The sequence below is a fragment of the Hemicordylus capensis genome, chromosome 1 (genome assembly GCF_027244095.1).
Source record: "Hemicordylus capensis ecotype Gifberg chromosome 1, rHemCap1.1.pri, whole genome shotgun sequence".
Lineage (NCBI taxonomy): Eukaryota > Metazoa > Chordata > Lepidosauria > Squamata > Cordylidae > Hemicordylus > Hemicordylus capensis.
In genome coordinates this window covers 451,288,282-451,359,887 of record NC_069657.1, presented here as the reverse complement: position 1 = coordinate 451,359,887, position 71,606 = coordinate 451,288,282, and the positions used below count along the sequence as shown (strand labels likewise).

The window sequence follows — 71,606 nt, the reverse complement described above, 5'->3', positions numbered from 1 at the left end:
CTATTGAAGTCAAAGGATCTCCATCCTAGTTTGTCACATGCAAAGGACCTGTTGTGTTTCATGGCCCTTCATTTCCACTGCTCAGTTATGTTTCTCTATGCCCATCCAAGTGAATAGGTATGTATATTTTAAAATATGTATTTTTAAAAAACAACACCACCCAAATACCCTGTCCTTCAGTTTAAAAAAAACAAAAACAAAAACAGCCTTACAAATTGGCTTAAAACTGGTGCTGTTGACCCCAAATTCCCCTCCCAGTTTTGCAGATGCTTTCACTGTTGATGAACATGGTCAAGCTATTTTCCTGGGGAGCCCTCAAATGTACCTTGAAAGCTTTGGAGGCATGGGGAGACAGAGGGGGGTTACCAATGCTGAAGTCTAGCTTGACAGTGTTCAGATGTGCTTTGTAAGCCAGTCTACTCTTTGTGGTCGCTGGTTCTTCCCATACTGAAACTGCCTAATTTCCCCCTGCTAACCTGGCAAAGAGGCACTTTTTAACGTGGTGATTCTCTTTATTTAGCAGGGGGAGAGTAACTGGCCCTATCCACCCCCAGCGTAGTACCTCCAGTGACTGTTGCTGGTGTCTGTCTTATGTTTCTTTTAGACTGTGAGCCCTTTGGGGACAGGGAGCCATCTTATTTATTTGTTATTTCAGGTGTTAACCACCCTGAGCCTTTTTTGGAAGGACAGTATAGAAATCAAATCAATCAATCAATCAATCAATCAATCAATCAATCAATCAATGTTTTAGGTTATCCTTGAACCACTTTGAACCCCCAACAGGACTTAAATATTGGCTGAATAATTTATATTCAGGGCTAGCACAACCTGCATCAATATCTCTATCTCTATCTCTATCTCTATATCTATATCTATATCTAAATATACATACTTTGTGAATGTGTGCGTGTGTGTGTAATTGAAAATGAAATATAGACAGTTAAAAGCAGCAGAGCCCAGGAGCAATATGTTCCCCAATGTTTCAATGCCAGAGTAAACAAAAAGATCTTCGTAGGGTGACGAAAAGACAAAAGGCTCAGAAACAGATGAGCCTGACTGAGGAGACTGACAGGGGATATTGCTTAAAAGATCCTCTCCCCAGTCATCATCAGCAGAGGTTTCCATAAGGTGATTTTAATGTTCAGGTAGGATCCTGTGAGAGAAGATGGTCATTTTGGGTATGTGGGTCCCAGTCATTACAGAATCATGCTATGCTGCTGAGAAAGACAGAGAAAGAGAGAGGAGATGTTTAAAACTGCAAACAGAACTCCATACAAATATTATCTGGATCCTGGAAGGAAGGAATCAATTTTTTAAAAAAGAACAGAATAAATTAATTGTTGCAATACATAAGAGAAATATAATGGGCAAAATGTTTTTCCGCTTCTACCATCTTCAGCTGCTCTGAGTTCTAGAAAAGGTACTGTGTGTGTGTGTGTGTGTGTAGATAGATAGATAGATAGATAGATTCTGAGAATAGCAGATGCAGCGTATATTTTTAAGAAATCTCAATCAGAAAACCGTGTTCACACAAACGCAGTGGAAAAATAGATACACATACTAAATAAACAGTGTAATCAATCCATATATTCATATATTACTGTCATCTAATAAGGGCTAGTAAGAGCCACCATGTTATTTACACATATCACGAAGTGACAAATAGTCATAGGATATCACACGGTGTAGTTACAGACATGAGGCAGAAGAAATACATAATGTGCACAAAGGAGGAGCCGAGCTCCTATGTGCACCCAGAGAGTATAGTTTGGCTACCTCTCAGAAACTCTCCTGCTTTGCAGCTGGTAATCATTTTCCCTTTCTGCCTCCTTCCCTCCCTTTACTCTGACTGCTCTTACAACCTAACAGCCCTGCTGGATGAAGCCCAAGGAAGCCCATCTAGTCCAGCATCCTGTTGCACACAGTGGCCCACCAGATGCCTCTGAGAAGCCCACAGGCAAGAGCTGAGAGCATGCCCTGCCATTGCACCCCTGAAACTGCATACTGCCCTTGAACTCTGAAGCCGAGGTAGCCTATCGCTTTCAGAACTAGTAAACCACTGAAAAAAATTGTCCTCCACGAATTTGCCTAAGCCCCTTTTAAAGCCATCCAAGAGATTGGCCAGGGATGTTGCTAGGTACTTAAAAGATCTGGGACCAAGGCCCACAGCCCCTTTTTGATCATTAAACTCAATCGCGCCCATCACCCCCGCCCCCCAGAACAATTATATATGCTTTAAAAAATATCTAATGTTATAATACGGCACCCCAAAGGTGGAAGAACTTCTCCCCTGCTGTGATAAGGAGGATGTACCTGACACAGCAGAGGGTGGATGCATGGACCAGGGAAGGAGAAGCTGGTTTGGTGCTGCACTGGCAGATTAAAAGCTGCAGCAGAGATCTTTGGGTTGCATCTCTGAAGCAAGAGTCAGCATTTTCAAAGAGCTTGGCTGACCGGAGGGTGGTCTGGAAGCAGCATTTAGCCTAGGGTGGGTTCTTTGCTGCCTGAGCCCGTCAGCAGAAGCAATCGGGAGTGAAGCAGGGGTTCTCCAACCTAGGTCCCCAGATGTTGTTGGACTACAACTCCAATCATCCCCTGCCACAATGGCCAAACACCAGATATGGATCAGGGGAATACTTGCTTCCAAGCACCATTCTATAAACAAGGATATCAACTTGGGTCCCCAGATGTTGCTGGATCACAGCTCCCATCATCCCTAGTCACAGTGGCTGTGGCTAGGGATGATGGGAGTTGTAGTCCAACAACATCAGGGGACCCAAGTTTAAGAAGCCCTAGAGTAAGTAGTTCTGAGATGCTGCCCCTTTAAGAACTCCCTCTCCATCCCCTGCCCACCTGGTCTCAGAGCACATTTGCACACATCTGGAACTCTGGTCTGCACTTGTGGCCAATGGCTACAGCGTTCATTTGATTCATTTGTAAGATTGGAGAGAGAGAGAGAGAGAGAGAGAGAGAGAGAGAGAGAGAGAGAGAGAGAGAGAACTTTCCCATCCACAAACTATCATTGTAGTCATATCCAATTTATGAAGAATGAATTGATTAAAACTAATTTGATTCATTGGGTAAGTTTTCTTTAGTTACGTGGCAGTCCTACTTGGGATCCACTGATCTAAACACAGAACAGAGAGTGTGGATAAAGAGAAATGTTTCTCCTTCTCACATAACACTAGAACCCGGGGCCATCCCATGAAGCTAATTGCCAAGAAATTTAGGACCGACAAAAGGAAGTACTTTTTCACACAATGCATACTTAACCTATGGAATTCTTGGCCACAAGATGTGGTGCAGTCACCAGCCTGGATGGCTTTAACAAGGGCTTAGATAAATTCATGGAGGAGAAGTCTATCAATGGCTACTAGCCTGGTGGCTATAGGCTACCTCCAACCTCAGAGGCAAGATGCCTCTGAACACCACAGCATGCCCTCACTTCTTGCCTGTGGGCTTCTCAGAGGCATCTGATGAGCCACTGTGGGAAACAGCCACAAATCAACTTATCTCATGCAGTGCTAATTGGGCAAAGGGGCACCTTGTTTTTAGCAGGGGGGAAGCAACTGTCTCTAACCAATTCGAGCACAACATCACTCCAGTGGCTTCTGGTGGTCTCTCCTCTTTCTTTTTAGATCATGAGCCCTTTGAGGACAGGAACCCATCTCTCTCCCTCTGCTTTAGATCTACAGTTCTTGGACTACAAACCCCATCAGCCCCAGCCACAATGACTAAGGGGGCAGTGGGAGCTGCAGTCCAACAACATTGCAGGGGGATGGCTCAGGAACTCTTGTGCTATGTGAACCACTTTGAGAACTGTTGTTTAAATAAGGCGATAAATAAACAGAAACCTAGGAACATGGGAAGTTGCTATATACTGAGTCAGACCATTGGTCCATCTCTCTCAGTATTGTCTTCACAGACTGGCAGTGGCTTCTCTAAGGTTGCAGGCAGGAATCTCTCTCAGCCCTATCTTGGAGATGCTGCCAGGGAGCGAACTTGGGACCTTCTGCTCTTCCCAGAGCGGCTCCCTGAGGGGAATCTCTTCCAGTTTTCACACATCAAGTCTCCCATTCATATGCAACCAGGGTGGACCCTGCTCAGCTAAGGGGACAAGTCATGCTTGCTTCCACAAAACCAGCTCGCCTTATTTATTTGATCAGTCAGTCAGTACAAATGTTGGCCAATGGTACACAGTCTTCTGCTGCCCTTATGCTCCACTGTGGGACTGTTGCGATGTCCGAAGGTAATATCAGGGCTGCTCAGAATTAGCAGCCATGCTAGCAATGCTTCTGCTGTTCTCCTCAGGGAAAGAGCAGAAGCACTGCTAGCACAACCACTGGGTCTGGGTAGCCCTGGTGTTGCCTGCAAACTCCACAGCAGCCCCAGGGTGGAGCATCAGGACATCAGAAGGCTGGGCATCATGTCAGCCACTATCAATAATACAGAGGAGGAGGAGGAGGAGTTGGGTGCACTCTTCATCTCAGTGGCATAGAGAGGTCAGAGAGGGCCCATGTCCAGTGCATGAACACGGGCTCCCCCCACTGTGGTGATGCATACCCCACCCCACCCCACCCTACCCCTGCAGTGGTGCCTTGCCTCCTGCCACTGCCTGCCGCCACTGCTTCGACCTCTTGCCACATGCCAGGCTTTCCGGGCAAGTGGTGGTTAGGTGGGACTCTCTTGATGGATATCTGAGTGATGTTCAGTAGGCCGGCAAGGTCTTCCGGGTCTCAATTGTGTAGCCATAGCAACAAGAAAAAAAAGACTCTCCCCCCCCCCCACGGGGCTGCTGAAACAACAACCGAGAATGCTTCCGGGAAACCCAGGAGTGGGTTTTTCCATGGACAATCTGTATGACAAATTCCTAGTCTGAGTGTGTGCTCAGAAGTGCCCTCTTCCTGAATGCTATGTGTTTGCCCCTGTTTTGCACCTGCCTCCAGTCAGTGGCTCGCAGTGCTCTAGAGAAAAACGGAGCAGACCTCTCAAGCCTCCACCCCACCCCACGGCAGCCCCATAGCCTGTATGTCCACCACATCCTCTTACAATGGAAACTCTGTCAGTAATGACAAAGTGGTCTCTGTGGTCTCTTGGATTAAAACAGTGAGCTGTGAGGAAATCTGACAACCCATGCTTTTAAAAGGAGAGACTCGTTTTGAAGGAGAGCTGGTCTTGTGGTAGCAACAAGCATGAATTGTTCCTTTTGCTAAGCAGGCTCCACCCCAGTTTGCATTTGAATGGGAGACTTTATGTGTGAGCACTGTAAGATATTCCCCTCAGGGATTGGGGCATCTCGGGGAAGAGTAGGAGGTTCCAAGTTCCCTCCCTGGCAGCGTCTCCAAGATAGGGCTGAAAGAGACTCCTGCCTGCAACCTTGGAGAAGCCGCTGCCAATCTGTGTAGACAATACTAAGCTAGATGGACCAATGGCCGGACTCAGTAGAAGGCAGCTTCCTCTGTTCCTAAGCTGCACAGGCTAAAGCTGATGGTTCAGCACCACCAGAAAGCTGCAAGTGCTTCAAATACCACCCACGAGATTGCAGAACAGGCTGCTCCTCAGCAACACGAAGTCCATTATTTCCAATGGACGCAGATCGCACAAATGCAAGTACAGGATGTGAGCCAGTAGAATAATCTAGCAAACTCAAAGAGGTCGAGCTGCTAAAATGATTTAGATCTGATGACGAAGCTGTTATGCTATTGTATAAGGCTGGGGGAGGTTTACAGCTGGTCTTCAGCTGGCAATCTTCCGCTGGAAAGCTTTCTTTCCGCGAAAGCAGGCCTTGTATCTGATGGGGGATGCTTATCAAATAGGAGGGTGTTTCATTTTATCTTATAGTCTTGCTTGATACTTCCTCCTTCATACACAAGTATACAACAGGGTCACGATGTATCTCTGAAGTGTGCTTCCTCACTTCCTATATTGTGGTACCGCAGTCCCTACACTGACAGCAGGGTGTCGTCAACATTTCCGATGCCTTGTGTTGGATTTAATTGCTGCAATTTATTGCTATAACATTGTATGTCCAGCGTAAAAAGGTTGCTGTATTTCCCAGTTTTCATTAGACTGCTCCCCCGGCTGGGCACCTTGCTATTTACGTTTTGAATGTGATTTGCCTGAACCAAAGCATTTTGCTGCTGTTGTGTGGGTAATCTGGAAAGTGCCCAGATGCCTCTGAGAAGCCTATGCCCTCTCTATTGCTGTTGCTTCCCTGCAACTGGTATTGAAAGGCATCATGCCTCTGAGGCTGGAGGTGGCTCAGAGCCACCAGACTAGTAGCCATTGATAGACCTGCCCTCCGTGAATTTGTCCAAGCCCCTTTTAAAGCCATCCAAGCTAGTAGCCATCATCACATCCCGGGGCAAAGAGCAAGAGGCATGGTCAACATCAAGTCAAGGAAAGAGTAAGGCAAGAAATGTAGCCATGAGCAAATTCACCAAGGGAAAGGAGGCAAGGGAAAGCTGTCAGTCACCGGCCCCCTATTCCTCTTCTCTCTTTCTTGCTCTCAGGGAGGAAGTGGTGTTAAATCCAATGGTGGCTTCAAAACATTTGGGTAAAAGCTGTGGGATTTCACACCACCTCCGAGTACCAGTTGCTGGGGAGTAACTGCAGGAGAGAGGGCATGCCCTCAGCTCCTGCCTGTAGCCTCCCAGCAGCATCTGGTGGGCCACTGTGTGAAACAGGATGCTGGACTGGATGGGCCTTCTTGGGCCTGATCCAGCAGGGCTCTTCTTATGCTCTTATGTTCTTCCCACATTCTGGAAAGGATACTGGGGAAGGTGAGGGCAGCAGACATTGCTACTTCCCTGCTGCAGTTAGCTGAGAAGTTCTATTAGGCTACTCTCTCGCTGCACAGGTGCATTCTTGCTCCGTCTGCCATTTTTAGTTCTTTCTATGGCTCCATCAATGTGGAGTATGGGGCTTCACAGCGCAGAAGAGGACAGGTCCCTACCCCGAGGAGGAGCTTACAGACTAAAATGCCAGAAAAGATTGACTGTGGAGGAAAGGAAGGAGATGAGGCAGGGATCAATGAGAAGAATCAACGTTTATTCCAGTTGCCCTCCCTTAGGCCTGGTCACAGTAGAGATGGGGAATCGGGGGTTGAGCTAGAGCCACAAGAAACACGCCTCGTGATTAATGAAATGAACTATGCTGAAAATAGTTAAATTAATAAACCAAAATCATTGACGTGTGTTTACAAAACTGTGTCCAGGTGTGTTTGTGCAGGGCTGAAGTCTCCACTAGGCCAACCTACGTGGTCACCTAGGTTACCAGTTCTTGGGAGGCATGGGGCAGGCACCGCTCCCCCGCCATGAATAGCCGCCCTCTGCATGGCAGCTGGGCAGTGGCATCTACGGTGGGGGCAGTGAGGAATGGGATCACACCTTTTAGACGGTGTAAGACCACCACTGTGGCTCTGTGTCACTATCAGGCTCCATGCGGCGTCTTTGCCAATTGCACACCCCATGTCCTCCGCTCACCTGACTGATGCACATGACCAGCTGCCAAATTGTACTTTGATCCCTCCCGCACATTCAGTTGCAATTATATTCTTTGAGGTCATTCACATCATCAAAAACTGTGTTCTATGTGGGTCTGGGAGCTGTGTGTGCTCCCAATTTTTGGTTGTGTGGAAGCAAGTTAGGAGGAAAACCTGGGTAGAAGTGATTGTGGGGAAGCAAGGTAGGAGGAAAAGCTGGACAGCAGTTCCTCCTACCTTGCTTCCCCACAATCACTTCTACCCAAGTTTTCTTCCTACCTTGCTTCCACACAATCAAACATTGAGGACGTTCCCACGATCAGTCGGAGCCGCCTGGGGAGGGTTAGCAGGGAGAGCAGGTTTAGCCCGCTCTCCCTGCACACAAGCAGGCAGTCTTCTCAGGGTGGCCGAAAGCAGCCGCCCACATGACTGCCAGCTCTGTCATGGAGCCCGCCTGTGAGAGCCCTGTGAGAGCATGCAGGGCATGCTGGAGAGACCCCCGAGCTGGGAGGCTGCTTTTAAGCCTCCTGGTCAGAGGTCTACTCATGAGTTGCCACAGAGTGGAGCCGCGTCACCCCAATACACGATTAAAAAAACTGGGTTTGCAGAGCGCTCGTTCCTCAAACCTGGTTTTAGGGCAGGGGTAGTTTAGCAGGTTACCCGCTAAAGAACCACCGGGCCCGCAGCCAAGCCCGGTGGTTCTCACGATGGGAGAAAATTGGGCTAGCCTTCTCTAGCCAAGCAGCGGCCCGTCTTCCGCCGCCACCACAGCAACCCCAGACCTTCCCTCTGCACCTGACGTATGATGCAGGGCGCGTTTAGCCACGCCCACTGCATCGTATGTCAGACACAGGGGGCATGGCTTCGATCCCACACAGGGCCATGTGACCCCGTTTGCGAGCAAAATCAGCCCGAGCGACATTCACGGTGTGGCTGGAGCGACTCCTTTTAAAGGCAGGGAGAGCTCCTCCTGGCTATGCTGCAAACACAGCACTGGACAATTTTTTTGTGTATGTGTGTGTGCTTCTCTGCCTTTAACAGAGGAGCTGTTATCCAGGAGCCAGCCTCTCCTTCATCACCACACCCCGTAATATCAGCACACGAGTGCTGCCAGCGAGCAGAAGAAGGAGAGCCAGACTCCAGGCAGCAGCCCCATTAACGTTCAGACACTCCAGGCATGGAGGCTGAGGCCAAGAGGAAGAATTCTGGGCTCCAGAGTGCTTAAGGGCTCAAGTCTGCCTTCAGAGAGTGGCAAGTCAATTTGTTCCCTGGGACCTTGATAGGGCCCTGCAGCTTTGCCTTGCCTTGCCTTGCCTTGCCTCCACCTGGTCCCCACCTGGCATCAGCCTCGCCACACGTCAACCTTGCCTCAGCTTTGTGGGCAGCTAGGAATGGACGTTAAAAAACAACCACCACCGATTCCATACCATATCTAGACTGTTTCATTTTAATATGCCACACAACGCAGGAATTCACAGCCCACCCCGGTAAAAGTCCTACTCCAAGAATAGTGCCTCTGGTACTTTTTCAGAAGTACTGCTAAAAGTCGCAGAAGCCCATTCCTCCTTTTCACGTGCTCAGTCTGTTCCTAAAGGAAAGTTCTTCTCTAGCTTCCAAATGTGCAGATCAGTCAGAACTGGAGTGTAAGCAAAAGCCACTCTCTGAGTCATGCCCAGGCCACTGTAAGAGCCATGATGTCGATTACCCAGTCAGAATGTGGATTGTCTTTGTTTCTGTGCAGGATGGGATTACGTGGCAGCAAAAAGCAGCATGGGCTGAGAGAGAAGCACAATTCTTTATACAGGCCAAAATCTCAACCGCTCCCAAGAAAGAAGCCTCCTCCACCTCCGCCATCAGTAAGTGTGTGTGTCTACAGAACTGAGCAGACCCTGTGCTAAAATAACCACAGTTCAGTGCCAAAGTAACTTCTGTACCCCCCCAAAAAACTGCTTCCTGCAATCTAAGCTGAGCTGGGGTTTCCCCCAAGGCAGGGATCCAGGAGGAACATGGGCCTCGGATACCTCCAAGGCAAAAAGAAAGAGGTCAGGACATTGGCTAGCTCCTAGCAGGAATCCACAAACGCTGGGTCTAGCAACTTAGGAAGGATGTTGCTCCAGCAGCAGCTGGGAGCTGACTGCTAGTTTGTATGGTTGCTGCCCAGGCAGAGTTAATTTGCCCCACCCCTTCCATAGGAAAGGTCCTGCTGCTTAAAGGGGTCTTGCCTTGTTTCCTAATTGCCGGCTTTGGCGGTGCTGGGGGACCTCTACTAGGCCTGACGGGTCCTCAGCGAATTCCTCCAAGTAGGAAGAGGCTGGCAAGGCTGTGTGGAGGTGTAAGCTCAGGTTCCCCTGCTTTTCTTGGTGTGGGGGATCCCAGATCTGCGGCCATGACAGCACGTGATTTGGAGAAAAGCAGCTGGCAGTCAGGATACCATCCAGTCTCCTTAAGGGATCCCCCTCTGCCCCCCCCAACACCCCTATTCTCCTCAGTTATGCACTACTGCTATTTTCTGTAACAGAGGTCCGCTGTTATACACCATAGTTACTCTTCTCCCATATGTGAGCCACTGCAGATGAGAGAACATCAGACCAAAGGCCCATCAGGTCCTGCTTCCCACACTGATCAACAACCTGGGCATGAAAGCAACCCTGCGACATGCACACATCATTTGCTGGTATTCAGTGAATAATGAATTCGGCCACAGCTTCCGTTGCTGTCCACCCCGGCATGGAAGGGGTTCAAGAGCCCGTTTCCCTCTGTCCTAACTCTCGTGGGGGTGGTCCAGTGGGCAGAGCCAATCTTGCTAATCCTTCGACCCTTCCGCAAAACGCCAGTGCTGCTGGCACGTAACACAGCAGCCGTGCTGAAGCTAAGCAGGTCCGGGTCTGGTTAGTGCTTGAATGGGAGACTCCCTGGGATTCCCATGAATGCAATTTTGAACTCTACCAAAGAAAAGCAGGATATTAATGTGAGAATGTAACAATAATATGGCCCCTCTGAAAAATGGGCGTCCTGGTGACCAGAGGTGTAGATTTGTAAATGGATGTTAATTAATTCTCAGGGTGCTGGACTATGTTGCTCCAAGTACAAAAATGGCACTGTGAAGGATGTGCCATTTATGTTATCTTATTATTTTATTCCCCCACCGCAATGATGTGATCTTAGATGCTTTTATTTATATCTTCCAAAGGGCAAGTCATGCTATGTAGCCGCTGCCCAACTTCCTGAGAACGGTAAGAAGAAACTCTGCTTTGGGGGAAATTATTGTTCCCTTTTACTTTCTTTGTGATTTTTCAAGACCTGTCAATGATTCTGGAGGCAGAAGGTCCAGTCCTACATGCTGCTGAAACAAACGTTTGCCTTAGCTCCATTTTTGTTGTTGTTGCAAATTAAATACATCTCAGAATTGCAATGGGACCTTCAAATTTTTCAGGGTCAGATTCGCATCACCTCAGATTCAGATGTTTAGCCAGGGTGACATCCTGGCTAATGAAGCACCGGTGTAAGAGGAGAAGCACCAGCACTTCTTAATATTACAACTAACTCAGTTCCATTGCTGGCTCAGTGGTGGGAAATTTTTGTGATGATTTCCCCTTCCCCAGGAAGTGCTCTATGCCACCCAAAAATATGTCCCATGGGGCCATGCAGTCCTCAGGGACATATTTTTGGATGACACCAAGAATTTCCTGGGGAAGGGGAGGTCACTAAAATTCTTTTCTGCACAGAATAGCACTGGTGTAGCATTCGCCTGGAATTTTCCAGAAGCACTGGCGCTATACCGATCATTCTCCCATTGCTCCCATGCTTCATTAGTCAGAGAGGTCATTCACACAATCAGAAACTGTGTTCTATCTGGGTTTGGGAGCTGTGTGTGCTCCCATGTTTTGGTTGTGTGGATGCAAGGTCGGAGGCAAACCTGGGTAGCAGTGATTGTGTGGCAGCACAGTAGAAGGAAAAGCTACCGAGCTCCTTCCTTGCTTTCCAACAATGACTTCTATCCAGATTTTCCTCCAAACTTGCTTTCACACAACCAAAAATTGGGAGCACACACAGCTCCCAAACCTGGGCAAAACACAGTTTTTGGTTGTGTGAATGGCCTCCAAATGTCAGTCACTGTATTTACTGAGTTAATTAGTTAGTTCTAGACTGCCTTTCAATGACAGTGTTCACAAAGTGCAAAAAATAAAGTTCTGTTTAAAACCATATCAAGAAAAGATTTAAAATTACAGGTTTTGATGTCACTTTAATCCTGGTTAGATATCCATTTAAATGCATTTATTATTTTAACTTAAATTATGTATACCAGACTTTTTGTATAACAAACAAACAAACAACAGCAAAGCAGCTTACAAAGCGGAAGTACCAAAAAACCCCAATACAATAAAAACAGTTAACGAAATTTTTTTTTAATGTTTCTGTTTTGATTTTGCAAAACCACCTTGTGGATATTTTTGTCAAAATGCAGTAAAGCCTTTTTATTAGAATGATGAAGGCGGGGCCAGAGCTCAGTGGAAGAGCATCTCTTATGCTTGCAGAAGGTCCCAGGTTCAATCCCTGAAAGACTCCTACCTGAAGTCTTGGAGAGCCTCTGCAGTCAGTGCAGATGATACAGCTAGATTGTCCAATAGGACAACTTTCAATGTAAATGCCTAGAGGAATAATAATGCCTTTATCTGCTTCTAAAAGGAGATCAGGGAAGAAAACAAATGCCTTTCTCAGAAAAGAGCATTCTGCAATTTGTGGGCCATCACAGGCAAAGCTCAACTCTTTGTAGACACCACACCGGTACTTCCCAAGAAGATAAAACCCGTAAGGACCACCTCCCAGATCCTGGTGCAAAACAGTGGTTCGGGGGTAGACATACACTTAGGGTAAGGGTGCCTTTGAACACATGCTTAGCCCAGGACTTTGTCTTCATTCCCAGAACTGAGCTCACAGTCCTCTCATGCAATAATCCATTCCTGGTTTTCTTCTACGCTTTCTTCATTTCAGCAGCCTAATTTTAAAGTGTTGGGGTAAAATGTTTGTTGCCTCTCTTATTCAATTATTGTAAGTCAGAGACCTTTACTGATCTACTGCAAATTCAAATCACCTAGCGATCTACCTTTTGCTCCCTCCTTTTCAGTAGCAGCATATCCTAGGGACACATAGGGACACCTCAATGGTGTAGTTTGTGATGATGTCATCCCCGCAGTTCAAGATGGCAGACATGTGAACATTTTAAGTGCGAGTGAGCTAACTTGTGAACTGCCTAACTGATTGGTACCAAATTTGGAACAGCTGTAGGGAGGGACACACAGGGACACCTCAACCGAATAGTTTGTGATCATGTCATCCACCCCATTTCAAGGTGGCGGATGTGTGAACATTTGAGGCACAATTGGGCTAATTTGTGAAGGTGGTAATTATAAATTAAGATTATAGTGAAAATAAAGTAGGCAGATAAGTTCTTAACATAACTTCTTGACTCTGTTCTTAAGAACTCATGTTTTTTTAAAAAAATAAAAAATAAAGAGGAACATGTTATAGCCAGGATAGCTTGATTACTTCAAAGGCTGGTGCACATCATGTGCTATTCCAGAGTGAAAGAAGACATACAGCAGGTCTAGAGCAGGCCACCACAGTGGGTCATGGGTGGGGGGGGAAGCATTGAAGCATTGATCCTTGCTGGGAGCAGAGGGGTGTCGAGGGTATGTGAATGTTCCTGTTCTTACTGGTGAATGTTGAAAAGGAGCCCCAAATTATTGGCCTGCAAACGTCACTCCTTCCCTTTCCTGGCAAGATTTCTCCAATAAATCCTGAAAGGAGAGGAGCTGAATTCTGGATTTGGTTCTCACAAAACCACGCATTGTTCCCTGGTGCTGTAAAAGGGGAAGCTTGCTCGTGGCTTTATTCGAAAAGGTCAGTCTGAATGAGATTTCAGCCGCTCTGTCTCACGGGCGTTTATATTTAGAAGATCACTCACCCACCGTGCATTCATGAGCCTTCAAGTGCACACACCATGGTAGCTCATTCCCCGTTTCATGGGGGTGTTCTGCTGCTGACATAGCTCATGCGGTCAGCCCTGCCTTGGCCCACCTGCGCCAGAAGGACAGAGAAGAGACGGTGGTGGTATATTATTATGCCATACGGAGGGAGGTGGCTGCTCAAATAAAAAGGGATCTTCTGGATGCAGAGAGCCAGAGCAGGAGAAAGCTAAGCACAGCATTTTTTTCCCCAGTGCACTTTGAGTATTTCACTCTCCACAGCAGAATATTGGGTTGCACACTCCCCTGAGTGGTGAGAAGTTCCAAGATCAGCACTAACCAGGTTTGTTTTCCTTTGGATGAGGAGGCAGTAGAGACATGTGGAGTCTGGGTAATATTTGCTTTAAGTAGAAGTAGGAAGTATGATAGCAAAACGCTCCTGTGAGGTAATAGGTTTGTTATCCCAAGATATGAGAGAGAGAGAGAGAGAGAGAGAGAGATTGAGAGAGAGAGAGAGATTCAGATTTTCAGGGGGCGGACCTTCTATGAGGTGAGGCAAGACAGTTGCCTCAATCAGCAGATTACTGGGGCACCAGCAAAGTTGCAAGATGCCCTTCTGACCCCTACTTTTAAGGGGGGAGGGTGTATACAAGAGGGGGGGATTTGACACCCCACCTCAGGAGCCCAGAGACCTTGAACCACCCCTGTATCACACACTGCACTCCAATGTGCCTTCAGCCAACTCACAGTGCTCTCTCTCTCTCTCTCTCTCTCTCTCTCTCTCTCTCTCTCTCACACACACACACACACACACACACTGCAAACTACTGTGCTCCCCCCTCTTGCACACACCTGCCTCCAGAGATGTTTGCAGGCAAAGTATATACATTCAAATATGGACATAAAAACAGCTCTGCTTGGCATTGACCTGGTCATGAATTCAGTGGAGCAACCCCTTGCCTACTCCTTCCCTTAGCTGGCGGAGAGATGCCATCTTCCCCAAGCTCACATGGATATCTCCTGCAAGATGCTCAAGGCACCTCCAGTGCAGAAACTGGAGCAGGGTTCCAAATAGGGAGTCTTCCTAGCCTTCTTTGGAGACGACAGCAGGCGCCTAACAATGATAGGGCAAGGGGAGACAGTTGTCTGGGGGCCCCACTGCCTGGAGGAGCACCCCAGGGGCACCTCATGTGACTCCCCATTGCCCCCTGCCCAGCCCCATAGCCTCTCAGCCACTTGCCCTCTTCGCCATCTCTCCTGCTTGTTCTGCTGGCCCGCAATCGAAGCAGCAGGCAAGCGGCAAAGAGCTCCTTTTCTCCCGCCTCTCAGCTGATCGGCGGGTGGGCGGGGCTTCCACGGAGGCCTCCGTGTAGGCCGCAGTGAAGCCTGAGCTCGAGTAGGGCCCAAGCAAGCCAGGAAGGAGGAGGCAGCCAGCGTGTTCTCTGCTGCAGAAGATCCCTTGCTGCCCTGCTTAACCCAGACCAGCATTTGCCAGGTAGAGTGTGAACTCCTTTTTGTGGTTACCTTTCCCGCCCCCCCCCCCCATATATAGGGATCTGCTTGCCATAGGGCTTGGATGGGGGGGGGGACCGAGAAGTCTCTGAATATTTATTTTGAAACAGCTTGGAAAATTTGCTGACTTAAAAAAAACTATCTAAAAAGTCCTATAAGTGGCTTGTTTCATGGCAGAAAATTGCAAAAACTTCTGGAACAGTATTTTATTAATTTTATTTATTCATTCATTCATTCATTTATAAATGCACTTATGTTCAAGTTGTTTTGCAACCCAGAAGGTCTGAGTGAGAACTGTGAAGCATGTGTGGTGCTTTTATTTTATTTTTCTTGTGTGTGAACTGCTCCCCAATAACTTGCAGGGACTTCAGGGTAAATCTGGCCAACATGTGAATGCAGCACCTCCATTCCAGAGGAGATGTGTCTTAAAAGGGCTTTAAAAGCCTCCTGTGAAAAACCTCCTGCAATCGAACTTGACTGAATTTGTTCAGAATTCTGAGAAAACAAACAGAGGCTCACCCTGCATGGTTGAAAGTCTCCTTTGCTAATCTGCAGCAAGGGGCCCATTTTAATCATTCATCTTTCTCGTGTGTTCTAGGCATTAAAAGTAATACAAATGTATAGTACTCAATGTATATCACTATATATTGTGACGTGTGTGTGTGTATTCAGTGAAATGTATTTGCAGGCAGCATACTTATTTTGGAATATCAGACTTAAATCCTTGGGGGCCTGGGGTGTGCGGAGGCCCTGGACTTTGAGGGGGGGGCCCATTTTAAAATCTTGTCTCTGGGCCCACTCCAAGCTTGTTACGCCCCTGGACGACAGAGATAGAATCTGAGACCTCTCGCAGGCAAAGAAATGCTCCGTCACTGAATTATGGACCGACCTTCTGGAAACAGGAGCTCTCCAAGGTCTCTGGCAGGGCTCTTTCCCAGCCCCGCCGGGAAATGCCAGGAGCAGGACTTGGAACTGTCTGCCTGCCAAGTACATGCTCTACCAGCTACAGCCAGATATAACCTTTTGCGAGAGAGTTGTGGGAAGGCATTGGCAACGCAAGTGGAAATATCAGGGCTTCCTGCACAGACCGCCACCATCCTCTTTGCAACCACACCGTAGCCCTCTACAAGTATTTTTATTTGTATATAAATGAAGGTGGGGAAAGGGATTCAGTATTGCACCCCTCCCAGCTCCATTGCGTCAGAGAATGGCTTGCACCTACGGAGCATGCTGGGAGCATGCTGGGGGCATGCCGATACACTCCTGTGTGAAGAGGACTCTTAGAGTGGAGGTTAGGGGCAAGGCCAGCACGAATATGAATACAAATATGACAAATATTTATGTACCGCTTTTAGGGGTGTGAGCACAAAACCGGTTTGCCCGGTTTGGTTCGAGTCAAGACTGGACTTGAACCAAATCAGGCATGTTCAGTTTTGTGCCCCACTGAACCGAGCCTGGGCTCGGCTCAAATTCGAGTCAGTTTGGGGGTTCTAAGGGAATTTTTTTTCTTATACTTACCGCCAGGTCCGGGTCGGCGGTGGCTGTGGCAGGGTCCCTGCCATCTCCCCTCCCCCTGCCGGCCTTCTCCCACTCTAAAAAGGGCCGGTTCAGCCCATTTTGGGGCCACATGACCCAGGCTACTCAGAGACCCATTGGGCATGCACGGCGGCCTCCAAAATGGACACCGCCACCAGAGGAAGGGCCAGAATGTCCTGAAAATGAACCAAACCAGCCCTTTTTTGAGTGGGAGAAGGCCAACGGGGGAAGGGGGAACCGGCTCGACCTCAAGTCAGTTCACCCATCCCTAACCGATTTTCAACAAAAGTTCCCAAAGCATAAGAACATAAGAACAGCCCTGCTGGATCAGTCCCAAGGCAGCCCATCTAGTCCAGCATCGTGTTTCACACAGTGGCCCACCAGATGCTGCTGGAAGCCACAGGCAGGAGTTGAGCACAAGCACTCTCTCCTGCTGTTGCTCCCCTGCAACTGGTACTCAGAGGCATCCTGCCTTTGAGGCTGGAAGTGGCCTATAGCCATCTGACTAGTAGCCGTTGATAGACCTCTCCTCCATGAAGTTATCCAAAGCCCTCTTGAAGCCATCCAGGTTGTTGGCTGTCACCGCATCTTGTGGCAGAGAATTCCACAAGTGGATGATACATTGTATGAAAAAGTACTTCCCTTTGTTGGTCCTAGTTTACATAGATATAAATAATAAATAAGATGGTTCCCTGTCCCCAAAGGGGACAATCTAAAAAAGAAATATGAGATAGATACTAGCAACAGCCTCTGGAAGGATGTTGTGCTGGGGATGGATAAGGCCGGTTGCTCTCCCCCTGCTCAATAAAGAGCATCACCACTAAAGTGATGCATCAGCACTAAGGTGCCTCTTGGCTCTGTTAGGAGGGATCACAATCCCTCATTCAGACAACCCTCTGCATCCTGATATGATCACCTGCACAGGATTTAAGACAGCAGATTGTGGGCCTGTCCACACACTAGCTTCCTAGGCTCACGGTTCAGCTTCTGCTAGTGGTAACTTGAAAGTGCCAGAATCAAGAACAGATGGAAAGGGAGTGGCGTGTTGCAAAGACTTGGAGGGACATTCCCCTGTGCAAACTCTGTTCCTCTGGATCCCCTTCCTTAATATATGAGCCTGCTGGAGTAGATGCAGGGTGTCGAGGGGGCAGTTGGCCCCCTATGGATTGAGCCAGTCCCAATTAATTCAATGGGGGTGTACTCCCAGGTTAGTGGGTATGGGTTGCAACCTTTGCCTCCACCCCTGTAAAGAGTCCTGTGGATGCCCCTAAGTGGTCAGTACCCTCTGCCGGGGAGGGGGTGGTGGACAAATGCTCATTCTGATTTTTGGCAAGTTCTACACCTCTAGAGAGAGGAAATAGGTGATAGTATTGCATGACTGTCAGCTTTCATTGTGTCATCTTGCTTTTATTATCCTGACCATCGGGTTTGCAATGGTGTTTGAAAAGCTTTGAAATGTTTTCGAAGCAAAACAGCTGCATAAAACGTTGTCGATGTTGTCAGAGGAATGGACGTGAAAATGGGCAGGAACGTCCTCCAAAGATTACTCCATAGAGAAAGTTCAACAATTTGTTCATTGTGCACCCTAATCTTGACCCTAACCCTTAACTTTGCCCTCTCCTTTGCAAACATGACTATAGTTTTACCTCCATCATTTGGGGGGTAGGGATAAAGAAAAGCTGTCAACACACAGAAAGTTGTCGGTGCAATGATGCTATCCCCTCTTTTCCATCTCTGGGGGCTTGGGTAGACATTGCCAACAAGCAGTGTTCTCATTTGCCCCCTGAGATGCTACTGATGGCCAGAATTTGTGGGTCTGAGCTCATGGACTACTTTCCCCTTTGGGCAGGGTTGCCAGCTGGCTATTCTTTATTGGGATTCTTGGCTTTCTGCTTCTGGGACAGCTGTTGATTCCTGCAGTGGGAAAGCTGCCAATCAATCCAGGCCCCCTCCCGCTCCTTGCTCCTCAGTTTGCTTAAGGAGCCCCCTTCCTGAAAGCGGATGCTCCCACTGCAGAACTGATATGATAGCATGGTGTAGTGGTTAGAGTGCTGGACTAGGACCGGGGAGACCCGAGTTCAAATCCCCATTCAGCCATGAGACTTGCTGGGTGACTCTGGGCCAGTCACTTCTCTCTCAGCCTAACCCACTTCACAGGGTTGTTGTGAAAGAGAAACTCAAGTATGTAGTACACCGCTCTGGGCTCCTTGGAGGAAGAGCGGGATATAAATGTAATAATAATGATGATGATGATGATGATCCAGCCCCAACCAATGCTTCTGATTTGTGCCACAGACAAGCACATTGTAATTGCGCAGTACGATTTTGCCGCCGCAAGCGACCGCGACCTGCCGATGACTGCAGGAGAAAAGCTTGAAGTCCTTTGCAGGTAAGCCATCTCGCTCAACTTTCGATTGCTCCAAGCACATTCAGGTGTGCCTAGAAAATGTAGCTCAAAATATGCAGCAGCTCCCATTACAGGGAAATGCAGTTGGGTTCCCAACAGTTGTCGGACTAGAACTCCCATCATCCCCTTTTGGAGGAGACAAGAGATGAAGTGGTTGAAACGACTATGATAAAATGGGCTCAAGATGTGGGTCATAATATAGAGATGGCTGCTTGGGGGAAATGATGGAAAACTGATTTAAAGTTTACTGCATGTTATACTTTAAAAGAAAATTATTATAAGATGATGTATAGGTGGTATCTGACACTGAAAAAAATTAGCATTAATGTATAAAAATGTTTCAAACAAATGCTGGAAATGTGGACGATGTGAAAGAACTTTTTTTCTTATGTGGTGGTCATGCGGGAATACAAAGGCTTTTGGGGGTATGATATACAATGAGTTGAAGAGAATTTTTTTAAATGACCTTTCTTAAGAGGCCAGAATGCTTCCTGCTGGGAGTAACTGAAAGAGAGTTCTCCAGAAGAAATTTAACATTTTTAATGTAGGATAGTATATGCGCAGAAATGGAAAGACACTAAAATGCCCTCAAAAGAAGACTGGTTGATAAAAAATTTGGAATATGCTGAGATGGCAAAGCTTACAGCACTTATAAGAGACAAAATTTTTGAATGTTTTAAAGAAGATTGGGAACCATTTTTGCTTTACTTAAAGAACTATTTTTCTAATATGGACTTTTCAGCAGGGTCTGAAATATAGTAATAACAGCAGGTTGGGTTGGGTAGAATCGAGTAGTAGTGTGGAGTATGTATGTTTTGAATTATTATGCCAATGGTTTATATGTATAGTTTTTGTGAACTGCACAGATAGGTAAGTGGGAAGTCAATATTTACTTATGTGTAGAATTAAATAAATGAATGTAATTTGAATGTAAAGCTATTGTAAAAGCCAATACAAATTTAAAATGCCAAAAAAAAAAAAAAAAGAACTCCCATCATCCCCAGCCACAGTGGCCAAAGGATGATGGGAGTTGTAGTTCAACAACACCTGGGGACCCAAGCTTGAGAACCCCTGCTGTATTGGAAGGCTTCTCTCTGTGCAGCTTTCTTGTCTTTTCAATGCTTTAAAATAGTTATTACTTTTGTTTCCTGCTTTTTGTCACTTCTTCTTTCAGGGTGTTGGTTTTATTTTTACCATATGCTCTGTTCACAGCGATGGGGACTGGTGGTTAGCAAAGTCACTCACCAGTGGGAAGAAAGGTTACATACCCAGAAATTTTGTGGTCCGTGCAAACAGCCTAGACGAAGAAAAGTAAGTTTGAGGGGTGTGCTTGGTGGACTATTTGTATTTCTGTCATGCAAGCACAGATTCTGTTCTCTAAAAAGGATAAAATGAAACCCAGCCTTCAGGTTTCATCAGGTTTTTGTAACAAAAAACGGGGGAAGATGTCTGGGACGTGGGACAAGGTGTGGGATCTCAGGTCCTTGTTCCACTCCCGTGGCTAATACATTGATTTAAAATATTTCTGTCCTGCCCCTTCAACACACTGCTGCGGGCAGCTAATAGTCAAAGAATAAAAACATAAAATCCAAAATAAAAGAGTAAAAGACAACAAAACATGACCAATCATCATAAAACACAATAAAGACAGACGTAGGTCATATAAGCTAAACAGCAATCGGGATGAAAACAAATTAACCGCAGAAAACCAATCACAGCCAGTTTTTAAAAGTTTCTTTTTAAAGGAGGGCTTTGACAGAAGTGGGGCTATAACTGGGCAGACGGGTTAGAACATAAGAACACTAGCTGACCGGGCGCATAGCATCTGCACCCCTAGTTCTCCCTGGCTACCCCGCCTTCAGCCCCTTCTCCCTAACTCTTCCCCCAGGTGTCTCTACCCACCGCCCACCCTCTCGCTTCTCTCCCCCCCTCTCCCCGCTTGTGGTTTCTGTCCGGCTTGCTGGCCCTGCTGCCGCTTCCTCACACTGGCAGCGCGCAGTGCCCACCACAGCTGCTCCCGCCGCCGTTCGCCCACCCGTCCGCCATTTCCCTGGGCAGCAGCTCAACAGTGAGTCTCATGGATCCTGCCGCGCGTGAGCTCCACCACCCAGCCAATCTGGTGCCTCGGCTTCCCAGCCAATCCGCTGGGTTGCCGGGACACATCCCCACAGAGGCACATCTAAGGGGATTAATAATATAGATAAGAACAGCCCTGCTGGATCAGGCCCAAGAAGACCCATCTAGTCCAGCATCCTGTTTCACACAGTGGCCCACCAGATGCCTCTGGGGAGCCCACAGGCAATAGGTGAGGGCATGCCCCCTCTCCTGCTGTTGCTCCCCTGCAACTGGTATTGAGAGGCATCATCCCTCTGAGGCTGGAGATGGCCCACAGCCACCAGACTAGTAGCCATGGATAGACCTGTCCACCATGAATCTATCTAAACCCCTTTTAAAGCCATCCAAGCTGGAGGCCATCGCCACATCCCATGGCAAGGAATTCCATAGATTATGCGCTGTGTGAAAAAGTACTTCTCCTTGTCGGTCCTAAATTTCCCAACCTTCAGTTTCATGGGGTTTCAAAGAACCCAAGCCCAGCCTCTGGGAACTGCTTGGTTCGCCCCTCCCCTAAGCTCCGGTCAGCCTCATTCTCAGCCGGCTTAGCAGTCAGATGGGTGTTTTCTTTATTCTCTCCCTCTCTGGGGGACAGAACAAAGAAAACACCCAGCTGAAAATGAAGCCGACAGAGAAATGAACTGTAGACTAGCCAAGCAAACCCATCTGGGTACTGGCCACACCCCCTGTGTGTGACATCACATGCAGGGGCGTGGCTGGTGTGTACTAGGGACCACCAGGGAGAGGGGAAAACATGACCCCTCTCCCCGCCACCTATGCACCTGGACTTTAAAATTACTTTCGAAACTACTACTACTACTACTACTACGAATATTTATATACCGCTCTTCAACCAAAGTTCTCAAAGCGATTTACACAGAAAAATAAATAATACGTAAATAAGATGGTCCCCTGTCCCCAAGGGCTCACAATCTAAAAAGAAACATAATAAGAGAAGGACACTGATGAAGCCTTTCTGGGAGCGCTATTAAATATACCTAAAATATACGTACTTACCTAATATGCATCTTTTAGGACCTATGTTTTGTTCCCCAAAGGGACCCCCAAAGTGGTCTACAGTAACAAAATCAAACTGTATCAAAAACCAATCACATAATTTGGCTCTTCAGCTAACCAGGAAGCACTTATTACGAGACGGGAGCCAAGAAGCAGATGCTGCCTTGAAGGCGAGAGTCACAGAGAAACCCACAAACGAAAGTGCTGCCAGGGCCAGGAAGAAGCCGCAGTATCGCTCTCCCAGTAGGCATCCGATAGGCTGGCACAGCTCTTGCACATTTTAAAAATGCATCGCAAAAATGGTGGGAGGGCATCATGAGATGCTTGGGGATGCCATGGTCTGATAGGGATGTGGTCTGGATCTCCATAAGAAGTGTGCATGCGAGTGATGAACCTAGGAAGCTGCCCTAGACTGAGTCAGACCCTTGGTCCCTCTACCTCAGTGTTGTCTACACAGACTGGCAGCGGCTTCTCCAAGGTTGCAGGCAGGAGTCTCTCTCAGCCCTATCCTGGAGATGCTGCCAGGGAGGGAACTTGGAACCTACTGTAGATGCTCTTCCCAGAGTGGCTTCATCCCCTGAGGGGAATATCTTGCAGTGCTCACACATCAAGTATCCCATTCATATGCAATCAGGGCAGACCCTGCTTAGCTGAGGGGACAAATCGTGTTTGCTCCCACAAGACCAGCTCTCCTCTCATGCCCATGCTGGATAATACCCTAGATAATAGCTAGGGTAAAAGCAACTATAGTTTTCAAAATGTTATTAAGGATGATCTCTGTTCAGGTTGGGATTCTTTAATACAGGGGCTTGCTTCAAATGTACCCATGCCTTAGTCACATCAAGGCTGGATTACTGCAATGCGCTCTACATTGGGTTTGCCCTTGAAGAATATTTGGAAAGTTCGTCAGTTCGTGCGTTATGCAGCTGCCAGGGTTCTCTCTGGAATGGCTCGTTAGGAGCACATTACACCGCTTCTGAAAGAACTACACGGGTTGCTAATTTGTTTCTGGATCCAATTCAATAGCAATAGCAATAGCACTTACATTTATATACCGCTCTATAGCTGGAAGCTCTCTAAGCGGTTTACAATGATTTAGCATATTGCCCCCAACATTCTGGGTACTCATTTTACTGACCTCGGAAGGATGGAAGGCTGAGTCAACCTTGAGCCCCTGGTCAGGATCGAACTTGTAACCTTCTGGTTACAGGGCGGCAGTTTTACCACTGCGCCACCAGGGGCTCATTCAAGATGCTGGTTATTGCCTTTAAAGCTCTTAGTAGTTTGGGCCCTGGACACCTGGAGGACCACCTGCTCCCAAGGGTTTCTGCCTGCCCAACAGGATCATCAGAGGGGCCTTTGCTCCATAGGCTGATGTTGGGAGAGGCTAGATTGCCGTGTACATGGGACAGGGCCTTCTCTGTTGTTGCCCCCAGGATCTGTAAAGCTCTCCCAGTGAATGTCTGCTTCTTGACATCTGTGGATGTTTTGAAAAAAACAGTTAAAGACCTTTTTATTTGTTCAGGCTTTTACCCCTTAGGGCAGGGTTTCTCAACGTTGGGTCCCCAGATGTTATTGGACTTCAACTCCCATAATCCCCAGCCCCAGTGGCCTTTGGTTGGGGATTATGGGAGTTGAAGTCCAATAACATCTGGGGACCCAACATTGAGAATCCCTGCCTTAGGGGCTGCCTGCCAGGTCTCTCAGCTCTCTTGCTTCTTTTATGGCTGTGTGTGTGTGTGTGTCTTATGGTTTTTACTATTTATCTGATTTAAAGGTTTTTAATGTAAACTTTATGGAATTCTATTGTATTTTAACTTTTGTAAACCACCTTGAGATGTGCTGGTCTCAATGAAAGGCACTATAAAAACTGAATAATCAATCAATGTATTGTGGAACGGTGGCTCCAATGGACCCATGCCCCTCCCCTGCTCTCCTGGCCAAATTCAGACGTCCAGGACAGCAGTCTCTCTGCAGTCAGCCAGACTGCAGAGAGATGGGGGAGCTGGCTGTGCAGGCTGCCTTTACTGAAAGGCAGCCTGAACAGCCAATCACAGCCAGAGGGAGGGAGGAGTTTCCTCCCGCCACTGTGGTTCCAGGGGCAACAGCCAGCAGTTCCAAATTTGGACATACCGTTGGCTTCCTGGAACCTCGGGTTGCGGCAATGAAGTTCACTACAACCCGAGGATTCAGATTGGAGTCTCGAATCTGAACCCTGTTTCATCGCCACGTGTAACCTGGGTTGCCCACATTTGGACGTAACGTCTGAGGAACCGCAGGCCCATTCAAGTGTGGTTCCACGTTACATGTGAAGGCGGCCAAGGTTTCCCAACCTTAGGTCCACAGATGTTTTGGGGCTACACTTCCCATCATCCTGGGCATTGTAGATGATAGGAGTTGTAGTCCAAGACTATCTGGGGATCCAAGGTGGGGAAAGGACATTGTAGAACAGGAAAAGGTGCAGAGGAGGGCAACCAAGATGATCAGGGGCCTAGAGCACCTTCCTTATGAGGCAAGGCTACAACACCTGGGGCTTTTTAGTTTAGAAAAAAGACGACTGCGGGGAGACATGATAGAGGTCTATAAAATCATGCATGGTATGGAGAAAGTGGATAGAGAGAAATTCTTCTCCCTCTCCCATAATACTAGAACCAAGGTCATCCCATGAAATTGATTGCCAGGAAATCTAGGACCAACAAACAGAAGTACTTTCTCACACAACGCATAATCCACTTGTGGAATTCTCTGCCACAAGCTGTGGTGACAGCCAACAACCTGTATGGCTTTAAGAGGGATTTGGATAACTTTATGGAGGAGAGGTCTATCAACGGCTACTAATTGGAGAGCTGTGGGCCACCTCCAGCCTCAAAGGCAGGATGCCTCTATGTTCTTAACCTTGCTTTAATACAATTTATTTCCTTCCTTCCTTCCTTCCTTCCTTCCTTCCTTCCTTCCTTCCTTCCGCAGATGGTTTTTTAAAGGCCTCAGCAGAAAAGAAACAGAACGCCTTTTAATGGCACCAGGCAATGGGTTGGGCTCATTCCTGATAAGAGAAAGTGAAACAAATCCAGGTAAGAAGCTGCACATGGTTCATTGGTCTTTCCATTTCCATAGAGGTTTGTGTCAGTGCTGTGATAAAAGATGGGACAAGTGATTTCCGTAATTCATAACCAGCTTCCTCATTAGATGAATCACTCAGGCAACTGAGAAGAAAACTTCTTCTTCCTCTTCATTTCAATTTCCTCCTTATTGGACCTGGTTAGCTGCATAGGAAAAGGAGATGTGGCATTACTTTCTTTGCATCAAGGCAGCTCTACAACGTCACATATTGCACCCTGTAAACAGCCAAACAGCGGTGGGCAGTGGGCAGATCTCAGCGGTTAAGATCCACAGAGCGTTTGTACTGAATTCTGAAAATACAAGCGGACCGTAAGACTAATGCTACCCTAGGGTGTGGCTCAAGCTCGCTTGTTCCGTGAAGATGGGCACTTGCATTCTAGTCTAGCATTGTGCTCGTGCAATAGGATGCCCTTGCACAACCTGTGGCACGCCTCCAGCTGTGTGAAACCTCTTCTTCAGTCCGTTATCCATTGCAAGGCATGATGCAACAGATGATGCAGAACTATCTGCTTTCCCTGTCGCCGGAGATCAGCGCTCGCACAAGCAGATGGGAAGCACAAGAGACTGCACAACCTTGCGCATCTGCTCAGCTACGCAACTGTCTTGTATGGGAGTATCTTGCTTTGTCGCAATAACCAGTCACGGCTTGTTCTAATGAGCCGAGGGGTCTACCAAAGGAGGCAGCTCAGGTGGCTCCTGTCTCTCTCTCTCGCCCCACCCGAGGGCCGCTCTCCCTGCACTGTGCAGCTCTACCTGATGAATGGCCAGCCTGCAGGCTGCGCAGGTTTCAGTCAGGGAAAGAGAGGGTCCACCCAAGCTGCCTCCTTTGGCACCCCCTGGATCATTACAACAAGCCGCTACTGGCAGTAGCATAGCGCTAATCAGGATGTCAGTCCTGGGATCAGAATTAAAGTCGATGTAGATATTCAGGATCACTTCTTTAGAAACATAGGGAGCTGCCATATACTGAGTCAGACCACTGGTCCCTCTAGTTCAGTGTTGTCTACACAGACTGGCAGCGGCTTCTCCAAGGTTGCAGGCAGGAATCTCTCTCAGCCCTATCTTGGGAAATGCCAGGGAGGGAACTTGGAGCCTAGATGCTCTTCCCAGAACGGCTCCATCCCCTGAGCGAAATAGCTTTCAGTGCTCACACATCAAGTCTCCCATTCATATGCAACCAGGGCAGACCCTGCTTAGCTAAGGGGACAAGTCATGCTTGCTACCACAAGACTAGTTCTCCTTTCTTTTTTTCAGGGTTGAACACTAGACTAAGACCCACACCCTTTTAATGTTTTTAATGTTTTTGCATTGCATGCTAACTTTGAAGGAAGTCGCAGGACGCCTTTTGGTGGACACTTCCCAGTGGGCAGCATTTCCCCCATAATGCGTCGGATATTGTGCCAGTCTGTGGTATTCTGGTGGGAAATGGCCGGCAGGGCCGAGGAGAGCTGGTCTTGTGGTAGCAAGCAGGAATTGTCCCCTTTAATAAGCAGGGGATGCCCTGGTTTGCATTTGAATGGGAGACATGTGTGAGCATTGGCAGATCTTCCCCTGAGGGCATGAGGCCACTCTGGGAAGAGCTTCTGCAGGCTTGCATGCAGAAGGTTCCAGGTTCCCTTCCTGGCAGCATCTCCAAGATAGGGCTGAGAGAGACTCACGCCTTTTAAAAAAAAAATGGTGTGTTTTTACAGATATTTTAATCTGATTTTATATGTTTTAACTGTTAAATTGTTGGTTTGTTTTATTCTTGGTTTGTTTTGTGCCCTACACCACCTGGAGACTTTGGTAGTGGGCGGTTTGCAGATTTATTAAATAAATAATAAATGAACCTTGGAGAAGCCGCTGCCAAGTCTGTGTAGACAATACTGGGCTTGAGGGAGCAAGTGTCTGACTCAGTATATGCCAGCTTCCTATGTTCATGTGTTCCTATAGGGACCACATGATTTCATGGCTTCTGGACACCCCACCCCACCCCCAAATGGCACATAAAACACAATGTCCAGGCCTGTGGGGGAGGAACAGCAGCCCCCAGGGGCCATTCACCGGAGAAGTCCTGACACCCCTTTTAAACCGCCCTCATAGTTTGCATCCCTGCCAGGGGCATAACTCTAATAGGGCAAGGGGAGACAGTTGTCTTGGGGCCCACTGCCTTGTGGGGGGGGGCCACCCAGAGGCAAGTCACATGACTGACTCCCCCAGCCGCGCACCCGCCCAGGGTTCCTTCAGTTGTATTCATCCTCCGAAACGGATGTGAGTGTTAAGAGATGGAGCTACCAGAACAGCAGGTCTTTCTCCAGTACCATTAAATGACTTGCATCGTCCACAATTGACAATAATTTAGGATGATGTTCTATTGTGGCACATAGGGGGGGAGAGAGAGAGAGAGAGAATTTTACTCTGCTTTTTGAGGCTATTCAGCCTCATTTAAGGTTTCTTTACTTCATGAGCTGAGCTTCAGTGCGGTGGGGCCCATTTTAAAATCTTGTCTCTGGGCCCACTCCAACCTTGCTACGCCCCTGACCCCTGCTGTGCTTCTGTTAAAGGTACATGTTAAGAACGCATTCCAGTATCAACAAGTAATCATTTCCCTTTCTGCTCCTTTTCCCCAGATGCCTTTTCGCTTTCCATTCGAGACATTTCATCTCAGGGGGACGTGGTCAAACATTACAAGATCCGCAGCATGGACCACGGGGGCTTCTACATCTGTCCTAGGACGATCTTCCCTTCGCTGCAGCAACTTGTCCAGCATTATTCCAGTAAGTGACCTTAGAACAGCTCGGGTTCTGCAGGGCTTTTGGAGGCTCAAGAACTCAGACTGCGAGGGAGAAACCAAGCGCTTTGCAACACAGCTCAGCTCAGATTTTGCCAACTTCTCCAGGACTGAGATTGCTAGATTAAAGGCAAGCAACACAGCTTGTGGTCGGGTTTCGGCTGAGAAACGGCAGTTGTGAGAGAAGCAAAGCACTTGGCCATGCCTCTCAGTTTAGCAACTTTTCATCATGCTTGAAATCAGGATCTAAGGTGTGTTGTTCACTATCAGCTACACCCCCATAGAAGCTCTCAGTTCAAGTGTTTTGTTTCTGAGGCATACACTAGGACAAAACTGGCACATTTCCTGCACCTCTGCGGCTCTGTGGTAATGATATGTTTCCACACAACATATAATTAACTTTTGGAATTCTCTGCCACAAGATGTGGTGACAGCCAACAGTCTGGATGGTTTTAAGCAGGGTTTAGATAAATTTATGGAGGACAGGTCTATCAATGCCTACTAGTCTGAGGGCTATAGGCTACCTCCAGCCTTGGGGGAAAGATGCCTCTAAATACCAGTTGCAGGGGAGTAAGCATGAGAGAGGGCATGCCCTCACCACTTGCCTGTGGGCCTCCTTGAGACATCTGGTGGGCCACTGTGTGAAGCTGGGCTAGATGGGCCTTGGGCCTGATCCAGCAGGGCTGTTCTTATGTTCTTAAGGTAGGATCTCTAGACTGAGAAAGTTTGTGGGGAGGGGTCTTTGAGGATATTGGCAAGGAAATGTTCTCACAAGCAGGGAGTAGGGGATGCAGGACCCTTCTCTTCTTCACTGGAACTCTGCATAAAGAGTTACCTCCATGGCTACGTCTGGAGATAGTCCATGGAGTGAATGCTGGGAATTCTCTCTGGTAAGAGATACCCTTCTATTACAGCAGAGTGTACAGAGGGAAAACACAGTGGAGTATGCCTAGGTATGCGTGTATGCTGCGAGTAAAAGAAACTTGGAACCAGTTCATAGTTTCAAATCAATGTAAGGAGGCTTTATTGGAGAACTCCATTCTAGATAGGAAAATAGAGAGATAGGATCTCTCATCTATCTATCTAGCTGGATGCAGAGGGATGGTTTCTGCATCTCTGCACACATGGTGCAGGGAGAGAGAAGCGTGTGTGTTGCAAGGGAGAAGAAAGGGAAGAGGAAAAGAGCAGGCAGGAAGGAAGTCCCTGAGAGTAGCAATCTACATATCAAAGGGATAGTATCAGAGCAGTAGAGAAGGGATGACAAATGTCTTGACCCCTCTAGCCCTCTGACTCACTAATCTGTCCCCCTCTGTCATTGAGACATGAGACAGCTCAGAGTCCTTCACTTCCAACAAAGAGATTCCCCATTCTTTGTTGGAGGGTAGAAGTTTCGTTCACCCCAATTATAGCACAGCAAGTATGTGTGAGCCCATTAAAGAGTATATTGAGACAGACGTTTAAGATTCCAAAGCTTTATTGGGGAAGTCACACACTTGGATAGGAAAGCCTGTGTCCCTGAGCTTCCTGCCTTCGTAGTGCAGAGCAGAGAGGGAGAGAAAGAAGCCGCAGGGCTAGTGGAGAATGCAGCGGAGCAGGGAGCAAGGAGGAGGGAGTGAGGAACACCCTGAGAGAATCAGTCTACAAATCAGAGAAAGCCAGAGCAGACGGAGTGACTAGAAGTGTGAGCACGGTAAGATATGCCCCTCAGGGGATGGAGCCTCCCTGGGAAGAGCATTTAGGTTCCAAGTTCCTTCCTTGGCAACTCCCCCCTACGGGGCTGAGAGATACTCCTGCCTGTAACCCTAGAGAAGCCGCTGCCAGTCTGTGAAGACAATACTGAGCTAGATGGACCAAGTATATGGCAGCTCCCTGTGTTCCTATGTTCCTACAGCAAGAGGGGGAATAAGGAGGAAGACTCTTCCTCATAGTCTCTACTGGGATAGTGGTAGGAGAGCTGTTCTTGTGATAGCAAGCATGAATTGTCCCCTTTGCTAAGCAGGGTCTGCCCTGATTGATTGATTGATTGATTGAATATACTGCCCTTCCAAAACTGGCTCGGAGTGGTTTACATCAAAATAAAAACAATTAAAATCAATTAACAATTAAAATCAAAACTAAATCAAGTAAACAATTAAAACCATTTAAACATTAAAATCGTTAGCATTAAAATCATATAAAACCAACATTAAAAATGTAAAACCAGCCATCTAATTGCACTGGAATGGCAGACTCCATGTGTGAGCACTGTAAGATATTTATTCCCCTTAGGGCAGGGATCCTCAACGTTGAGCCCCCAGATGTTCTTGGTCTTCAACTCCCATAATCCCCAGCCAAAGGCCACTGGGCCTGGGGATTATGGAAGCTGAAGTCCAAGAACATCTGGGGGCCCAACGTTGAGCATCCCTGCATTAGGGGAATAAATATCTTACAGTGCTCACACATGGAGTCTGCCATTCCAGTGCAATTAGATGGCTGGTTTTACATTTTTAATGTTGGTTTTATATGATTTTAATGCTAACGATTTTAATGTTTAAATGGTTTTAATTGTTTACTTGATTTAGTTTTGATTTTAATTGTTAATTGATTTTAATTTAATTTAGGGGATGGAGCCACTCTGGGAAGAGCAGAATTTTCCCAGTTCCCTCCCTGGCCTCCTCAGCCCTATCTTGGAGATGCTGCCAGGGAAGGAACTTGGAACCTTCTGCTCTTCCCAGAGCAGCTCCATCCCCTGAGGGGAAATTTCTTCCAGTGCTCACACTTCTAGTCTCCCATTCAAATGCAGCCAGGGCAGACCCTGCTTAGCTAAGGGGACAAGTCATGCTTGCTACCACAAGACCAGCTCTCCTCCTAAAGATGTAGAATGAATAAACCTCAATAAACCATTCATATTCCCAATTCAACTCCACGGCCTAGTCCTTGCATACCACAACTTTTTCCCTTGGATTCTACACCCTCCAAGAAAATTACAGAAGTGGGATAATACTCACCTTCTCTTCTGCTCCCACCTTACATGGAAGGAGCACAGGTAACCTCAAATGGGCTCCTTACTGCCACAGTTCACTGATTCTATATGTAAATGACTTGCATGGGCAGCCTCCAAGGTATCATCAGAAGGCTCTCAGTCAGAGTAGGGATCATGACCTAAAGGTCTGTGAGCTGAACTGAAAGCTGAAAGGTGCTTTCCCATGAAAGGTGCTCTCCCATTCTGGTCAAAGAGCCCCCTCCTCCTCCAGTGCCAGAAATTTGAGAAACTGCACAGAGATGGCCCCAATGGGAGCATTTGCTTCTGTGTGCCTCTGGTGGGGTACTGCAGATCTATTGGCATTGGACACCAATGCACAGCCCTACCATATACTCTTACTGGGGGCAGGGGGTGGGTGTCAATGGTATAAAGACTGCAGAGAGTTCTGACAGTGACCCATAGCAAGTAATCACTGCTATTATTTCCCCCACCCATCTCCACCCCGATAATTATTTCTGCAGACACCCTTGCTCCACTTCCTTCTCCAGCTGGCTTCCAGCAAATCTAGTTACTGTTGAAGGACTAGGATCGATATCTGTTTCCTGTAATATCCTCCGAAGACCCACCTCTTGTTCTTTCCTCCCATTTCTGCTCTCCGTGTGCAGCCAGCGAGGACGGCTTGTGCCAGAGACTAACTGCTCCGTGTATATCTGTGACTCCACAAAGACCCTGGGCCACTGATGAATGGGAAATCCCTCGAGAAACACTGAAACTGGTCAAGAAGCTGGGAGCAGGCCAGTTTGGAGAAGTGTGGATGGGTAAGTGTAGAGGCCTGGCCTGCCCCGCCCCCTCCCCAGTTTTCAGCTGATCAGGAATCCCGGTGGCACAGGAACAGCCTCCCTGCACACAGCTGTACATACATAGGCTCATCTTTTCAGACAACCTCCTGAATGCATGCAAATTCGTGTACAGGAACAGAGGATGAGTGCAAAGTATCCTATTCCAGGCAAAACCAGAGCATCTGCAAAGGCAGGGATCTGGGAGGGCAGAGACCTTGGACAGTTCCAAGGGAAATTGGGTCAGGACCTTGGATAGCTCCAAGCAGGGAAGCAAGAGTTGGATATAACCATGTAGATGGATGTTGCTCCAGCAGTTGCTTGGAGTGAACTCACTTTTTTTTTTTTTTAATAGCTGCTGCCTAGGTAGAGTAGATTAGCATTTCTCGTTCTCTGGGGAAATCTCTGTTTCATGGGGTCTTACCTGAGTACCTAAGCACTGGCTGCAGTTACATTAGGGGACCACTAGGTGGGCTGGCAGGTCCTCGAGCGACCCCTCCTCTGGTGAAGTGCTGGCTCTAATTCCTCTGATGTGGGAAGCCCCAGGGTGCAAGTTCACCCCGTGTTCTGGAGCTGGGTTTATGGTACATGGTCAGCTGGTTCAGCTCCTCTTTCCCCTTCATATTTTGGGTGTATGAGTGTGCTTAAGGGGGAGTGTTATATGAACCGTGGAGTGCTCTAGCATGGCAAATGTTTTTTGCAATTTGGCTGTTGTGCCACCCATCCCAAAAGGGATCCATCTTTTCACTGCTGTCAAGAGAAGCCTCCTCCATGTGGATTGGCACTTCCTTGCCTCCAAATAGCACCAGGCTCTCTGCATGCGTATTATTATTATTATTATTATTATTATTATTATTATTATTATTATTAATTCAATTTGCCTCTTGTGGTTCTCCAGCAGCACAAACACAGGCCCTGGAGGCAAGGAAAACTCACTGCCATTTGCTTATTAATTTGATTTCTATACCGCCCTTCCAAAAATGAGAGAAATAAAACACAAATAAGATGGAATCCTGTCCCCAAAGAGCTCACAATCTAAAAGGAAATGTAAGATAGACACCAGCAACAGTCACTGGAAGTACTGTGCTGGGGGTGGATAGGGAAAATTACTCTCCCACTGCTAAAAATAAAAAAAGAGCATCACCATGTTAAAAAGGTGCCTCTTTTTTAATGGAGGAGAGCTGGTCTTATGGTAGCAAGCATAACTTGTCCCCTTATCTAAGCAGGGTCTGCCCTGGATGCATATGAGTGGGAGATCACATGTGAGCACTGTAAGATATTCCCCTAGGGGATTGAGCCACTCTGGGAAAAGCATCTAGGTTCCAAATTCCCTCCCTGGTATCTCCCAGATAGGGCCGACAGAGATTCCTGCCTGAAACCTTGGAGATGCCACTGCCAGTCCGTGTAGACAATACTGAGCTAGATGAACTAAAGGTCTGACTCAGCGTATGGCAGCTTCCTATGTTCCAGTTAGCAGGGGGCAGTCATCAGAGCACAGTTTATGTGAATAGGGAAGTGCCCTATCCGTGATGGTGGGCACTTCCATGACTGTGAGGCTGGGGTGATCCAGTCTCACTATCATGGAAGTGCTGACCATCACAGATAGGGCCCTTCCCTAGTCACACAAACCGTGCTCTAAGCATGAGTGACAGAGAGTGCTGATGACTGACGGGATGGGGCGGGACTTCTGACCCTTTGTGCCGCTATACATGGTCACAGTGGTGCTTTTTTTTACATGTCTGGATGAGGCGAAGAGGTGTATTCAAGCATCTCCCACCACCTGAGTATAGTCGATCCATACAGCAGTGCTTCTTACATACCTGAATGAAGATCTTGTTTTCGTCCATGGCTGAATCCACCCTCCTAGCCTGTGGCTTTCACAGTGTCATCATGGGAACGGTCTTTCTGAAGAGTGTTTATGCCCACTTCCTCCTCAGGTGTCCGCTCTTTTGCCAAAACAGGAAATGGTGACTTAGCAATAGTAGTTAGGTATGAGCTCCTTTGGCTCAGTGATGTGGCGTGGTCGGTTTCGTTCCCTGCGTCAGTGATGTGTTTGTTGGTTTAGAGAACTTCTATCTCATCTTTCACTTTGATAACTTTCTCACAACAAATTGAGAACCTGCGTCCCAAGCCCCAGCCCTAACCTAAAAGAAGCCTAACAAAGTCCTAGTTGCTAGGGACACACATGGACGTGTGTGTGTGTGTGTGTGTGTGTGTGTGTGTGTGTGTGTGTGTCCCTATCAACTTCACAATGCCTGGACCGATTTGGACCAAATTTAGTACAGTTGTAGTGGCACATATGGACACCTCACCGGCACCTCATCCACCCCAATTCAAGATGGCAGATGTGTGAACATTTGAGGCACAAGTGGGCTAACTTGTGAACCACATAACAAATCTGGGCCAAATTTGATACAGTTGTTGGGACACATAGGGACACTTCAACAGCATACTTTCTGATGATGTCATCCACCCCAATTCAAGATGGCAGATGTGTGAACATTTGAGCCACAAGTGGGCTAACTTGTGATGATGGTAATGATCAATTCAGATTAAAGTGAAAGGAAAGTAAGCAGATTAGTTCTTACCAGATTAGTTCTTATACGAGTGTTGGACATAACGTGTGAATGTGCCGGATAGAGACAGATGCTGAAGATAGGCTCACACTGGGGAAATGTCCAGTGGTCATATGGCAGATTGTCATGCACGCAGACCTACTTTTGCAGGATATTACAAGAGCAACATCAAGGTGGCCGTCAAGACTCTGAAGGAAGGCAGCATGTCTCCTGAGGCCTTCTTGGCAGAGGCCAACTTGATGAAGAGGCTCCAGCATGACAAGCTGGTTCGACTACATGCCGTTGTCACCCAACAGCCGATTTACATTGTGACGGAATACATGGCCAATGGTAAGACTGTGTCTTGTTCGTGCTTCAGATCATATTGATCGGCATCTGAAGGCAGAATGCGAGATTCCTTGGCACAGACTCTTTTGTTTGCTCTATTGCCCCATCAGATGTTAGGGATATTCTCAAGTGGTTATTTTATTTTATTTTATTTTTCAAATTTATATACCGCCTGATACACACACACACACACACACACACACACACACACACACACACACACACTATATGAATGAATATATGGTACAGTTGAAAAGCAACTTAACATGAGGCTTGTGAGGAGGCTCAACCGAGTCAGAACCTTGGTCCATCTTGGTCCATCTAGTGATTGCAAGAACAAATAAATGTGGAGGAAGAACTTAAAGGATTTCTTTTTCATGCCTACCCCACATTCCAGGCAAACCATCTCACCTTTTTTAAAAAATAAAGAAATGCAAGTATCTTGTAGGTATATCCACTTAAATATTTGCTAGTCATGCTTTTTAAGCAATCTATTTGTTAAAACTTGAAAAACTACTCTGGAGTGGTGGGAGGTGGCTTCATCATGGTGTCAGAAGAGCTAGCCAATCAGTTGTAGCTCAGTGGAAGAGCATCTGCTTTGCATGCAGAAGGTCCCTGTTTCAATTCCCGGCACCACCTCCAGACAGGGCTGGGAAGGACTCCAGGGTGCTTTCCAGATTAGACCCTGCAACGGGGTCACGTCGGATCTCGGAAGTGTGCTTCCACACTTCCTGCGTCGTGACACCACAGGCCCTATGGAAGGAAAAAGGCAGCTGAAAGGGAAAGTCAGGAAAGTCAAATCACTCCAGAAAACATGGAACTGATTACCAATGCCTTGTCTCAAATTTAATCGCTGCAATATAGAGCTAGGATGTTGTATATCCGGGGTAAGGAATTTGCTGTTCTTTTTCCAGGTTGTTAGTTGCTGCAAGACTGCTCCCCCTGCTATTCACATTTTCAATGAGACTTGCCATTTTGCTGCTGTTGAGCAGCTAGTCTGGAAAGCGCCCTGCCTGAAACCTTGGAGAGCCACTACCAGTCACTGTAGGCAGTACTAAGCTAGATACCCCAAGAGTCTGACTTTGCATAGGGCAGCTTGCTATGCTCCTAGACTCCTTGGGGCCGATTCTGTCCAACCAAACCTTTGTGAGTGTGGTTCCACAATATTGATTGCTCTAACCATGTATCTCTGAATGTATCCTGTAATCTTATGCCTATTTACCTCTTTCCAAAAAGTACTACCTATCTCCTCTCTTGCAGGATGCCTTCTGGATTTCTTGCAAACAGATGCAGGAAAGAAGCTACCTCTCCCAAAACTTATAGATATTTCAGCTCAGGTGGGTGAATTCACTTCACTAGAACTGTGTCTGGGAAAAAGTCTTGAGATTTTCCAGACCTCGGCGCTGGGTTCTGCATAGGTCTGCTGTCACAGGTCTGCATAGGTCTGCACAGGTCTGCTATTCCCAGAACAGCCCTAACCCCTAAGAGGAATATCTTCCGGTTCTCACACATGTAGTCTCCCACCCAAAAACAAACCAGGGTGGATCCTTCTTAGCAAAGGGGACAATTCATGCTTGCTACCACAAGGCCAGCTCTCATCTCATACAGCCATACAGCACCATACAAGCCACCTCAGGGGCGTAACTATAATAGGGCAAGGGGAGACAGTTGTCTGGGGGCCCACGGCCTTGGGCCCCCCCAGAGGCAAGTCACATGACTGACTCCCCCAGCTGCGCACCCTCCCAGGCTTCCTTCAGTTGTCTTCATCCTCCAAAAGTGATGTGAGTGTTAAGACCTGGAGCTACCAGAACAGCATGTCTTTCTCTAGTACCATGAAATGACTTGCATCGTCCACAATTTACAAAACCTTAAAAAAAATAATTTAGGATGATGTTCTATCATGGCACATAGGTTATATATACAGTATATAAATTTTGCTATGCTTTTTGTTACCACTATTCATCCTAATTTAAGATTTCTTTACTTCATGAGCTGAGCTTCAGTGAGGGGGGGGCACTTTAAAATCTCGGGGGAGTACAGGTGAAAAAAGAGCACAAAATGGCTCCATGCTGCAAAATGGTGGCCGGAAATGACATTGGAAGTCATTTCCAGCCACCCAGGAATAGGCAAATTTTCATCCTATTCATCCTCATTTAAGATTTCTTTACTTCATGAGCTGAGCTTCAGTGACGGGCGGGGGGGGGGTGGATTTTAAAATCTTGGGGGAGTACGGGTGAAAAAAGAGCACAAAATGGCTTCATGTTGCAAAATGGTGGCTGGAAATGACACTGGAGGTCATTTCCAGCCACCCAGGATAGGCAAATTTTGGCTATTTTAAAAACCACAAATAAAGAAACTGGGGTCTTAGATTCAATCGTGAATATTTAAAACCATGATCTGCAAGACCGCACATAACAAGGGCCACCTGTATCATGCCTTACATTTTCATACCGCTGTGCAGTACTACAGGTGTGCAGTACAAGAGGGAGAAAAAGGAAAATTGGCAGTGCATTATTCTGGCACTGCTTAGGCACCCCCCAAGAACTGGCGCCCTAGGCAACCTCCTAGGTTTGCTTGGTGGATGGGTCAGACCTGCCTGCAGTACCGAAGAAGCACTCAGAGCCGTGCAGCTAGCTTGAGCCCTTGGAGGAAGGCTGAGATGCAAATGTAATAACCCCTCTATCTTTAGGTGGTCTTTCACTCCATGCAGGATCGAAAGCAACTCAGCTCAACCCCACAAATCCAGCGTGATCCGGCCTCATGAAGCTGGCCCAGTCACAAATATTGCAGTGATTGTATCACTGCCCTGGCCTCTCAGACACAAGCTTTTCAGCAAAAGCTAAGCCTGGAAACTTTGGGGTGTACACTTGGTCCTGTGGTCAGCCTAGTTTGCACTCCGTCTCCCCTGCTTGCATGAGCTGAGAGGAAACCAGCCATCCGCCTCTATCTCATTAACATCAGGACAGGAAGTGACGCCCCTTCCTCCATTTTCCACTGAGGCGATTGACGCTCAAAGCATGTCAACTTAAGCATGTTGTGGATTTATAGATTGGAAGCCACATGAAAAGTGAAGAGGGGCAGAGAGAGAGAACATCTCGGTTATATGGAACATGGTTGCCTCCCATTAGTGAGAACACAATTAAATAAACTGGCGGATCAGGCCTCCTTGATGTGTGTAAAAGATGCAGGCTGGGCTTCCTGGCAAGTCCTTTCTCTGTGTTGCCTGGCACTGTGGTCAAGAGAACAAGCACACTGTTCTGTGCTTGTGGCCACATTGACAAAAGGCGACAGTGCCACTTATTTCTGGAGGAACTATTGGCATTACCGTGATGCTACTCAGACACTCTCTGTACACATTCTTCAGTGTTACTCCTCAAAGAAGACTAATTGTAGATACATCAGAGCCAGTGCGCTGTAGCATCATTGGAAGAGACCTGGGTTCCAGTCCTGGTTCCTAACCAAGTCACTAAGCTCTCTAGTTGACACTGGGCCGGATGATCTTTCATAGGAAAGAGACTGGCTAGACCAGATCAAAGGCCCATCTAGGCCAGCATCCTGCCTCACCCATGTGGACAACCAGGTTCATCTCGGAAGCCTGCAAGTGGGGGAAAGAGGGCATCACCCTTTCCATTATTATTTCTTGTTCACACATTCAGACAGGTGTTATTGACTGGTTTGTTTTATCCAGACATCGAGTCCTTCCCAAGGACCTGGGATGGCTGAATGTTATTGTCAATTGTTATAGATATCGTCGCAGAATATAGGCTGTTCCCAGTAAAGCTGCTTTTTGTAATTGGCTGAGGGTGATTTCTGTGACCCCTATGGTGTTGAGGTGCTCTTCAAGGTCTTTTGGAACTGCACCCAGGGCGCCAATGACCACTGGGATTATTTTGGTCTTTTTCTGCCACAGCCTTTCAATTTCAATTTGTAGATCTTTGTATTTGGTGATTTTTTTCTATTTCTTTTTCTTCTATTCTGCTATCCCCTGGTATTGCTATATCGATTATTTTGACTTGTTTTTCTTTCTTCACGACTACAGTTATATCTGGTGTATTGTTGTTATTATTATTTCTTGTTTACACAGTCAGACAGGTGTTTTTGACTGGTTTGTTTTATCCAGACATCGAGTCCTTCCCAAGGACCTGGGATGCCAGAATTTTATTGTCAATGGTTATAGATATCGTCGCAGAATATAGGCTGTTCCCAGTAAAGCTGCTTTTTGTAATTGGCTGATGGTGATTTCTGTGGCCCCTATGGTGTTGAGGTGCTCTTCAAGGTCTTTTGGAGCTGCACCAAGGGTGCCAATTACCACTGGGATTATTTTGGTCTTTTTCTGCCACAGCCTTTCAATTTCAATTTGTACAAATTTGTATTTTGTGATTTTTTCTATTTCTTTTTCTTCTATTCTGCTATCCCCTGGTATTGCTATGTCAATTATTTTCACTTGTTTTTCTTTCTTCTCGACTACAGTTATATCTAGTGTATTGTGAGGCAGATGTTTGTCTGTTTGTAGTCGGAAGTCCCATAATATTTTTACATCATCATTTTCTTCAACTTTTTCAATTTTATGGTCCCACCAATCTTTGGCTACAGGTAGCTTGTATTTTTTGCAGATGTTCCAGTGTATCATCCCTGCTACCTTGTCATGCCTTTGTTTGTAGTCAGTCTGTGCGATCTTCTTACAACAGCTGATCAGGTGGTCCACTGTTTCATCTGCTTCTTGACAAAGGCGGCACTTGCTGTTTGTTGTGGATTTTTCGACTTTTGCTCTTATTGCATTTGTTCTTAGTACCTTTTCTTGTGCAGCCAGTATTAAACCCTCTGTTTCTTTCTTCAAGTTGCCATTCTTAAGCCATTGCCAGGTCTTGGTGATGTCTGATTTTCCACTTATATTGTGTAAATATTGACCATGCAGGGGCTTATTTCTCCATTTTTCTGCTCGGTTCTTGACTTGTTCTTTCTTGTAGGCCTGTTTTGTTTCATTGGTGTTGAATAGTTTCGCGTTCTTGACCATTTGAAGTGCATCTTCTTCTCTGTCCCTTATATATTCTTCAAGGCCTCTTTTCTCCTCTTCTACTGTTTGATGGACTTGCAGCATTCCTCTTCCACCTGAGCTGTGAGGGAGGTAGAGCCTATCGACATCACTGCGGGGGTGCAGAGCATGATTGATGGTCATGATTTTCCTGGTCTTACAATCTAGCCTCTCTAGCTCTGCCTGGGTCCAGTCTATTATTCCTGCAGTGTATCTAATAACAGGTATAGCCCAGGTGTTTAAGGCTTGTATGATGTTCCCGCCATTGAGTTTGGACTTGAGGATTTTTCTGACTCTCCTGATGTATTCACTTCCAATTTTTCTTTTAACTTCAGTGTGTGCGATGTTATCAGCCTGGAGAATGCCCAAGTATTTGTAAGGTTCTTTCTCTTCCAGGTTCTTGATCTTGCTTCCATTGGGCAGTTCTATTCCTTCTGTTTTTGTCATTTTCCCTCTGTTCATTATTAATGCAGCACACTTGTCTAGTCCAAACTCCATTGCTATATCGCTACTGAATATACGGACAGTGTTTAGCAGTGATTCGATTTCTGACTGGGACTTTCCATACAACTTCAGATCGTCCATGTACAGCAGATGGTTGATTTACTGGATGTTTTAGATATTTGGTATCCGAGGCTTGTTTTGTTTAGTATTTGTGAAAATGGGGTCATGGCGATTATAAACAATAGAGGGGATAGTGAGTCCCCTTGGAAAATGCCTCTTCTAATGCTAACCTGTCCAAGTGCTTCGCCATCGATTGTTAACTGTGTACTCCACATGCTCATTGCTTTTTAAATACATATCCGAATGTTTTTGCTGACACCAGTTGTTTCTAAACATTTTAGTATCCATGTGTGAGGCAATGAATCGAAGGCTTTCTTGTAGTCAATCCGTGCAACACTTAGATTGGTTTTTCTTCTCTTGCAGTTTTCTAAAATCATTTTGTCTATCAGCAGCTGGTCTTTTGTGCCTCTGGTGTTCGGGCAATGTCCTTTCTGTTCAACTGGAAGCTGTTTGTTAGTTAATAAGTGTTGCATCACTTCATCTGCTATTATTCCAGTTAATAATTTGAACATGGCTGGCAGGCAGGTTATCGGTCTATAATTACTTGGAACTGCACCTTTGGCTGGGTCTTTCATAATGAGATGAGTTTTCCCAGTTGTTAGCCATTGTTCAATATCACCGCCTTTCATAATGTGATTGAACTGTTTTGATAGTTGTTTATGAAGGCTTGTTAGATGTTTAAGCCAGAAGCCATGCAGTTCATCGTCGCCTGGCGCAGTCCAATTTTTAATTTTCTTTGCTCTTTCACTTATTAATTCTGGTGTTGTTATTAGATCTTGCATTTGTTGGTTACATTTTTCAACCGCTTTCATCCAGCCTGCTTTTTTATTATAATCTATTGGATTGTCCCATAATTTCCACCAGAATTGCACTGTTTCTTCTTTATTTGGTGTTTCTACGTTTCTTGCAGTTTCTCCTTCTATGCTTTGGTAGAAACGTCTCTGATTCGACTGGAACTGGAGATTCTGCTTGTGTTGTGTAATTCTGGCTTCATACCTGCTAATCTAATAATTAATAATTCAGGCTTCATACCTGCTATTATTAATTATTATTATTATTATTATTATTATTATTATTATTATTATTATTATTTACACACAGTCTACCAGATGTTATTGACTGGATTTGGTAATACTTTAATTATCGGGCCCTTTCCAAGGGACTAGAAAGGAATTAAAGATATCTTCATAGTATTCGTGCTGTCACGAGTAGTGTGGCCTTCTGTAGTTGATGTCTTGTAAAAAGTTTTTATGCCCAGGGTGTCTAGATGGTGTTCAAGTTCTTTTGGTATTGCACCAAGGGCACCAACAACTATTGGCAACACTATTGTTTTCTTTTTCCAGAGTCGCTCAATTTCAGTCTGAAGGTCCTTGTATTTAGTTATTTTCTCCAATCGTTTTTTGGCAACTCATCTATCTCCTGGGATTGCAATATCAATTAACAGAAACTGATTGTTCTCGATGACTGTCAGATCCAGCGTATTGTGTGTTAAATGTTTATCAGTTTGTATTCAAACATCGCAAAGGATTTGTGCCTCTTCATTTACTGTGAACTTCTCAATTGGATGATTCCACCAATTCATGCTTGCTGGCAATTTGTAATTCTTGCAAAAGTCCCAGTGAATCATTGCAGCAACTTTGTTGTGTCTTTCCTTATAAACAGTCTGTGATTATCAGACAGATAAACAGGTGATTAATAATAATCAACCGCACAGACCTATTTATTATTATTGTTGTTGTTGTTATTGTTGTTGTTGTTGTTTACACAGTCAGACAGGTGTTATTGACTGGTTTGTTTTATCCAGACATCGAGTCCTTCCCAAGGACCTGGGATGCCAGAATTTTATTGTCAATGGTTATAGATATCGTCACAGAATATAGGCTGTTCCCAGTAAAGTTGCTTTTTGTAATTGGCTGATGGTGATTTCTGTGGCCCCTATGGTGTTGAGGTGCTCTTCAAGGTCTTTTGGAACTGCACCCAGGGAGACAATTACCACTGGGATTATTTTTGTCTTCTTTTGCCACAGCCTTTCAATTTCAATTTGTAGATCTTTGTATTTTGTGATTTTTCTATTTCTTTTTCTTCTATTCTGCTATCCCCTGGTATTGCTATGTCAATTATTTTAACTTGTTTTTCTTTCTTCTCGACTACAGTTATATCTGGTGTATTGTTTTGCAGATGTTTGTCTGTTTCTAGTCAGAAGTCCCATAATATTTTTGCATCTTCATTTTCTACAACTTTTTCAATTTTATGGTCCCACCAATTTTTGGCTACAGGTAGCTTGTATTTTTTGCAGATGTTCCAGTGTATCATCCATCCCTGCTACCTTGTCATGCCTTTGTTTGTAGTCAGTCTGTGCGATCTTTTTACAACAGCTGATTAGGTGGTCCACTGTTTCATCTGCTTCTTTACAAAGGCGGCACTTGCTATTTGTTGTTGATTTTTCCACTTTTGCTCTTATTAGCACTTACATTTATATACCACTTTATAGCCGGAGCTCTCTAAGCGGTTTACAATGATTTAGCTTATTGCATTTGTTCTTAATGCCTGTTCTTGTGCAGCCAGTATTAAACTCTCTGTTTCTTTCTTCAAGTTGCCATTCTTAAGCCATTGCCAGGTCTTGGTGATGTCTGATTTTCCACTTATATTGTACAAATATTTGGTCTTCTTCTGCCACAGCCTTTCAGTTTCGATTTGTAGATCTTTTTATTTTGTTCTTTTTTCTATTTCTTTTTCTTCTATTCTGCTATCATCATCATCATCATCATCATCATCATCATCATCATCATCAATTTTCCCCTTTTCAAATTTGTATACCACCCCAGACTTTTTTTTTTTAACATTTTATCTCCCGCTCTTCCTCCAAGGAGCCCAGAGCGGTGTACTACATACTTGAGCTTCTCTTTCACAACAACCCTGTGAAGTAGGTTAGGCTGAGAGAGAGAAGTGACTGGCCCAGAGTCACCCAGCTAGTTTCATGGCTGAATGGGGATTTGAACTCGGGTCTCCCCGGACCTAGTCCAGCACTCTAACCACACAACAACATCAAACAGATTAGAAATGTAGACCTTAAAACAATTTAAAACCACCTTCCAGTTTAAATGCTTGGGTGAACAAATAAGTTAAAAGTTGTCAGAGATGGGTGGCTCATATTTCAGTAGGGAGCTCATTCCAGAGTCTCGGGGCAGCAATAGAGAAATCCTCTCTCTGTGTAGCCACCAGATGAGCTGGTGGCAACTGCAGAAAAACCTCTCCAGATGATCTTAATGGGCATTGGGGTAATGGCGAAGAAGACGTCCCCTTAAATACCCAAGGTCTAAGCTTTGTAGATTATAACCAGCACCTTGTATTTTGCCTGGAAACCTATTGGCACCCAGTGTAGATCTTTTAATATAGGAGTAGTATGGTCTCTTCGAGATGACCCGGAAATCAACTTGGCTGCCGCATTCTGTACCAACTGCAGTGACTGGACTACAAAGTAAAAAGGCAGCCCCACATAGAATGCATTGCAGTAGTCAAGTCTGGACGTTGCCAGCATATGAACCACTGTTCTGAGGTAGTTTATCTCAAGAAATGGATGCAGCTGGTGTATCAGCCGAAGCTGGGAAAAAGCACCTTTGGCCACTGCCTCAACCTGGAACACCAGGGAGAGGTTTGGATCCAGAAGCACCGATGGGGTACCGGTTCCTTCTGGGGAAATGTGACTCCATCCAGAACCAGCAGATCAAAATAGTCACCCAAATTCTAACCCCACACAATGGGGTGATTCTCTCAATCACCAAAAGTGGGTGGGCGGAGGATGGGGTGAGGGAGGCTCCAAAAAGCTTACCTTCCCCACAGACAATCAAGGGATTAGCCCAGGGTAAGGGAGTGCTTGCTCCGTTAACTTTGGCTAACAGCCAGGGTAAACAGTGGGGCTAGGTGGCGCTGCCCTACTGGGATCAGGCACGATCCCAGTGGTTCTCATGCGCAGCCTCACCTGGGCTAGTGGTCCCTAGCCCAGATTAGGCTGTGTGTGAGAACAGCCTCAATAAGTACCTCCATCTTGCCTCTAGCTGCTGTTGGACTACAACTCCCACCATCCCCAGCCACCGTGGCCAATAGTCAGAGATGAAGGGCGTTGTAGTCCAACAACCATTGGAGGGCCAAAATTGTGCACCCCTGAGTCCAGGCAACATACATGATAGCCTCCCCTCCCGTTTATCCTCACAACAACCCTGCAAGGTGGGTTAGGCTGAGAGAGTGTCACTGCCCATGTTCACCCAGTAAGATTGAGGGGGTCTGAACCTGGGTCTCCCTGGTCCTAGCCTGACACTCTAACCAGTGAACCACACAGGCTCTCTTTATAGTGGATAAAACTAATAAAAATGCAATAAATATAAGTAAATGTGAGTAAATATAAGTAAATGTAAACCCTTTCCCCCCAGATTTGTTCAGCCCTCTCCTTAATGGCTTTTAAGGTCCTTCTTAAGACCTACCTTTTTCGCCAGGCTTTTGCCCTTTAATTTTTTAAAAAATTATTGTTATTGTTATTGTTCATTGCCAAGAGTCTTTGGAGGAGACAGTGCACAAGAAATTTTTAATAATAAATCCTCTCTAATAAAACGCTTGGTGTCTGTCTGTGGACGGACAAGCGTGTGTCCATGCCTCCCTGGCCTGTTCTGGGCATGTGCGGAGCGCATGCCCAGAACAGAGCAAGGGAGACACGACCGCCAGCACCCAGCGGCCATCTTGGGCAGCCAGAAGCAGCCGCCCCAAAGAAGCCGGGTAAGCGGCTGTGGGGGACACTGGCCAAGGCAGCGGCAAAGCCACCGCCTCGGCCAGAGGACGCGGCGCGGCTGAGGAGGCGGTGGAGCCATGGCCGAGGCCTGGCCGCACCGCCACTTACCCGGCTTCTTCGGGGCGGCCGCCAGACGAGGTGGCGGAGGAAACGATGCGGCGGTGGGCCAGGGCAGCGGTGGGCCCGGCCAGAGCCGCAGGTGGTGGTGGGTGTCGGGCCTGGCGGAGCCGCGGGCGGCAGTGGGTGGCGGGAGGGGGAATGGCGGCAGCAGTCCGGAGCGCACAGCTCCACTAGCGCCCGTTATCCAACGGGCTAAAAAACACTAGTAATAAACAATATCCCAGAATTCAAATCTGCTCTGTGCTCAAGAGAAGTCCTTCATCCTAAAGGGCGGGCATCAGAAAATAACAGAATGATCCGTCTCATTAGCCCTATTAAGACATTCAGATGTTTGTGCACATGTGGATGTGTTTGTGTGTGAATGACTATACCTATATTCATTTTAAAAGTGAACCAGAGTACAGGTCCCTTGCAATGCAGGATACAAATAAGAAATGTACTCAGAGGTGCACCTAGGTAATTTTGGAGCCTCCCTCCCCCCGCCCTCCATTGCAAGTTTAGCATCACCCCGCCACACACACACACACACACACACACACCGCGACACACACACACACCGCGACACACACAGTGAGGCGAGTCTCATGATCAGCGAGACTCACTGAGAGCAGGTTAGCGGGGAGAGAGGGCTTAGCCTGCTCTCCCCGCAGACCATCAAGCAGGAAGCCCTGGGGGGCCCGATCGACCACTCACACAACGGCCAGCTCTGTCACGGAGCTGGTGGAGGCTGCAGGGATCGGGGACCACGTGGCCCCCAGAAGTTCCAGGATGCCCCGTGCACACGTGCAGGGCATCCTGGAACAGGGGCGTTGCTATAATTGAGCGAGAGGGTTCAAAGAAGACAGGCCCCCCCAGCTCCTGAGGGCCCTCCGGCTCCACCGCTCCCTATTTTCTGCATTATCTCCCTCACACTGGGGGGCCACCAGAGAGAGGGATGAACATGGGCCTCCTCTCCCCTAGCTACGCCCCTGTCCTGGAAAGACCCCCAGGGCCAGGAGGCTTGTTTCAGCCTCCCAGCGGGGGTCTCCTTGTGTGTTGCCGTGGTGCGGCAACACACAATCAAATAGATGGTGTAAGCGGAGGGTTCGCTCCGCTAACTTTGTCTAAGGGGAGGGCTCCCTAAGAGGGTTACCCACTTTGAGGACACCAGGCTCGCCTGCAAGCTTGGTAGTCCTCACGCTTGCCAAAAAGCAGGCTAGGCGCCCTTTGCCCACTTTTTGGCGGTCGTGAGAATCGCCTCATTATTTTTAACACGTGGGTTCTTGAGGGCACAAACAGCAACTGAACTCACAAGAATATAAGGATATTATATGATTTCTGGCAAAAGAAATGCAAGGAGACAATAAGGGATGCAATAAGAGAGTTTGAAGAGCATATATCTAGAAGCGTCAAAGGAAATAACAAAAACTTCTTTAAATATATCAGAAGTAGAAAACCTGCCAGCGAGGCAGTTGGCCCCTTAGATGATGAGGGTATAAAAGGGATTATTATGGAGAAATAGGAGATTGCAGAGAAGCTGAATGAGTTCTTTGCATCTTTCTTCACAGCAGATGATACTGACTATTTACCCACTCCAGAATTGAGCTTTTCAGGTTTAGCAGCTGAAGAACTGGGCCAATTTGAGGTGACAAAGGAAGATGTTCTAAACTGTCTGGAAAAAACTAAAAATTAACAACTTTGTATAAGGGCATTATAATATTAGCATTTTTATTTTCAATCCCCTTCCTAAGGATTCCTAGCATGGAACTGGCCTTTTTCACAGCTGCTGCGCATGAAATCAACACTTTCAATGAGCTGTCCACCATGACCCCAGGATCTCTCTCCTGGTCAGTCACTGACAGCTCAGTGAAATTGTTCTCCCTCTCTCACAACACTAGAACCAGGGGTCACCCCATGAAACGGAAGGTTGCGAAATTTAGAACCGGCAAGCAGAAGAACTTTTTCACACAGAGGACAATTAATCTATGGAATTCCTTGCCATGGGATGTGGTGATGGCCTCCAGCTTGGATGGCTGTAAAAGGGGCTTAGACAGATTCATGGAGGACAGGTCTGTCAATGGCTACTAGTCTGGTGGCTATAAATTACCTCCAAGATGCTTCTAAAGACCAGTGGCAGGGGAGCAACAGCAGGAGAGAGGGCATGCACATCCCTCTGGCCTGTGGGCTCCCCAGATGCATCTGGTGGGCCACTGTGTGAAACAGGATGCTGGACTAGATGGGCCTTCTTGGGCCTCATCCAGCAGGGCTGTTCTTCTGTTCTTGATATTAAAAAGGTATATTTACAGTATGCAAATATGCATGAGCAGAAACATTTCAAACACACAATGTAACATATACCTTGCACAGCCTGGGCCAGCAGCATGGCATGGCGACCACAAGACACGGGACAGACTAAAGAGGATTGGGCGGGGGGGCAGGAGGTGTGGAGGCCCTGGACTTCAGCCCGGAGGTCCAGGGGTAAGAGCACCTCTGAATGTACTGCTGTTTGCATGTTCAGCATAAGATGTGACTAACCATGCCTGTGTACGTTGTAAGCAGATTGTATACGTGTTAAACATAATGTGTGAATAGGGAACTTCTGGATTGACATTGGCAGTCTTTTTAAGCCTGTTGCAGGGCAGAAGTGAGAGCTGCCCATAGAAGTCAATGGGACGTCAAGGACGCCAATGGAAGCAGAAGACCTTCCATTGATCGGTTGATCAGAGAAATCTTTAGCCACTCCACACAGTAATGATCCGTTCTCGCTCTTTGCCCTCGCAGGTTGCCGAAGGCATGGCGTACATCGAGAGAATGAACTCCATCCACAGGGACCTCCGAGCAGCCAACATTCTGGTCTCGGATACCCTCTGTTGCAAAATTGCAGACTTTGGCCTGGCTCGGATCATCGAGAATGAATACCACGCACAAGAAGGTCAATTCAGCATCTGGGGCTATGCCATGGGTTCTCAAATGAGTCCACCAGCTGTTCTGCTTCTATAGACCAGTGTCTGTCATCCCCAGTCACAATGGTACTTTGCAGTAAAACAGAGGAGAGCTGGTCTTGTGAAAGCAAGCATGACTTGTCCCCTTAGCTAAGCAGGCTCTGCCCTGCTTGCATATGAATGGGAGACTAGAAGTGTGAGCACTGCAAGAGATTCCCCTCAGGGAATGAAGCCGCTCTGGGAAGAGCAGAAGGTCCCATGTTCACTCCCTGGCAGCATCTCCAAGATTGGGCTGAGAGAGATTCCTGCCTGCAACCTTGGAGAAGCCGCTGCCAGCCTGTGAAGACAATACTGAGCTAGATAGACTAAGGGTCTGACTCAGTATATGGCAGCTCCCTACGTTCCTATGTTCCTAGATGCAGTGGTGTCAGTTTCCATACATTAAGTGGAGTGGCTGACAGACTGCACAGGGTAATACCCTGCAGGAATGTAAATGCTAGTGATGGGGTTGCGGAGTAGGGTTGTCCTGCTCCACCTTTATGTTGCGCACACGCAGTTGTGCGATGTGATGCCCATTGGAACCAGCAGACGTCACTTCACACAATGGCATTTGCACAACTTTAAGACAGGGTAGAACAGCCCTGTTCTGCAACGCCTCTGGCAATGTCTATGCAGACACAGCCTCTGCCCATGTTCCCCTGCACAGTATGTCATTGTCACCCACTGTCTTGAGCCCAGTGCCTAGATGTAGATAGGAAGCTGCCTTCTACTGAGTCAGAACCTTGGTCCACCTAACTCAGTATTGTCAACCCAGGCCGGCAGCGGCTTCTCCAAGGGTATCTTGGAGATGCCAGGGAGGGAACTTGGTCCTTCTGCGTGCAAGCATGAAGATGCTCTTCTCAGAGCAGCCCCATCCCTTAAGGGGAATATCTCACGGTGCTCACATGTAGACTCCCATTCAAATGGAAACCAGGGCAAACCCTGCTTAGCTAAGGGGACAATTCATGCTTGCTGCCACAAGACCAGTTCTCCTGTGAAAGGAACAGGTGTGGAAATGTGAAAGTTGGGGGTGGGAGTAAGTAGACAGTTCCTGATGGAGGCATCAGCTACCATGGTTTGTTCATTTAGATTGCTAGAAAATGGTGAGTCCTGCCCAGAATCTATTTTGTACAAGAGAGCTAACATTGCAAATAAAGTTCATTCATTTTGCTGTCTGTTCATGGGGCAGGAAAATGTGTGGGGGTAGTGGTATCTTTTGCTCCGCTTCCTGTATAAATTTGGATAAAACATAAGAACAGCCCTGCTGGATCAGGCCCAAGAAGGTCCATCTAGTCCAGCATCCTGTTTCACACAGTGGCCCACCCCGGGCACTTTCATACATGCTCAAGAGCGGCAAAATGCTTCGGTTCTGGCCAATCAATTAAAAACGTAAATCTCAAAGATACCAGCAGGGAGAGGAGTTTCACAAAAACTAAAAAACGGAAAATACAGCAACCTTTTTATGCCGGACATACAACATAATAGCAATAAATCGCAGTGATTAAATCCGAAACAAGGCATCAGAAATGTGAATGGCACCCTGCTAACAACGTAGGGATTGCTGTGTCACAACACAGGAAGTGTGGAAGCACACTTCGCAGATACGCTGTGACCCCGTTGCAGGGATTAATCTGGAAAATGCCCAGAAGCTGCTGGGAAGCCGACAGGCAGGAACTGAGGGCATGCCCTCCCTCCTGCTGTTACTCCCCTGAAACCTGAGGCATCTTGCCTTTGAGGCTGGAGGTGGCCTGTAGCCCTCCAACTAGTAGCCGATGATAGACATCTCCCCCATGAAGTTATCCCAACCCCTCTTCAAGCCATCCAGGTTGTTGGCTGTTACCACATCTCATGGCAGAGAATTCCACAAGTTGATGGTGTGTTATGTGAAAAAAGTACTTCCGTTTGTTGGTCCTAGATTTCCTGGCAATCAGTTTCATGGAGTGGCCCCTGGTTCTAGTGTTATGTGTGTGTGAGAGAGAAAATTCTCTCATCAACTTTCTCCATATCATGCATGATTTTGTAGACTCCTATCATGTCTCTCCTTTGTCATCTTTTTTTCTAAACTAAAAAGCCCCAGCTGTTGTAGCCTTGCCTCATAAGGAAGATAGGCAGACAGACAGACAGACCTACAAACACATTTTAACAAATGATAACTGTCTAGCCCCACTATTTTTTTTTTCTTCTTCATAGGAACATAGGAAACTGCCATATACTGAGTCGGACCATTGGTCTATTGTCTTCACAGACTGGCAGGGGCTTCTCCAAGGTTGCAGGCAGGAAGCTCTCTCAGCCCTACCTTGGAGATACTGCCAGGAAGGGAACTTGGAGCCTAGATGCTCTTCCCAGAGCGGCTCCATCACCTGAGGGGAATATCTTGCAGTGCTCACACATCAAGTCTCCCATTCATATGCAACCAGGGCAGACCCTGCTTAGCTATGGGGACAAGTCATGCTTGCTACCACAAGACCAGCTCTCCTCCTTCATTTATTTATATACTTCCTAAAGTTCATGTCTCTTGGTGGCTTACTATAAAACAACACAAATTCAAACAAAATTTAAAATTTAAAATAAATTAAAAAGCAATGTTAAATGCAGATCGATAGATATCTTTATTATGGTCTCTGACCAGCTTAAGTTAAATGCACAACCCGAACAATGCAGAACCGGAGAGATTTCTGGAGCCAATAGGCCAGGTTGGACACTATGGACCCCCAATTTTTCCCTGCCAACAACAGGGGTGAGACCTCCATTCTCCCTGCCCACCCAGATTGCTTGCCCTGCCTACAGTTCCATCCTCCTGGATGTGACATTTAAACAGGGCCCATGCATGTAAAAACCAATGCACTTAAGCTCAGGTCATGCAGTCACTTCCCAAATTTTATCCAAGATATTGACCAGACTAAATCCACCTATGTGGAGTCCCTGAATGTCTGTTTGAATGCTACACTTTATGGCTGGATTCAGACACACACATTAACCTCAGCAAACCCTAACCAGAGTTAAAATGCCAAACTCCAATTCGCACCGCAGATGTACAGCAAGCTGTCGTTAGCCTGACAAGAGTAGAAGGAGAAGGGAGACTGTGGGCAAAGTGTCACCATGTCAGGCACTCAACTGTGATTGGCTAGGATCTCCAGAGGGGCGTGCTGAGAATGACTGTGCATTTTCAGAGCGCCTCGCCCACCCGCAGCAGGGGAAGCTCATCAAAAGCCCTTTCAATGCCCTGCAATGTCAGTGCCGCTTCTGCTAGCCATGACACTGCCGCCGCCGCCACCACCACCACCACCCCAGTGGCCCCACTCCCCGAAAGCACCATGCAAACTCTGATTCCTGAAGGATTGGGGGGGCACGGGGGGATGGAATCCCGCTTTTATTGCAGGAGGGGAGGGGACAGCCCACACTTGCTAGAATGGGACATGCAGATAGGTCAGGGCAAAGGATGCTGGGTGGTCTGTCCCACCATGACCAGGGAAGATGTTGGAAGGGGAGACACCCGCAGAGCACTCCAGCCAGACTCATCATTACACTATTGCAAGCAGCTTGCTGCCCAATAGGCTCTCACTTGCATGGGTGGAGAGCTGGTCTTATGGTAGCAAGCATGACTTGTCACCTTAGCTAAGCAGGGTCCACCCAGGTTGCATATGAATGGGAAATAGTTGATGTGTGAGCACTGGAAGATATTCCTCTCAGGGGATGGAACCACCCTGGGAAGAGCAGAAGGTTCCTAGTTCCCTCCCTGGAAGCATCTCCAAGATAAGGCTGAGAGAGACTCCTGTTTGCAGCCTTGGAGAAGCCACTGCTAGTCTGTGAAGACAATACTGGGCTAGATGATGGACTTATGGTCTGACTCCGTTCCCGCTGCCAGGGAGGAAACTCAGAACCTTCTGCTCTTCCCAGAGTGGCTCCATCCCCTGAGGGGAATCTCTTCCAGTGCTCACACTTCTAGTCTCCCATTCATATGCAACCAGGGCAGACCCAGCTTAGCTAAGGGGACAAGTCATGCTTGACCCTACAAACTCTGGCAGCTTTAACTTCAGTTAAAGTGTACGTGTGAACCGGGCGTACATGTATGTGTGTGTGTGTTATATCCTGCTCTTCCTTCCAGGAGCCCAGAGCGGTGTACGACATACTTAGGTTTCTCCTCACAACAACCCTGTGAAGTAGGTTAGGCTGAGAGAGAAGTGACTGGCCCAGAGTCACCCTGCAAGTCTTATGGCTGAATGGGGATTTGAACCCAGGTCTCCCCGGTCCTAGTCCAGCACTCTAACCACTACACCATGTTGGTGGGCAAGCCAGTAATGCATGCTCTCACTTTTGCTTTATTCCCACCATGCAGAGGGAACAACCAGAATCCATATCATCCAATCCATCCCAAAGAGACTCGTGAGCAGTAAGTCTCTCTCCTGCTGGAGACGCTTTGCTTGTATCTCATTTCACATTGATTATTTCCTGACAGGTGCCAAGTTTCCTATCAAGTGGACAGCGCCAGAGGCTATTAACTATGGAGTTTTCACAATCAAATCTGACGTCTGGTCCTTCGGGATTCTTCTCACTGAAATCATTACCTATGGACAATGTCCCTATCCAGGTACAATAGACTGTATTATAACCCCTTTCTTTGAACTGAGGTTATGTTGTGTTGTTGTTGTTATGTTTTTGGCTTTAAAACTTCTATAAACAGATTACATAGATAATTAATAAAAAGATTATTCTAAATGTATTTATTAATTTTATTAAAATGTATGTATTAAAATTTTATTCATTAAGTTGATTAAAAAAATATTTACTTTCTCACTGGATTTATAGCACACCCTATCCCAGACACTCAGCTTGGATGATTTTAATCTATGCATGTATTTACTGTATGTATTTATAGCTCACACAGTAGTTTATATGGGTCCTTCCATACGGTAAAAACATGTGGGATCTAAAGCTTCTGTACAAGTTCCAAATGCAATCTTGCTCCTGGTACACACCCTGCTTCAGGTTTCCATTCTACTTCCAGTGTACATACACTGAGCAAGGGCCTTGCACAATTTGCACAGCACCACCTGCTGGACAGCTCTTGCATTTCAAGAAGCTACCTTTCCCCCCCAGTTGCCACAAAAGTGGTAATGAAAGGGACAGGTGTTTCTCGGAATGCAAGAGTTGGCCAGCAGATGGCACTGTAAAAATAGCACAAGGTCCCTGCTTGATGTGCATAGAGAGGGTAAGAACTTTGACAAAAGCTTTGACTATCCCACACTTAATTGCTGTATGGCGATGCCCTATGTTCAAAACGTTAGGTATGAGAAAGCATTCCTTGAGACCACCTGTGTGTGCATAATCTTTCTGTTGTGGTGATAGAGGGACTCTCTTGGTGCTCACCCAAATTTTGCCAGTGTAGCTGAGTAGCAGAGCATCTGCTTTGCATCTAGAAGGTCCCAGGCTGAAACCCTGGCATCTTCAGGTAGGGCTAAAACCTCGGAGAAGCCACTGCTAGTCTGGGTAGACAACACTGAGTTAGATCATAGATGGACCAATGGTCTGACTCAGTATACGGCAGCTTACGATGTTCCTAAAGGCTCCTTAAAACCTGGAACCGGTCTTGAATGCAGGCCAACTAAAAAAGCATCTTCAGGAGCAGGGCTTGGGAAAGACCTCTGTCTGCCTGGAACCTTGGAGAGCCACCTGCTGGACAGCTCTTGCATTTCAAGAAGTTACCTTCCCCACCGCCCCCCCCTCCCGCCCCCCATTCAGGGCTGTCTGACTCTGACTCAGCCAAAAGCAGCTTCATGTGCTGATATGTTCATCTCAGATCTGAGGGTTTGAGGGTGAACCAGATCACATGGAAAATATTTTTGACCTCAGAGCACAATCCTACAGCTGTGTCTGCTTCACACAATGCAGTCCCCTCTTCCTTATTTATTTATTTTATTTATTTTTACATTTTATATCCCGCTCTTCCTCCAAGGAGCCCAGAGCGGTGTACTACATACTTGAGTTTCTCTTTCACAACAACCCTGTGAAGTAGGTTAGGCTGAGAGAGAAGTGACTGGCCCAGAGTCACCCAGCTAGTTTCATGGCTGAATGGGGATTTGAACTCGAGCCTCCCCGGTCCTAGTCCAGGACGCTAACCACTACACCACACTGGCTCCTTGAGTCATGTGTGCGCACTTTTTGTTTGGCTATTATGAGTTGCTTTTCCGAGTCAATCATCCCCTGCATTATTTGAGAAATAGGTGGTGTTTTTCCAAGCCGGGGGCCAGGAAACTTTTCACATGGGGCTTTTGATCTCCTCCAGAATGGAGGGGGTGCATTCACATATCGGCTAGATTGACCTCAAAGTCCCTGCAAGTTATCGGGGGGCAGTTCACACACAATTCGGGTTTTTCACTGTGCATTAGAGTGTAACCTGGTTTATTTATTTATTTTATTTTATTTAGCACATTTCTATACCGCCCAAAATGCAAGTTATATCTGGAGTAAAAGAAATCCACTATTTGTGTTGGGTTTGGGGGACAACTCCAGGTTCGCAGTAAAGCTTCCCCATAAACATGCGGTAAAACCCGCTGTGCATAAAAGCCCCAGCTGACGCTCTTCTTTTTATTTATTATTATTTATTTATTATTAAAACTTTTATACCGCCCTTCCAAAAGGCTCAGGGCGGTTTACATTAAAACACCATTAAAATCAGTTAATAATTAAAACAAAAATTATAAAGCATAAAACAATGATTATCCATTAAAAACATGCAGTAAATAGCTGTCACCCCTGCTAAACACACACACACACACGGACACACACACCTGGCTGTGACTGACAGCTGCACTTTGGAAAGTCTTACTTTTCCATATGTTAAGTAAACAAATCATTATATGCATTTTTTAAAAATACTGGTAACTGAGGCATTTGTGATTGGGTTAGAGCTCTAAGTGAATGGCCAGGTCATAAATTATATTTTGGGCCTTTCCTGAGAGTTATAGGAACATAGGAAGCTGCCATATACTGAGTCAGACCCTGGGTCCATCTAGCCCAGTATTGTCTACACAGACTGGCAGCGGTTTCTCCAAGGTTGCAGGCAGGGGTCTCTCTCAGCCCGATCATGGAGATGCTGCCAGGGAGGGGACTTGGAACCTAGATGATCTTCCCAGAGCGGCTCCATCCCCTAAAGGGAATACCTTACAGTGCTCACACATGTCGTCTCCCATTCAAATGCAAACCAGGGCAGCAGGCGCGTAACAACGATCGGGCAAGGGGAGACAGTAGTCTGGGGGCCCCACTGCCTGGAGGGGCCCCCCAGAGGCACCTCACGTGACTCCCCATTGCCCCCTGCCCAGCCCCAAGGCCCCTTAGCCACTTGCCCTGTTCGCCGTCTCTCCTGCTTGTTCTCCTGGCCGGCAATCGATGGAGCAGACAGGCTGCAAAGAGCTCCTTTTCTCCCGCCTCTCAGCGGGTGGGCGAGGCTTCCACGGAGGTCTGGTGTAGGCCTCTGTGAAGCCTGAACTCGAGTAGGGCCCAAGCCAGCCAGGAAGGATGAGGCAGCCAGAGTGGCCACCACTGTTCTTTGCAGCAGAAGACCCCCTGCTGCCAGGTAGAGTGTGAACTCCTTTTTGTGGTTACCTTCCCCACCCCCCCACCCGGATATATAGGGATCTGCTTGCCATAGGGCTTTGATATGGGGGGGGGGGGACTGAGAAGTCTCTGAATATTTATTTTTAAACAGCTTGGAAAATTTGCTGGCTTAAAAAAAACTATCTAAAAAGTCCTATAAGTGGCTTGTTTCATGGCAGAAAATTACAAAAACTTCTGGAAGAAACAGTATTATATTTATTTTATTCATTCATTTATAAATGCACTTATGTTCAAGTTGTTTTGCAACCCAGAAGGTCTGAGTGAGAACTGTGAAGCATGTTTTGTGCTTTTATTTTATTTTATTTTTCTTGTGTGTGAACTGCTCCCCAATAACTTGCAGGGACTTCAGGGTCAATCTGGCCAACATGTGAATGCAGCACCTCCCTTCCAGAGGAGATGTGTCTTAAAGGGCTTTAAAAGCCTCCTGTGAAAAACCTCCTGCAATCAAACTTGACTGAATTTGTTCAGAATTCTGAGAAAACAAACATAGGCTCACCCTGCATGGTTGAAAGTCTCCTTTGCTAATCTGCAGCGAGGGGCCCATTTTAATCATTCATCTTTCTAGTGTGTTCTATGCATTAAAAGTAAAACAAATGTATAGTACTCAATGTATATCACTATATATTGTGACGTGTGCGTGTGTGTATTCAGTGAAATGTATTTCCAGGCAGCATACTTATTTTGGAATATCAGACTTAAATCCTTGGGGGCCTGGGGTGTGCGGAGGCCCTGGACTTTGAGTGGGGGGGCCCCATTTTAAAATCTTGTCTCTGGGCCCACTCCAACCTTGCTACGCCCCTGCAGGGCAGACCCTGCTTAACAAAGGGGACAAATTCATGCTTGTTACCACAAGACCAACTCTCCTCCCTTATAGTTTGAGGAATTTGCTAAATATATATGTATTATAAACAGAATTGAATCGAGTTTGGGGGATGAAAGGTACATTTCCTACCTAAAGCAGAGGTTCTCCAGCTTGGGTCCCCAGATGTTGTTGGACTACAACTCCCATCACCCCCAGCCACAGGCCATTGTGGCTGGGGATAATGGGAGCTGTAGCCCCACGGCATCTGGGGACCCAAGCTTGAGAACCCCTGACCTAATATGTTTTCCAGAAATGCATGTTGAACAGACAAGCTATCACTGTTTTGCTCCCCAAAAGGGTTCTACCACATCTGGATTGAAATCAGGGTGGTGGGGTGGTGGTGGTGGTGGTGGTCATTTGGAACTTGGCAGATAATGTTTCACAGTGTACATGCCTGCTGTTTGAGAATCTGGAGAGGCATTCCCCTTCCTTTGTGGGGTGAGTGGGATGTGTATTTTCAACCAAGGGCTCCTGGCATAAAGAACATAAGAGCAGGCTAGCCCTGCTGGATCAGGCCCAAGCTATGGGGTGTAGCTATAAATGAGCGAATGGGTTCAAAGAACCTGGGCCCCTGAGCTCCTAAGGCCCCCCCCCAGCTCCACCCCTCCCTATTTTCTTCATTATCTCCCTCACTCCAAGGGTCTGCCAGAGAGAGGAACGAACACAAGCCCCCTCTCTCCTAGCTGCGTCCTTGCCCAAGGAAGCCCATCTAGTCCAGCGTCCTGTTTCACACAGTGGCCCACCAGATGCCGCTGGAAGCCACAGGCAGGAGTTGAGGGCGTGCCCCCTCTCCTGCTGTTACTCCCCTGCAACTGGTACTCAGAGGCATCCTGCCTTTGAAGCTGGAGGTGGCCTATAGCCCTTCGACTAGTAGCCAATGATAGACCTCTCCTCTATGAAGTTATCCAAACCCCACTTGAAGCCATCTGTGTTGTTGGCTGTCACCACATCTTGTGGCAGAGAGTTCCACAAGTTGTGATGGCCGGGAGTTCCACAAGTTCAGGGCCTTACTTCCTGCTATACCAAAATCCTCTATCCACTGCAAACTCAGCAAGTGGGATTCCTGGCTTTTGTCAGAGCTCCACCAAGGCCAGATATGGAAGAGGAGGCAGGCGTTAGTGCCAGAAAACACTATCATTCCTTAGTAGTCCATTAGCCAGTCCCACAAATTTTGGTCAAATTTTGGTACCATCTCAGGGGACACATGCTCATAGTGATTTATGACAACATCTACCCCACTAGAGATGGAAAATAGGTGATAGGACTGCTGTACTTACAGCTTTCTCTGTGCTATTTGAGTAAAATTGCAGTCATATTTGCACAGACACATTTTTTGCATGGATTCCATGGAGTAACCTTTGGAAGACATCCCTGCCAACTGTCGTTTCTGTTCCTCTGACATCGATAACATTTATGCTAGGGTTTTTTATGTTTTTAAAACTCGTAAACGCTTTCAAAACCCCATTGCAAACGTGGCCTCTGCTGGCCCGATGCTCAGGACAAGCTGAAAAAGCTTGCAATGCCATCACCTGTTTTGCATTTTAGGGGGTGGTGACCTTGCCCAAAACCACAATAGTCCTTGTCCGCCCAGATGGTACCAACTGCCCCAGCTTGAACAGGAAGCCTATATCCTCTTTCCGCCTACCCAATGGCCACCTTGGGTAGACGTAGTCGTGTCAGTGCCTGGGAAGCCCTCACTGCCCAGGAAGACACTCCTGGAGGCTTTTCAGAGAGCAGCCTTCACCACAGGTTTACCATGATGCTTTACTGTGAATTCGGAGCCTAGCAGTTACTCCGACACAAAAAGGGGATTTTTTTTTTTTTACCCTGAACATAAATTGGGCTAGGTTCCAATAAGGAGGGGAAAACCCAAATAGTGTGTGAAGTGCTGTCTGAATTATTGCACGGACCTCGGGGTAAATCTAGCCAATATGTGAATGCACACGAATACGAATACGACAAATATGTATATACCGCTTTTCAACACAAGTTCCCAAAGCGCTTGACATCGATATAAATAAATAAAATGGCTCGCTGTCCCCAAAGGGCTCACAATCTTTTAAAAAAAGAAACATAAGATAGACACCAACAACAGCCACTGGAGGGATGCTGTTCTGGGGATGGAGAGGGCCAGTTGCTCTCCCCCTGCTCAATTAAGAGATTCGCCACTTTTAATAGGCGCCTCTTTGCTCAGTTAGCACACCCCAAGTAAAGTTGCGGTAAAGTCATGGTCTGGAAAAGCTCCTGGTGGCTCATCCCAGGGGGCAAAAGTGCTGAGTGGGTTCCCAAACCTAGCCCCTGACAGCCTTGCCCAACCCCCTGACGGATTGCTAGTCTCTCCCCTCCCACCCAATGGCAAGATACAGAGGTCCTTTAAGAGTTTTCATTCTGCCTTTCCCTTCCACAGCTATGACCAATCCCGAAGTCATCCAGAATCTAGACTGGGGCTATCGGATGCCCCGTCCAGAAAACTGCCCATTCGAGCTTTATAGACTCATGTTAAAATGCTGGAAGAATAATCAGGAAGAAAGGCCCACCTTTGAATACCTCCAGTCCACCCTCGAGGACTTCTACACGGCCACGGAGAAGCAATATGAGCCGGAGCCTCTTCGATAACGGCTGCTCCCGGAGCACCTGCCTGAAGACAAAGCTGATGGCGGTTTTTAGAACGACACTGCAGAGCTTGGTTGGGGAGGCTGTGTGGACTTCCCTCTGAATGGGACTTGGCCAGGCCATCTGGGCTTCCTCTTTGTCCTTCTCTCCTCACTCTTCTCAAGCAGGCATGAGCAGAGATGGCCCCCCAAGTGCCAGGAGACCCCAGGAAGGAAGATTCCAAGCTAGGCACGAGGAGAGAAGCTGTAAAGGGAAGGCACATCCACCCTACATCGCCTGCCCCAGCCCAGACCCTGCCTCCCCACCCAGCAAACAATCCTTTAAACTGTCAAAGTTGAATCTGTTGTCCAGCAGAAGAAAGAGGGCCACGCTGACAACGGGGAAATTGCAACCCACGAGGCCACCAAGGTGCCGTTGTAAAGCAGTGCCTCCCAACACGTTTCAGTGTCCATCAGCAGAATTGGTTCAACAGTTTTTCAATAGACATAGAACTGCATCCCCTTCTAATATATTATGGAGTGATGTCCCTAAATCACCCGTTGGAAACTCTCTATTAAATTACACTCAACACTTTGCTGGTTGCATTGGATCTTGCCATAAACTACAATATTTAGATGCTGGGAGAATGTGATTCCCAATTTAGCAAGGCAGTTGTGATTTAGAGTGCTGTATGGACTGGGGTTGTAACAATGTCTCATGGGAACCTATTGGGCAGTGCCTGTGATGTCACTTAGGGTGAGGAACACAACTGTCCCCACTTCCTCTCTCCACCACTGTAGGGTGGCCCACATTAATTCCAAAATTTTGAGATCTGTGTGGTGCCAGGGAAGAAAGACAGAGACACGATCAGGAGGTGGAGTCCATCAGGTTGAAGTGGCAGGTAGTAGCCAATATATCATTCTTGTTCCAATGGTGGCTTGGATTAGTAGATTTGGTGGACTGCGCCCCTGGTTTGTAGTGCATCAACATCCAAGGGGGTGGATGGAGAAGCACATAGGAACATAGGAAGCCGCCTTATATAGAGTCAGACCACTGGGCCATCTAGCTCAGTATTGTCTACACAGACTGGCAGCAGCTTCTCCAAGGCTGCAGGCAGGAGTCTCTCTTGGCCCTATCTTGAAGATGCTGCCAGGGAGAGAACTTGGACAATTCATGCTTCCTACCACAAGACCAGCATGCATGCATCCCTCATGGCCCTCTCACATGGTCAGGCCTTGGCAGGGTCTCCTCCTCCTCTTCTCTTCCTGCTCGGTTGCAAGTTCTTAGGGGACCTGCACCCACCCTTACATCTTTCATAGAGGAAGCTTGAGGCCAGACTAGATGAGATATTAAGCATGTCGGCTTGGGTGACCAGGCTCACATACAAGACCCAGGGCACAGGCTGGCAGCTCTGAAATCCTGGTGGGATGGGGGGTTTGTGATGCCCATCCGGCAGACAAGCACCCTCGTTCCTCCCAAGAAACGAGACGGGATTATGCAAAACCATCTTTTGCCATCATAATGGAAAACACACTTTGGAGGCTTTGACATTGTGCTCAGATACTCAGATACTCAGTCTTTATTAATGCAGCCAATGGCCAGAATTACAAAAATAAAATCATTTAGAATTAACAACTTCATTCCGAATAACACCACAAATATAACAGAATTTAGCAACATTGAGTAAGTTCTCCTCTTTACAATCCTTTAAAATTAAATTTAAATAATCAATTTCAGTTAATCCTGGAAACAGGATAAGTTGAGGTGAAATGTATTTCTTCCTAATATCACTGTAAAATTGGCAATACAAAAGAACATGAGCCGTCGTCTCAACTTCTCCTGATCCACACGGACAAGACATTGTGCTTTCCAGACTAGACCCTACAACGGGGTCAGGATGTTATCTCGGAAGTGTGCTTCCACACTTCCTGCGTCGTGACACCACAGTCCCAACGCGGGCAGCAGGGTGCCGTTCACATTTCCAATGCCTTGTTGCGAATTTATCGCTGCGATACGGAGCAAGGACGTCGTATATCCAGCGTAAGAAAGTTGCTGTTTTTTCGGGTGGTTAGTTGCTGTGAGACTGCTCCCCCTGCTGTTTGCATTCTGAATGGGACTTGCCCAGACGGCATTTTGCTGCTGTTGAGCAACTAGTCTGGAAAGCATCCTGGGGAACTTCCAGAAGAAGGGTGTTCCTGGGAGGGTCCTCCACAACAGGCGGTGCTCAGATTATCAGTAGTAGGGGGCCCTTAATACAAGCAGCAGCTCCCACTCCTGGAGTCCCCGCCCCACAATTAGCCACCACATACCCTCTGCGGCCTGCTAAACACGTTAGGCGAGGGGTCCGGAATCAGTATTAAGAGGGCTGGGGATTGAGGCCCTGGCTTCAGAGTGTTCAGGAGGCAGCTCAACTCTGCGGGAAGTGGGGTCCTCCGTGCCCTCGGAGGGAGATGGCGTGGAGCTCTCTCCTGAAACTGGGTTCTTCCCTGGCCCCTCCGCCTGAGGCACTGCGACCAGCAGGTGAAAGCGCCAGCCAGTTCAGCAGCAGGGGTCCAGAAAGTGTGGGGGGGAGGCTGGGGGGTCCACCAGAGCAGAGAGCAATGTTCTTAGCAAAAGCATCAGGCAAGGCGCAGAGACAACAGCAGCAGGGCAACAATGCCAGCCGCAGCACAGCCAGAGCTCTTCCCCGCAAGACGGAGAAGAGTCAAGCCAGGCAGGCACCCCTTAGCTTGAACTACATTTTGAAACGCCCTTCTTTTTGCTCCCCCCTCCCTTGTTCCTCCCTCCCCAGCCAATGAGGGCAGAGTTGCCCTGACAACACTCGGGTCTGAATGCCAACAAGCCAACAAGGAGAAAGGAGACTGCTGACCAATCAGAAGGCAGTGGCACAGAAAACCAAAAGCAAGGGCAGGGTTTTGGTAAACACGCTGCACAAAATGGCGGCTGCCACATTCTGACCTTTGAACCGGTTCAATTGGGTTCGATCCTAACCAGGCTCGTCTCGGTTTGAACTAGGAACAGGGCAGCCCCCTCTTTTCAGGATCCAGTCCAGTCCAAATTTGAACCAGCCAAACTGGGCCAGTTTGCATCAAATCCAGTACAAACTGAACTGGTTCTGCACACCCCTAGTTCAAGCGTGCTTCTGCTCAGGTCCCAAAAGGGTTGGCTGTGAGTAGGGAGCTGGTGGAGGGATAGGACAACAGTGAGGTTGAAGAGGGGGTAGAAGAGCATACTGGTGGGTGTCAGGACACTGGACCACAGGCTGGGCCATGATGAGCAGCAAGGAGGGGACAGCCCTAAAGCATGGACACCAACTCTCTCCATTTACAAAGGAGCGTGTCCCTGTCTTCTAGAAACTGTTCAGGCTTTTACCTCTCGGGGACACCTTGTTCTATTCTTTTTTTAACGCAAGTCACTAAAGTTGACAGTCATCAGGATTCAGCTCCCTTCATCTGCTGATTAAACCAGGAGTGGTCAACCTTGGGTCCTCAGGTGCTGGGGATGACGGCCGTTGTAGTCCAGCAACAATTGGGGACCCAAGGTTGACAACTGGATTAAAACCCATTCAGATCTGCAACTTTGTGTTTTCCTGTTGCAGAATTTGGAAGGATCCCCTTGATCCCGAAGGGCAGAGGAGCATCTGATGATGGCTGTCAATTCTGATCATGTGACCGCTCTGTCTTGAAAAGTGCCAGTCTCCGAGTTGTCCACTAGGTGTCTCTCTCACCTCACACATCCCACACGAGCCTATTAGACTTGGGAAGAGGCGCTCTTTTGCAAGGGAAGCTAAGGAGGTTTTTACAGCTGTGTACAGATACCCCTTTTCTAGGGCGATGAGAGACCTAATGGCGCAGCAGGGAAGCAACCTGCCTAGAGAGCGGGAGGCTGTTGGTTCGAATCCCCACTGGTATGTTCCCCAGACATATAGGAAACACCTCTATCGGGCAGCAGCAATATAGGACGATGCTGAAAGGCATCATCTCATACTGCATGGGAGGAGGCAATGGTAAACCCCTCCTGTATTCTACCAAAGAAAAAACCCACAGGGCTCTGTGGTCTTCCTTAGCCCGGTTTTTGGTGCTTGTGTGAATAGCTTCACTTTGCCACACAAGGATGTTTGCTGTTGGATCTGTCTGTTGGGTGAATGTTCAAAATATATCCTTTCTGCCCGAATTACTTATTTGACAGGCTTGCGTTTCCCTCGTATCAGGCTTTAGCTTAGCATCTAATCATGCTCTGAATAAGAATCGTGCTGAGATACAGACCATCCTAGGGGGTTCACACACCTTTTCTCAGCACTGTAAATCTATTATTACAAACCACTGCAAGTGGAAACAGTGGCCAATACATATATCCATATAAGATGTGCATCTATTCGATCCTGTCATTCAATGCCAGTGGAGACATAGTGCGCAGAGTAGAAATCCCAAAGGTTTCTCATTGTGCTAGCTAGCAGATCCAAGAAAACAGCAGCAGATCCAAGAATACCTTCAATGAAAGCCTATCCAGAGACGTATCCTGCAACCTGGTACCACCTGAGTGAGATGCCCATGCCTGTTAGCAACGTGTCCGATCTTATAAGCAAGACTCAATTCCATGGACCAAAACAATCTATTTGGGGCTATCTTGCTGCGACAGCTGAACCAACGTCTCTGGCAGCTGCTAGCGAAGGGCCACCCTTGTTTCTCCAGAATGCCCCTCCGAACAACGGTCGCCACGATCCAAGAGAGGGGCATTCTGGGACAAAATGGCAGCTTCCATCCAATGGCTACCAGCAGTAAACCATGCTGCCAATAGAGAGTTCACTTCCCCGCCTCGTAAAAGCACCAAACCCCAATCTCTCCATTATTGCCACCTTCAAATGGAGAGTCATTCATTTCAGCTTCATCCCTAAGGTGAGATTTGAACCAGGGGCTCCCCAGCAAATGCCCCCCCCAACCGATGTCTGCCTTTGGGTCCCTGGCTCTTTGCACGAGCTTCACGGCTCCTCCTACCCTTCAGGTTACCCACTAGGTGGTCCTCCTCAGCCCCACCACAGGGCTTGCTTCCCTTCTGATAAGCTGGGGTCAGAAGGGTCACCTCCAGGTCATAGCCTGGGCATGTATCAACCAGCCCTGGACACGATGCACTTCAAGGGGAGCTGCGTCCAAGGCTAGCTACCCTCTGATCTTCAATAACCCAGCGGCAGCTTGTATAAACTGCCCTTGCCTTGATGTGACAGTAGCTTTGACGGGTAATTTATGGCCTCCTCTCTTTCCTCTGCTCTCCATAGCATCCCAGCAAAGAAACTTGCCTAAGGAACCTGAATGGGGGGCTGAAAATTAAATGGGGGGGGGATTCTCACCCCAATCCTCCTTCCTTGAACTCAGCTAATAAGAATAATGGATAAGAACATAAGAACAGCCCTGCTGGATCAGGCCCAAGGAAGCCCATCTAGTCCAGCATCCTGTTTCACACAGTGGCCCACCAGATGCCTCTGGGAAGCCCACGGGCAAGAGGTGAGGGCATGACCTCTCTCCTGCTGTTACTCCCCTGCAACTGGTACTCAGAGGCATCCTGCCTCTGAGGCTGGAGGTGGCCTGTAGCCCTCCAACTAGTAGCCATTGATAGACCTCTCCTCCATGAAGGTATCCAAGCCCCTCTTCAAGCCATCCAGGTTTTTGGCTGTCACCACATCTTGTGGCAGAGAATTCCACAAGCTGATTATGTGTTGTGTGAAAAAGTACTTCCGTTTGTTGGTCCTAGATTTCCCGGCAATCCATTTCATGGAATGACCCCTGGTTCTAGTGTTATGGGAGAGGGAAAATAATTTCTCTCTATCCATTTTCTCCACACCATGCATGATTTTATAGACCTCTATCATGTCTCCCCACAGTCGCCCCAGGTGTTGTAGCCTTGCCTCATAAGGAAGGTGCTCTTCATCTTGGTTGCCCTCTTCTGCACCTTTTCCAGTTCTACAATGTCCTTTTTCAGATGTGGTGACCAGAATTGTATGCAGTACTCCAGGTGTGGCCACACCATTGTTTTTTATAAGGGCATTATAATATTAGCCGTTTTATTTTCAATCCCCTTCCTAATGATCCTAGGAACCTAGGGAGGAGTGGCTGTCGACCGAATCAGATGTCAGAACCCTTGGTCCATCCGGCTCCATATTGTCTACTCTTGACTGGCAGGGGTTCTTCTCACAGGGATCTCTCCCAGCCCTATTTGAACCAGCCACCTCTTGCTCACTAGGCAAGTTACTTCCCTGCTGCTCCATTAGGTGGCTCCTCCATCATATGGAAACAGTCCTCAAAACAAATTTATCGAGCCTCCATCCTATGACACAACAACATTATATTGAGGTCTGTTTCAATAATGTAAGCCAGGGATTCCCATCCTTGGGCCCCAAGATGCTTTTGGACTACGACTCACATCATCCCCAGCCACAATGCCTGAAGACACAAGACAAGCCCTGCTGGGCCATCTAGTCCAGCGTCCTGCAACTCATGGTGGCCAACCAGAAGCTTCTGAGAAGCCCAAAGGAGGCCATGAAGGTTTTCTGACCCCATAGCTGGGCCCACTCCCTCTGTTTGCCTCCTGTAGCTGGCATTGAGAAGTATTTTGCCTCTGGATCTGGAGATACCCTTTGGCTGGCATGGCTAATACCCACTGATAGACTTCTCCTCTGTGCATTTCTCAACAAGGGGCATATCTAGGGTAGGAAAGGCAGGGCATGCACCCCGGGCGCCACTTGAGGGGGGGGCGCCATTTTTTTAAATTAAAAAATTTAAAAAATGGCCACCGAAAACAAAATGGCCACCACACATACTCAAATGGCCTCACTGAGGCCCTAGGCCAGGCCAGGCCTCACAGAGGCCATTTGAGCATACATGGCAGCCATTTTGTTTTCAGTGCCATTTTTAAAAACAAAATTAATTTTTTTAAATGGCCACCATACATGCTCAAATGGTCCCTGTGAAACCCTAGAGGCCAGCAGGGGGGAACCTTTGCAGACCTCCCCCCTCACAGCCTTTAGGAAGCCCCCCAAAGGGACTACAGGTTAAAAAAAATAAAAAATTAATATAATATGTCATAGTACACGTATTTAGTTTGGCACTATGTACAGAGAATTAGGACTTGTGAATACTGAGCTGAAGCTTATAAGCTAGGATTGTATTCATTTGCTCTTACTTCGATTCGTGTGATAAGTGAGTCAAATGTGATGTCTTGCTAATATGGCTATTAATGGTGAGTTTGTCTTTGAATCAGTGTGAAATCCTTAGTATTAAGGCCCACTGGGAGTTTCTTCCTCTCTTTCTCTCATTTTAACTGTCTTTCTGAAATACTAGAATATATTTCCAAGCAGTGACACAGTTTACTCTGCATATCCTTTAATTATTTTCAGAGTATCTGGGGAAAGTCAAATTCTCCATTTATTTTTAAAACGTATGTAATGTTGATGCTACAATGCATAGTAGAGAATTAGACAGGCACTTCTGTTTAGTTTTCCAAGTACACCTCCACATAGTATTTGGGTATTTCATGAGCCCCCGCATACTGAAATTCATAGTTTTCCAGCATTTTTTGGTCTGGCTACGTCCACTGCTAAATAGTTTTTGAAATATTAAAAGATTAACGAGCCTGACTTGTATTTTTCAGCTGATATTATGGTAAAGTTATCTGAAAGTTGGGTGTCAGATGTTTGGACAGGGGGCGCAATTTCAGTGCTTGCCCTAGGCGCTATTTTCCCTAGATACACCTCTGTTCTCAATACCTCCTTTTAAACCCAGTCGAAGCCGTCACTGAATCTTGTGGCAGCGGATTTCATAACTTGTTCATGCGCATTTATTTGTAGAGTTGCTCTCAGTACTTCCAAACATGGATCTGTTTCGTATCCTCTTGTTCCCTGCTTTATTCCGTGGGTGTTATCAACATAGGCTCCAGTTCTGCCTGTTTACCAGGGACACTCACTCTTTTCTGGAATCCGTCCCTGCAGAATTTCTGGCTGACATCCTCTCAGCCACTATCAGTACTGCTAGTATTAGTACTATAGTAGTAGCAGTAGTAACAGCAGCAGCAGCAGTAGGAAGCTACGCTTGTGCATCCACTAGCATTGGGCACATGAAGATCATGTAGCTGAGCTAAAGCATGGGGATTTTCAGAACTGCACGAATGAAAGACTGTGCAAAGTTCCCTGTGAAATTTATGAGGCCACTCAAATGAATGAATGAATGAATGAATGCACTCCTTCCTCTGCAAGCACACGCATCCTAGGTGTTAGTGCAACAACAATCTGGTATACAAGCCTCATGCTGGGCACAATTACCTCATGCCACAGCCTCACACAAGCACAGTGTTATTTATTTATTTATATTTATTTTTACATGTATATCCTGCCCTCCCTCCAAGGAGCCCAGAGCTTATTTGTTTCTCCAACTCCAGGTCACTCTCAACACCTTGATCTGAAGTACATGGTTATGGTTCTCCTCACAACACTCCTGTGAGGTAGGTTAGGCTGAAAGAGAAGTGACTGGCCCAGAGTCGCCCAGTGAGTATCATGGCTGAATGGGGATTTGAACTCAGGTCTCCCTGGTCTTAGTCCAACACTCTAAGTCCAACACTCTAACCACTACACCAGTCTTAGCCAGTATATCAGCCATTATCCTTGTTGGGATGCTTTGCTCCATTTTGTTCACATGAGTTGCTCCAGTAATCATTCTTCAGGATTCAACATCTGCCCCAGAGCCTCTAGAAATTAAATCTCCAAATGGGTGGATGGATGGAGGAGAGCCGGTCTTCCAGTTGGAAAAGAAAGGTTGTGGCAGTGTCAACTCCTGGTGACACAGAGCCATGTGGTAGCAACCATGAATTGTCCCCTTTGCTAAGCAGGATCCAACCTGGTTTGCATTTGAATGGGAGACTACAAGTGTGAGCACTGTAAGATATTCCCTTCAGGGGATGGGGCCGCGCTGGGCAAAGCATTTGCATCCAGAAGGTTCCAAGTTCCCTCCCTGGCTGCTCCAAGATGCTAAGAGACACTCTTGCCGCTCCCACCCTGGAGAAACTGCTGCCAGCCTGTGTAGACAATATTGAGCTAGGTAGAAGGCTAGGCCTGACTCAGTAGAAGGCAGCTTCCTGTGATGTCTGCATCCTGTCCCTAGTGCATCTGCATGTCACTGAGGAACAATGCAGTGCACATCATCTAGGGGGTGGGATCCACTCAGTAGTGGTGGGGGGGAGCTTGGATGGTCACCCTGGGCATGAGAACTGCTGGTTACAAGTGCTTCCCTGTTTTCATCTGCAAAATACTGGAGGGATGCATGACCAATGCGAGAATGACTTGAAGAACTGGCATAGAATGTAAAAGGGTTAATGACATTTTGCCACCCTTAGAAAATTATGGAAACAGAAATGCAACTGATTAATCTTCTTCTAGGAACATACAAAGCTGCCATATATCAAGTCAGGCCATTGGTCCATCTAGCTCAGTATTGTCTTCACAGACTGGCAGCGGCTTCTCCAAAGCTGCAAGCAGGAATCTCTCTCAGCCCAATCTTGGAGATGCTGCCAGGGAGGGAACTTGGAACCTTCTGCTCTTTCCAGAGTGGCTCCATCCCCTGAGGGGAATACCTGACTGCGCTCACACTTCTAGTCTCCCATTCATATGCAACCAGGGCAGATCCTGCTTAGCTAAGGGGGAAAGTCAGGCTTGCTACCACAAGACCAGTCTGTGCACTGTAAGTCTGTTTGGATATACAGAACAGGAATATGGGTGGAACAGTGGCAGAGCCAGGGAACAGAGGCCTGGGTTCTGCCCCATCCTTGGAGGCCCTGCCATGCATGGGTAATGTATGAATGTATGGTAATGTATTCCCAGAGGGTGCCCGCCACACACACACCAATATTTTTTTTCACAATATCAAGCCATTAAGATCTCCAGGATTGCTTTCAGTCATCATCTGCAAATTGATGCTGAATCCTGGAAACCCTAGGCCAAATCCTAGAGACATCAATTTCTATTGGCGTCACAGGCCCTAGCCAATCAGTGCAGTGCACATTCAACTTCTGCCCCAAACAAACACTGAACTCGATCCTGGGAAGAAGATGCTGAGGTCCTTCACACAATTAAAAACTGTGTTCTACCCAGGTTTGGGAGCTGTGTGTGCTGCCAATTTTCCGTTTTCAGCTACGCGGAAGCACGGCAGGAGGAAAAGCTACCCAGGTTTTCGTCCTACCTTGCTTCCACTCAATGCACCCTGTCTCATGACTAGTGAGAAAGGGCGACCTGTCCCTGTCTGAGGGGAGGAAGGCCAGAAAAGCTTACCTCCCTGCAGACGATCTTCCAGGCGGGGAGGATTGCCAGCCCAGATGAGGCTGATCCACTTGTGGAACTCTCTGCCACAGGACGTGGTGACGGCCAACAACCTGGATGGCTTTAAGAGGGGTTTGGATGACTTCATGGAGGAGAGGTCTATCAACGGCTACTAGTCGGAGGGCTGTGGGCCACCTCCACCATCAAGGGCAGGGTGCCTCTGAGTACCAGTTGCAGGGGAGTAATGGCAGGAGAGAGGGCAGGCCCTCAACTCCTGTCTGTGGCTTCCAGAGGCATCTGGTGGGCCACTGTGCGGAACAGGATGCTGGACTAGATGGGCTCCCTTGGGCCTGATCCAGCAGGGCTGTTCTTCTGTTCTTCTGTTCTTATGAGCCTATGCAAGCAGTCACAGCTGACAGAGAATGGCTCAAACGGGGTTAGGATAGCGCTCACTCTCCTAACCGCATTTCAGAGGGAGGCTGCACAGGCAGGTTTGCCATCATGGGGCCACCAGCATTGGCTGGATCCCAGCGGATCACGCTAGCAGGCGTGCCTGATACTTCTGGGTATATCCGGAAAACAAGGGCAATTGGGGCGGCAGGGAGGTACGCTGCTGCCCCACGGACTTACTGAAAAAGGAGCGTCGGAGGGGGAAGAGTGGTGGGAGGGGTATGTTCACCCTCCCCCACCCTTAAAGTGGCACCCACCCACCCCCCACCTTCGAACCGGCAGAACCACCCACCATTTGAACCGATTCGGAGGCCCATAAAAGGCCTCTGAACTGGTCCCAGGCACATCCCTAGTTCACACGTGCACGCAACACCTTCGCTCGGTTTTGCACCCCTGTGTGAATCGCCCCATTCACTTCGACCCAGGTTTGAACTTCTGGTTCAAACCAGAGGGTACGTCTACCCTCCTGCCTTGCTTCCACCCAACCGAAACCGGGAGCACACCCAAACTGGGTCGAACACTGTTTTTGATCCGGTGAATGACCTCAGTATAGATGAGCAAAGGGCACTCCCGCAGCGGCTCAAAGTGTGTGTGTTGAGTCTCCTTAACCTGTGTGAGCAGCTTTGCTTGATGGGACCTTGTCTTGCCTTTTGCATTTACAACCGGGAAAGGCCCAGCCAAATCCCCAAGGCGGCTTGCTGGGCTGTTCCCGGCCCAAGGCAAAGTGAAGGCCATGGGATCTGGCCATCTGTGTGCACAGCAGTCTGCACGCGCGCGGGAGAGCCCTTCCTCCCTTCCACCTTCCTCCTCCGGCTCTTGGAAAACTCCGGCATGTCTTGGAGAGAAAACAAGCTGACCGCATCCAGATCATGAAAGAGAGCAGTTCACCGGAGCTCAAGGCAACGCTAGGGAGCAGCTGCACCCGGTTCCCAGGTCAGCCCTCCTCTCCTGGCGGGAATGTTCTGTACCCAGGCGGACAAGGCATGTCGAGGTGTGGGGGGGATATAACCTGCGTCAGTTGGCACCAGCTGAGGGGCCTTGACCCCTGCGTGGGAGTGGGGAGGACCGGCAGGGCTGTGCATTCAGTGAAATGCATGTTGCAAACACTCACCGCAAGATGAAGTCTCCTTTCTACAGATGGGAGTTCGAACAACAAGGAAACTCACACACACACACACACACACATACACACACCCTCCAAGGGCTTTATTCAGATGCCATTCCTAAGGCTTTGGCCTGGAACAGGAGTTGTAGAACCCGTTCACTGAGCCAAGAGGCACCTTTGAAGGTGGTGATTCTTTTCTGTTTAGCAGGGGGAGAGCAACTGGATGTATCCAGCCCCAGCACAGTGTCCCTCCAGTGGCAGCTGCTGGTGTCTACCTTCTTTTTAGCTCGGGACTCCTGTTGGACAAGGAATCATATCGAGGTCATTCACACCATCAAAAACTGTGTTCTGCCAGTAAACTATGATTTAATCGTCATATCATTTCTCATGGCACACTAGTTGTTCTCTTGCAGGGTGTATTTATGCCGACAGCAGCCGGTATTCCCAGGCAGTCTCCCCTCCAAGTACTAACCAGGTCTGACTCTGCTTAGCTTCAGAGATCAGACAAGGTTGGGCACATTCAGGGTAGTGTACATAGGAACCAAGGAACATAGGAAGCTGCCATTTACTGAGTCAGACCATTAGTCCATCTAGCTCAGTATTGTCTAC

At 47.4% G+C, this 71,606-nt stretch overlaps 1 protein-coding gene across 2 annotated transcripts; it reads left to right on the top strand.

The window, feature by feature from the left end:
* The first annotated feature begins 14,816 nt into the window (after positions 1–14,816).
* On the top strand, positions 14,817–59,737 carry BLK (BLK proto-oncogene, Src family tyrosine kinase). Of its 2 annotated transcripts, XM_053248467.1 has the most exons (11): positions 14,818–14,944; positions 18,793–18,886; positions 20,117–20,215; positions 25,001–25,104; positions 27,763–27,909; positions 31,551–31,703; positions 34,448–34,627; positions 35,885–35,961; positions 47,881–48,031; positions 52,537–52,668; positions 58,964–59,737. In XM_053248467.1, the coding sequence occupies exons 2-11, from the start codon at positions 18,852–18,854 to the stop codon at positions 59,170–59,172; spliced, it is 1,287 nt and encodes a 428-aa protein (XP_053104442.1). In that variant the 5' UTR covers positions 14,818–14,944; positions 18,793–18,851; the 3' UTR covers positions 59,173–59,737. The 2 variants fall into 2 exon arrangements, with proteins under 2 accessions (XP_053104450.1, XP_053104442.1); XM_053248475.1 differs by lacking the exon at positions 34,448–34,627 and having other exon boundaries at positions 14,817–14,944.
* The last annotated feature ends 11,869 nt before the right edge of the window (positions 59,738–71,606 follow it).

What these genes read in the sequence shown, in the direction of transcription:
- BLK (XM_053248467.1), top strand. Translation starts at nt 18,852, where the DNA reads ATGACTGCAGGAGAAAAGCTTGAAGTCCTTTGCAG. An exon ending in AACAGCCTAGACGAAGAAAA is followed by an intron (nt 20,216 to 25,000) that starts GTAAGTTTGAGG and finishes TTCCTTCCGCAG; the next exon opens with ATGGTTTTTTAAAGGCCTCA. An exon ending in TGAATACCACGCACAAGAAG is followed by an intron (nt 48,032 to 52,536) that starts GTCAATTCAGCA and finishes ATTTCCTGACAG; the next exon opens with GTGCCAAGTTTCCTATCAAG.